This window comes from Microtus pennsylvanicus, chromosome 4 (assembly GCF_037038515.1).
Source record: "Microtus pennsylvanicus isolate mMicPen1 chromosome 4, mMicPen1.hap1, whole genome shotgun sequence".
NCBI classification, from domain to species: domain Eukaryota; kingdom Metazoa; phylum Chordata; class Mammalia; order Rodentia; family Cricetidae; genus Microtus; species Microtus pennsylvanicus.
Window position 1 is genome coordinate 121,278,383 of NC_134582.1, and position 67,703 is coordinate 121,346,085.

At 39.7% G+C, this 67,703-nt stretch overlaps 1 protein-coding gene across 1 annotated transcript; it reads left to right on the plus strand.

The window, feature by feature from the left end:
* Positions 1-12,002: 12,002 nt before the first annotated feature.
* Positions 12,003-34,708, plus strand: LOC142848377 (3-alpha-hydroxysteroid dehydrogenase-like). Its single transcript, XM_075970302.1, has 9 exons — positions 12,003-12,143; positions 16,075-16,242; positions 17,828-17,944; positions 20,132-20,209; positions 28,822-28,944; positions 30,279-30,388; positions 30,650-30,815; positions 32,330-32,412; positions 34,458-34,708. Exons 1-9 carry the CDS (start codon positions 12,060-12,062, stop codon positions 34,498-34,500), a joined length of 972 nt encoding a protein of 323 aa, XP_075826417.1. The 5' UTR covers positions 12,003-12,059; the 3' UTR covers positions 34,501-34,708.
* The last annotated feature ends 32,995 nt before the right edge of the window (positions 34,709-67,703 follow it).

Genomic DNA, 67,703 nt, shown 5'->3' on the forward strand with positions numbered 1-67,703 from the left:
TTGGGGTCCTGCCTTGATGGGGTTTGTATATTTCAGGGTAGGTGCATATGGATTAGAAATTTTAGGCAAAATGAGCAGAGATATGAAAGAAAAAGACAAAGACACAGAATAGAATCAAGAGACAATCCAATGAATACTGAATCCATCTTTCTTTATTTCTTATGTTCTTTAAATTTCACAACCCAAAAGAGGGGAAGAAAGCAAAAGACTTTTTTACCGTGTTCCAAAGAACAAACAAAGTGAATGCAATCTTCATACACAACACCAAGTAACCACACCCTAGGTCAAGACATCCTGTTAGTAGTCACACCTTAAGTCACATCTCCTGTCAATAACTTTGAAGGAGCAGGAATAGGCCTGAACTCTCTGACCTTAGTGAAAGTTGAACTTCTGTGGGCCTTCTTAATACCCAAAACATCAGGTAACCACATTATAGGTCAAGATATCTTTGTCAGTAGCCACATCTTAAGTCAAATCACTTGTCAATACTGTTGAAGGAACAAGAATAGGACTGACCTTGCTGACCTCCAGTCAAGCTATACTAGAGAATGAAACCTATCTTTATATAACCTATGTCATATATAGTTTTTCAACATTATAGAAAATAATAACAATATACTTTTACCTAGCACAAGATCCTAGAATTCTTTGTCTTTGACTATAAAGGCATTTAATGAAGAACCATTGTAAGCCTGGCATCACAAAAGATGCCACTGAAGGGGGTGGGGAAGGCAAGGGGAGACTTATATGTACTTGCTGTTCTCAATGTGCATATAAATGAACAAGCAGACTGATGTGGGAGTGTCATATATCAATCTGTTGATTTCATTGGTTAAGCAATAAAGAAACTGCTTGGCCCTCATAGGTTAAAACATAGGTGGGAGGAGTAAACAGAACAGAATGCTGGGAGAAAGAAGCTGAGTCAGGCAGTCGCCATGATTCTTCCACTCCAGACAGACGCAGGTTAAGATCATTCCTGGTAAGCCAGCTCGTGAGCTACACAGATTAATAGAAATGGGTTAGATCGATATGTGAGAGCTAGCCAATAAGAAACTGAAACTAATGGGCCAGGCAGTGTTTAAAAGAATACAGTTTCTGTGTAATTATTTCGGGGCATAAGCCATGTGGGCGGCTAGGTGCCGGGGACACAGCCCCACCGCTTTTATTATAACAGCAGACTAATGTGTATTCATTGCAGATAAGTGCCTTAGGCAAGGCTGTATTCAAGTGTCAAAATTAATTTAAAATTGTGACCAAAATTCTGTAAGTAAATGGTATTATTATGTGAGTAACTGAAATTATTATGTAAGTGTTCAAATAATCCCAAGGAGAATCTCCAAGGGCAGAGTACAATAGGATTAACTACATACTTCTTCCTCCCCAGGCATTGGAGAAGTATAAAGACTTAGGTTTAGCCAAGTCCATCGGGGTGTCCAATTTCAACCGCAAAGTGCTGGAATTGATTCTGAACAAACCAGGGCTAAAATATAAGCCTGTTTGCAACCAGGTGAGTTCTAGTTCACCTGGGCTGTGCCTTACCTTCTGTTCTTCACAAACTTCTTTCTTACTCGATACTTCCCAAATCTCTGTTTCAAACCAGCTGTTAAGGTTATAGCTATTTTCACTGAAACAGGAAATATCCATGACGGCTCAGGTTGACTAGAGTGGGAAGAACAGGACAGGGGAAGACAATTTGCCTAAAATCACTGCTCTTCATAGAAGGAATACCATTGCTTAGTAACACTCACAATGTGTGCTGTGCTGGAAATCATATAAAATCTTAAAAACAAAAACCTGATTGAAATAAAGCACAGCAAAATTGTCTTGCTGCTGAATTGTTCTCATGGCATCCTAGGTATTTTGTGGTGGTTTCTTTCCTAAATTTAGATGGGAAATACTTTTTAAGAACTTTCAAAATCATAACCTTTGCAGAATTTAAACCTACAAGAGGCACTGAGAATTGGGTAACTATAACTTCCTTCACCAGTACCCATCAACACATTCAAGCAATAATTTCTCTTTTCTACAAATTTATATATGTATATAAATTAAATATATATTTAATTTTACACAAATATAAATGCATAAATATATAAATGTAAATTATATATAATATCAGAAAAGTTCTTTTGATAAAGAAGAATAGACATAGATAGTATCTGAGAACATGAGATGATCAGTGATATGGGTGAACAATTGATCAGGGGAGGATTTTTCTTCAATCACGTAATTGAGAGAAGTTAGACCATGCTCTGTGTCTGGGTAGAGGGGTCTATTCAAAGCTGGATCAAATTCCAGGATGGTAAAGGAAGAAAAGTTTAACAAATTTTGGTGAGGTTAAATCTAGTATTTCATCTAGATTTGAAAATTAATTTGGGAGTTCCCTTTTCCCTGTTTTACTTAAGAATAGAGATTGATGAGTCTTTCTTTTGTGAAGTGGATCAAAGTAGGAAAGCCATGGGAAAGGAGGGGGCTGAAATGTACAGCCAAATGTTCTGAGACCTAGACCATCTGGAGGCCAATGGTAAATAAAATTCTTCCCTGAAAGTCACATGTGTTGCTATCCCCTTTATATTTTCAGGTAGAGGGCCAACTCAATGGCTTGCTTATTTATTTATTTATTTATTTATTTATTTATTTATTTATTTATTTTTCTTTTCTGTGAATCTCTCTTTCTATGTGTTTAGTCTTGAATGAGTCTAGTCAGAGGACAAGAAAGTGATTGAACACCTCCCCAGAAATTTTTCATATGCTAAAATGTCATTGTAAATAATGCCTCTAGACTGCTTTATAGGTTATTTGCTTTTTGTAACATGGAGGTGAGCCAAGAAGATGTTCTATAGTATCTAGAAAATGATCAATGTATAGCCAAGTTTTTGCTTTTGAATGAGTAAATTTATTACAAATATATAAAACAAAGTAAAATTATGAGTAGCAACAGATAGATAGATAGATAGATGATAGATAGATAGATAGATAGATAGATAGATAGATAGATAGATAGATAGATAGATAGATGATAGATGCAAACATGATCGAAGTATGCGCTCAAAATATCCAGAAGTTGACAGAGAGAACAACTTTAAAACAACGAATGACTTCTCGAATTTTGCATGCAAATGGATGGAAATAGAAAACACTATCCTGAGTGAGGTAACCCAGACCCAAAAAGATGAACATGGGATGTACTCACTCATAATTGGTTTCTAGCCATAAATAAAGGTCACGGAGTCTATAATTGGTGATCCTAAAGAAGCTAAATAAGAAGGTGAACCCAAAGAGGAACATATAGTTATCCTCCTGGTTATGGGAAGTAGACAAAATTGCCAGGCAAAAAATTGGGATCTTGGGGGCGGGGTGGGATGGGGGTAAGGGGAGATGGGGAGAGAAAAGTGAGAAGGGGAGGATAGGGGAAACGGGGAAACAGGATGATTGGAATAAAGGAAGGTTGGATAGGGGAGCAGGGAAGCACAAATCTTAGTTAAGGGAGGCACCTTAGGGTTGGCAAGAGACTTGAACCTAGACTAGCTCCCAGGAGCCCAAGGCGATGTCCCCAGTTAGTTCCTTGGGCAGCTGAGGATAGGGAACCTGAAATGACCCTATCCTATAGCAATACTGACAAATATCTTGCATATCACCATAGAACCTTCATCTGGTGATGGATGGAGATAGAGACAGAGACCCACACTGGAGCACCGGACTGAGCTACCAAGGTCCCAATGAGGAGCGGAAGGAGAGAGAACATGAGCAAGGAAGTCAGGACCACGAGGGGTGCACCCACCCACTGAGACAGTGGGGCTGATCTATTGGGAGCTCACCGAGGCCAGCTCGACTGTGACTGAAAAAGCATGGGATAAAACCCGACTCTCTGAACATAGCGAACAATGAGGGCTGATGAGAAGCCAGGGACATTGACACGGGGTTTTGATCCTACTTCATGTTCGGGCTTTGTGGGAGCCTAGCCAGGTTGGAGGTTCACCTTCCTAGACATGGACGGAGCGGGGAGGACCTTGGACTTTCCACAGGGCAGGGAACCCTGACTGCTCTTTGGACTGGAGAGGGAGGGTGAGAGGAGTGGGGGGAGGGGGAGAAAGGTGGGAAGAGGGGGATGGAAATGGGATGCTGAGAGGAGGCGGAAACTTTTTTTTTCTTTTTCTCAATAAAAGAAAGAAAGAAAAGAACCAAGACTTAAAGTTCCAGGAAAAAAATAAAAAACAAGGAGCCTGAGTTCTCAGTGCTGACAGAGCACAGATCTACTCAGGTGAGGCTTCTAGGTAAAAGGACACATGACAGGAGAAAGATTGTGTCATTAAACAACATCCAGCAGAAACCACGTCTGGAAGTTGAGGCAGTCAGCTATAGTTCCTTGTAACAGGAAGAGCAGGCTGCTTAACGTCCCTACCGCCCAGCTAGCTTACACCCAAAATAATCACACAGAAACTGTATTCATTTAAACACTGCCTGACCCATTAGCTCTAACTTCTTATTGGCTAATTCTTAATTTAACCCATTTCTATTAATTTGTGTATTGCCACGTGACTGTGGCTTACCGGCAAAATTCTAACCAGCGTCCATCTCAGGCAGGAGATCCATGGCATCCCTCACTCTGCCCTTCTTCTTCAGTTCTGTCTACTCCACCTACCTAAGTTCTGTCCTATCAACTAGGCCAAGGCAGTTTCTTTATTCATTATCCAATGAAAGCAACACATAAACAGAAGGACCTCCTACACCAGTTCCTAACAAACAGTCTTGAGTAAAAAAGAGTGAGCCCCTAGAGTGAGGATTCCAAGTAGAACAAGCTGCAGAAGACAGAGATAACATTACCAAAATGGGTGCTTACAACATCCTGCAGCAACTTGGGAAGATGTAGATTTACCAGTGATTGATGGTGAGGAATTGAAGTCAAATTCAAGATTCTATTGAACCAGGGAATCTAGGTTATGTTGCTCAAGAATGACTTTACTGGCTTTCTAGGAAGCTTTCTTTATTCCAGATAGCTCAGAGTTTAAAGGAGGGAGAGAGAAATAATGATGACTTTACTGGCTTTCTAGGAAGCTTTCTTTATTCCAGATAGCTCAGAGTTTAAAGGAGGGAGAGAGAAATAATGAAAAACATTCATACTGTTTCTTATGACTCTATATACTCAGAATACAAAACATCTCTCAGCTGCACTGGAACTGTCTGAATAAGGTCCTTGAGCACATTAAGTTGCACAGCTGAGAAGGGAGAGAACAGATCTTACCCTTGACATTCCTTGGCAGGGGGAGGCATTCTCCTCTTATGATCAAAGAAAGTGCTGTGGGAACAGAGCTTACGCAGCAGGACAGTATATAAATGTCTATTACAGGCAGGTCAGAGGGGAAGATGAACTTCGGCCTTCTTTTCTTCCCATGGCAGGCACTTTATACTAGGGAAACCTCTCGCTGTTTTCAAAAGCATGATGTTTTCACTCTTGGACTATTTTACTGCTTTCTTCCTTCCCTGTCAGAGTTTTTTTCTGGGGTAGGGCATGCATTCCAACCCTAGACAAGGGGCCTTGGAGGATACATTGAGACAAAAATACTTTAGGTCTTAAATGTGGGAAGTGGCTACTCTGCTTCCAGAGACAGCTTTTCAGTGAGCTGAAACAACACGAGAGTATTAATACCATGTCATTACAGAAGACACACCTGATTTTCAGAATAGGTCTGAAAATCCCTATGAACCTCGGAAGTGAGAGAGATTTCTTCTGAAGTTCATGACATGCAGTAAGACTCAGGACCACCTCCATTTCAAAACTGCCCAAGCTGGGCCTATAGCTTGTTGGTACAGTACATCCCAAGCACTACATAAAAACAGGCACAATACCTGAGAATACTAAGTTTACACATAAGTGTTCTGAGTGTATGAAAGTCTATTAGAAGAAGCAGGCTGCTAACAGAATTAAACCTGAAGCATTCAATGAGAAATGGGGAGGGGTGCTCCGAAAAAAAAGCTCAGAGGGGAAGAGTGTGTGCTGCTCTAGCAATGTGAACTCAGCACCCATGGCATCTCCCAAATGCCTGTAACTCCAGCTCAGGACATTTGAGCTCTTTTGGCCTCTTTGGTCGCAGGAATTCATGTACACTGACCTGCCACTGCCCAAGATGTACACAAAATTGAAAAGTAAAAATAAAACTTAAAAAAGGAAATCAATAGATATCTATTAGAAAACAATTCTGCCTGGTCACATTAGTTTTTTTTCTTTAAAATTTTACTTTCTTAAGTTTTGTTCATTTTTGTTTTTTTTTCTTCTTTTTCTTTTTTCTTCGAGTTTTCCTAGTTAATTATTTATCTTGTTCTCTATATCTATTTTTTAAAAGTCAGTTCTTTGAGAATTTTATGTGCATTGTGCTCAGACTTACGCTCACCTCTTCCCAGACCCATTCCCCTTTCCTCCCCCATCCAACTTTGCATTCTAAAAAAGTAACCAAACCATTCAACCTGGCAACTAAACAAATAAGCAAACAAAAAAACTCTCATGATCAATTTGTGCTGCCAAAATAAACTTGGATGTGTGGACTTCCACTGGAGTGTGGTCAGCATATAAAGGGATACACACTTAGAAGAAACTGTCACACGCACTTCTAACACTAACAATTAACATGTGTTCTATGCCTCTGGTAGGAATATATGATTATCTGCCTGCAAGGATTTCCTATGTTGTTTCAACAGGTGACAAGTGGAGGGACTGACTGTCTTTCATTCCACATTTATTCAAGAAGTTTGTATAATGAACAGTTTTGGCATATAGAGACAGTAGCTCCCTGAAAGGAAATATGACGCATGTCTAAGGAAATAAACAGCCAACCTTCTTCTTGTTAAAGAGGCAGTTATGGTTACTGTCCATTGCAAACAATATGGGTTCACAATACTCAAAGTTTTTCTGTTTTTACCCAACCTACTGAATGTTCATGTGACATTGAATTGTTTCACTTTATGTTCTGGAAATGAGAAATGCAGAAACCAATGCATAAGTGACCTTATTCTGGCCACAGATATTGTCATGAGTAACAAACTCTCACTTGTCCCCTAATCCAGAAGATTCATCAGAGTTTCTACAAAACATTGCAAGCTCATTTACTACTTTGCAAGTAAGATTAAAATCTCAGATCTTCCATATTCTTGACAGTTATTTGCAGAAAATTCAGGAGGAGGAAGAATGGAGAATTGAGATGGAGTGGGAGTATTAGGTGCTAGTTCTTTCCTTCCTTTCTTATTTTCTTCCTTCCTTTTCTCTTTACAAAGCTGTGGCTGTTCTAGAACTCACTGTGTAGTTCTAGAACATAGAGTTTGAGGCTGGACTCAAACTCACAGAGATCTGTCTGTCTCTGCTTTCTGAGCACTGGGTTAAAGTTGTAAGAAAATATGCTCTATTTTCTTTCTTTTAACAATATTTTTTCATTGCTATTGTATATGTTTATCAGGTTAGGCATATATATAATATTATAATATGATATATATAATATTAAACCAGATATCTCTCTCTCTCTCTCTCTCTCTCTCTCTCTCTCACACACACACACACACACACACATATATATTCTCAAACACTTAGCATTCCTTTTTTAAAATTATTTTTATTGAGTTATATATTTTTCTCTGCTCCCCTCCCTTTCTCTCTCCTCCCCTTCTACCCTCTCCCATAATCCCCATGTTCCCAATTTACTCAGGAGATCTTGCCTTTTTCTGCTTCCCATGTAGATTATATTCACATATGTCTCTCTTAAGATCCTCATTGTTGTCTAGGTTCTCCGGGATTGTGAATTGTAGGCTGGTTTTTCTTTGCTTTATGTCTATAAGCCACCTATGAGTGAGTACATATTATATTTTTCTTTCTGGGTCTGAGTTACCTCATTCAATATGATGTTTTCTAGCTCTGTCCATTTGCCCACAAATTTCAAGATATAATTTTTTTCTGCTGTGTAGTACATCACTGGGCAAATACACCACATTTTCTTTATCTGTTCTTTGGTTTAGGGGCATTTAGGTTGTTTTCAGGTTCTGGCTTTGACAAATAATGCTACTGTGAACATAGTTGAGCACATGTCCTTGTGGCATGATTGAGCATCCTTTGGGTATATACCCAAAAGTGGTATTGCTGGGTCTTGAGAAAGGTTGTTTCCTAATTTTCTGAGAAATCACCATGCTGATTTCCAAAGTAGCTCTACTAGTTTGCACTCCCATCAGCAATGCAGGAATGTTCCCTTTACCCCACAACCTCTCCAGCTTTAGTAGTCATCAGTATTTTTGATCTTGGCCATTCTTACAGGTATAAGATCGAATCTCAGAGTTGTTTTGATTTTCATTTCTCTGATGGCTAAGGATGTTGAGAAGTTTCTTAAATGTCTTTCAGTCATTTTAGATTCATCTGTTGAGAATTCTCTGTTTAGGACTGTACCCCATCCCATTTTTTGGATTAGTTATTCTTTTGATGACCAATTTCTTGATTTTTTTTGTATATTTTAGAGATCAGCCCTCTGTCCAATGTGAAGTTTGTGAAGATCTTTTCCCATTCTGTAGACTGCTGTTTGGTTTTGTTGACCATGTCCATTGCTTTAAAGAAGCGTTTCAGTTTCAGGAGTTCCCATTTAGTAATTGTTTCTCTCAGTGTCTGTGCTATTGGGGTTATATTTAGGAAGTGTTCTCCTGTGCCAATACATTCAAGTGAATACAATATTTTTATTAATTATTTAGGAGTGTCACAATGAATATTATATATTGTGATAATATTTATTCCACTTCCAATAACTCCTCCTATATGTATCCCAACCCCTTTCAACTTGCTGTATTCTTTTTTATTCTTAATTTAAAAAGGAGTTCAGTTTGTGTTTCCCATATACTCAGCATGACTCACTTACCAGGTGCCACACACTTAAATGGAAACTGACTCTCCCTCCCCAACCAGTTGACAGCTATCAATATTTTTTAGCTAAGGGTGGGTGCAACTCTTCAAAAGGTTGAGCAACAATGATGCTATTTAAACCTGACAAGTAGTATTTGTTATATTCACCAGACCCTAGTGAATCCTTAAGCTTTCATCTCCTGTATCAAGTTGGAAACCACCTCTATAATATGTTTTAAAAGCTGCTGTAATCCTGTCTTATGTTACACACTACTTGAGTTATTCCTTTTATTATCACAATTTAGATTTCTATTCAAAATATTATGTCAGCTCCTTTCATTGTTCATGCTAATAACCTATGTATCCACATGACTTTTTCTCACTGGACCTCATTTCTTATTTATGCAAGTTTTTTTTTCCTTGCTCAGTTACTTGTCTTATTGCCCAGAGCAAGGGCTACACAACTGACATCATAGATATTTACAACCCCATCCTATATTTGTTACTTCCAGGGGTTATTGTATATTATCTAGTCTCTCAGTTGCTTTGGAGGAACCTCTATAATCATGTAGCATAGTTCATTCCTCAAGGAGACATCCCAATCTACGCTACATAATGAAAGACAACCATGCTTGTATATCCTGCCACAGACTTGTGACCTTTAGAGGAAGCAGTCTTGGTTGTGGGTCTTTTCATCTATTCATGGACACTGTGACTGCTAGGGTAGCAAGCAATCCTGCCATTCCACACCACCAAGAGAAGGGGTGGCTGTACCAGTATCACCTCTGAGGGTGCTCCACTCAGTTGTGTGTCATCATCATCACATAGCTTATTTTTTTTTCTGAATGTAATAGAGGAAGAAGTCTTGAAGAGAAGATTGTCCTTACCAATAAAAAAAAAGAGAGGAGATGTCCTTCCTAACTGCTATGTAAATCTCAGCATAGAATATAGAAAATATGAAAAAATACAAGCAGTAGGAAAAGGAAACTAGGCCTGACCTACTGCTTCCTGTGAGTGTCTGGGCGTGAGTCTGGGACCTCTGGGAATAGGCAGGAACCAGGTATCTATGTGGGTCCAAGTGTGAGTCTGGAACCTCTGAAGGAGTAGGCCGGTCTGGGGGCACCCAAGTCTGGAAACTCTGAGGTAGTAGATTGGAGCCAGAGACCTTTGCAAGACCAATTCCAAGCCAGGGGCCTCTGCAGGAGTGGATACAGACCAGGGTTTACAGAAACAGGTCTGAGGTGTTGACCTGAGCCAGAGTGGACCTGAGGCGATGAACTCTGAGGAAGCAGGTCTGAGTCAGCAACCTTGGGCTGGAACAGGCCTGAGGCAACAAATTCCACAGGAGTGTGACTGAGCCAGCAACCTGGGCTTGAGGCTGTGATCTCCAGAGCAGGAGGGTAGGGGTGGGGGGATCCAGACCAGGGTCATTTGTGGAAGCAGGAAGCAGGACGGGGCCAGCAACCTAGGCTAGAGCAGGCCTGAGGCAGTGAGTTCCACAGGAGTGAGAGTTATGTAGGCCACAGGACGGAGTGGGCCTGATAAAACGAGCTCCACCACGGAAGCAGGAGTGGATCCAGACCGGGAACATTGGCGGAGGCAGGACTGAGCCAGCAACCTGGGCCAGAGCAGACTTGAGACAGCCAACTCCACAAGAACAGGTACCGGGGAGCAACCGCTGAGCGAGTAGGCCAGAAACAGAAACTGCTGCAGGTCCAGGAGTGAATCGGGGACTTTCAAGGGAGTAGACCTAAGCTAGGACCCCTGTGAGTCTAGGAGTGAGTCTAGGACTTCCAAGGAACTAGGCCTAAGGCAGGACCTCTGCAGATCTGGGTGTGAGTCTGGGACCTCTGAGGGAATAGGCCTGAGCCAGGTCTTCTGTGGGTTCAGGCATCGGTCTGGGACATCAATGGGAGTAGGCAGGAACCAGAAACTTCTGCAGGTCTGAGCATGAGTTTGGGACCTCTGAGGGAGTAGGCCTGAGCCAGGTCCTCTGTGGGTCTAGATACAACCAAGCCTGGGAACTCCTAGGGAGTAGATTGGAGCCAGAGTCCTTTACAGGACCAACCCCAAGCCAGGGACCTCTGTAGGAATGGATCCAGACCAGAGAGATTTACAGAAACGTGTCTGAGCTGACAATCTAGACTAGAGCAGGCCTGAGACAGCAAACTCCAAGGGAGTGGAGTAAAGCCTGGGAGCACTGAGTGACCTCCAGGAATACGGAGTGACCAATGGGGTAACTAGAACCATGGCACTGACTGCACCCACGAGGAACAATCATCTGAGCCTTGGATTGACTGGCACCTAGAAGATTAATCAGCAGAATCACAGACATCCCCAACCACACCAATGAGAGGAAAAGAGGAATAGAAAAGGTGTATATGCAAAAGGATCAGTCAGTATAATAAAAATTATCTATGCATCCATGCTTTTTAAAGGTACTTTTCAGAATGACCAATATACATAACCAGACTAGGTACAAATCAATGGATAAATGGACAAAGAAAACTTGGCATACATAGAAAGTGGAGTTTTACTTAGACCTAAGGAAGCACAAAATTATCATATTTGCACCAAAACAGATGAGGTTAGGTAAAAATTAGCTCATTAAACATAAAGTCCCAACCTAGAAATGCATAGAGCTCATGAGTTCCCCATAGATGATGTCTAGTTTTTGGAAAAGACATAAAAGCAGAAGGGGGACTATTTAGTCAGCCAGAAAAGGAACAGACAGGACCATGAAAAAGGTAAATATGAACAAGACACCATGTATTTGTGTGGGAAAGTTGCGATGAGAATCTTATTTTTTAGAAAGTAGAGGACAATAGATACCCTTTTCACATGAAAAGCTAGAGCCAGTCATCACTTGTAGGTAACATATGACAGAACAGTTACTATCCACCAGTTTCCTTTTTAACAATTTAAAGAAGTAAATGAGGACTGTGACAAGAATCTTTTCTTCTACAAGAATTTCATGGTTTCAGTTTCACTCTGCAGTAACTTATTGGACTTCACTTTCATACAAATGCAAACAGCCTCTAACTCTATACTCTGTGGACTATTGCTTTAAGAGGCTCCTCCCACATGCCACTGTTTAACTTTCCACTAGATATTTAAGGAGCTTTCACATTTGGCTGGCCTGCACCCTGTGCAAGCAGAAGACTCAAGACCTGCTTAGTTGCCTGATTGACAAGCTATGAGTTCTGTGCCTCTGCGAATGACTCTGAATGATGGTCACTTCATCCCTGTACTGGGGTTTGGAACCACTGTGCCTGAGAAGGTAACAATTGTGTCTTGGGTATAAGGGTATATTTTAAAAAATCAAGATGTGTGGAAAGTGAAGTGTACTTTCAGATTTGCTCCAGTTTGAAGCAGACTCCCAGAATCTCCAGATTATGTTATCCATGTGTATTAGAGAAGGCAGTCTTGATACTTGGAGATTTATCGTGTGGACAGTACTGTTTATTCTAGACTCTGTTTTTCCTTTAGTTTCAGTCTGTTTGGCAATAAGTGGACAAAAGCTATCAGTGCTACTATTGTGTTTTGAGTTTGATTGCAATGGGGTTAGTGACATGGATTATTTCTGTGATTCAAGTAATTACCTCTCTCTGGTAGATGTGATCCGGATGAAATATCTTGATAGACTTGACTAGAGATGTTTCTTATGAAAAATGATGAGCTTATTGCATTCTTCTGAGCAGCAGGGAATGAGCACCACAGCAAAAATTCCAGACCTGTGGTGAAATAAGACTTGCTATCTATTTTCACTGTAGAAAAACTTACCAAATAAAAGTAAATATTAAACATTATATGGGTATACTATACTTTAACAAAGCAACTCTAAAGTCATGCCCCATATTTCTATTTGAATTGAATCAAAATACTACAGGAGGTTCTCATGGGATAATGCTTACATTCTGGTTTGATCCTCTGGTTTTTCAGTGAGTGTCAGGGACAGCACTTAAAGCTTGAGTGGTAGTTTTCTCCTGCAGAAGACCTAATGGCAGGGATATCTTGACCTTTTGGGGTAGATATTTTTACTTCATAGCATTCATAGCTTGAGAGAGAGAAAGGTAAAGAGCAAAGATATCGCAACAGCTGCAGTCTCAGTAAATCTGTAGAAGTCATTACAACTTAGAGAATGACAGGGCTGGGCTCAAGGGAGTCCAAAGGGACAACTTGGAGCAGGAAGAATTTCTCAGCAGATAAGAGCACTGGCTACTCTTGCAGAGGAGTTGGGTCCCAAGCACCCTCATTGTACTTACAATTGTCTATAACTCCAGTTCCAGGGCATCCAACAACCTTTTCTTGCTTCTGCTGGTACCAGACAAGTGAGACATGGATATACATACAGACGGAACATTCACATATAAGATAAAAAAAATTCAAATGAAAAACTATCAAAGAAGAACATTATAATATTTTAGGAAAATTGACTACATTAGAGAAAACAATTCCTGGAAAATTATGTAGAGTCTCTGATGACTTCAGATTAGTTGATCCCTAGAATCTATATGGTGTGAGGAGAGAACTGACTCTCACAGGTCTTCCTAGACCTCCAGATGTACAACATACACACACACACACACACACACACAAGTAAGAAAAATTTTATAATTCATCTCCATTATTATTATCTTCTTTGTTAGTAAGATAAATCAGACTCTTGTATCATGAAAAACAAGCTCATTTTGATTATATTTTTCGTAAGTATTTTTAAATTATGGAACATACATGTAAGTTGTGCATATAGAGCAATATCTAAAGTTCAGAACTATTCTTATCTCATTTTAAAAATAAAAAAATGGTGAAGTTCAAGGTGACAGCTGCCACATTGAACAAAAAAGCACTATAAACAATTTTATACAGTTGAGATGATATGTAGTATATTTTTAAGAATGTTTTTATCTCACAATAGAACCATAACAAATATTTATGTAAATAGATATTTCTGTGTGACATTAGGGGGTTCATGTAACTGCTTTAATAACTAATAGCATTGTTATTTTCTTTTATTTGTATTAAATACAACATTTTGTGTCCTACTTAGATTTAAATTAATATCATCATTTCTGGTATTTTTGAAAGATTTATTTAATTTTGATGTATATATGTATGTATGTCTAGGGGTAAAGGCATGATACCTCAAGGCTAGAAGAAGGTGCGTTATTCCATAGAAGTGGAGTTATAGACAGTTGTGGGCCACCTGACATGGGTGAAGGGAAACAGACTCAATGTTAATGAGATACAGCATCATTTCTGTGAATTATACAAAGGTATATGCAGGTCAAATTAATAGATAACATAGTATCTGCCTGTACCTAGCTATTCCTGTCTTTCTTTGCTGTGGAAATTTGGTAATAAAAAAAAAATACTGGTCAAGTTCTAATATATCTCATTGTTTAGACTCCAATAATGATCCAATGCAAAATGAATTGTAAACAACTGCTAACCCCACTACACCATGAAATCTTAGATGACAATGTACCTTGATGCATCTCTTAGAAAAACTAGGTTTTTTAAGTTCCTGTTTGTGCAAGTCATTGATGAGATCAGTTTTCAACAGACTGTGGAAGCAACACTTTGAAAGACTGCTGTTCTCTCTCCTTTATTTTTTTTTTTCTGGTCCTGAATCAATCCACAGAGAACTTTGACCATGACTCAAAGGTTTGGGCTTTCTGAATAAAGGGACATTTCAGTTAATCATTGTTACCAAGCTGATTTCAGTGTTCAATAATTTTATGCACTTTTGGCTCTTTGGTTATTTCACTGTCCTCTTACAATTTATTCTACATGAAAGAGTCTTGGGTTAGAATGTAATATACTACCATAAAATTCCGTAGGCCACTTGAACTCATTCATGTAGGTGTAATTGCAGAATGACTTTTGTAGGTTATATAGTTAAAAATAATTACCTTGGGAAGAGAGAGAGGAGAGAAAGAGAGACAGAAGGCAAAAAGACATTATCACTGACAAAAATCTGAAATTATTATATAGGAAAGCCTTTTTGTTTTTTCTTTATAACAATACCCGTGTGTGTGTGTGTGTGTGTGTGTGTGTGTGTGTGTGTGTGTGTGTGTGTGTGTATGTGCATGCACATGTCTATGTGCACATGGGTGTATGCCTGAGGAGATGAGAGATCAGCTTTGGGTGTTGTTCTGTTGCTATGCACATTGTTTTTGTTTTTGTTTTTTGAGGCTGAGTCTTCCACTAGCCTGGAGCTCTGCAAGCAGACTGAGTAGGCCTGGTTCATCTGTTTGCCTCTGCTTCCTTAGCTCTGGGATCTCAAATATGTACACCTACACCCCATGTTTCAACATGAGTTTGGGGGATCAGCATCAGAATCTCATCTTGTGCAACACACATTTTACCAACTGAGCTATTTGCCCAGTTCTAAAGCACACTTTAAAGTGTAGATTTAAACATGGAATATTAAGAGCAAGAATAAGATACACCCAAGTGTGGGTGCACTCTTCATGTAATGTCACATCTTTTTTATACTAGCCATATATACCATTTAAGTGGAGCTATTATCTTCAGAGGACTAAAAGATATCTAAACGACTTCATGGAGTGGTTTCTGAAGGTCACAAGGCAGGATCACAATTGACAAAGGGATACTACATCACAGGGATAAATGAAACTGGACATCTTTACCATACAAAAAGCTAACAATCTTGTTTGAGATGCCCAGAAATATGTCTCCAAGGTATAGACATGCCAGAACTTAAATCAAGTTTATTGCCATTTAATACAAAATATCTGAATATGAAAGAAATGCTATAATATTATAGCCATCACAGCACACATTGGTAACTGTGCTGGAATTCTTGATACTCAGCTGGTAAGAGGCTTCAACCAGACTCCAGGAGAGAGGCTCCATTTTCTTCCTGTATCCATATCCCTGTATGTTTTCCTGTCTTCCTATACTGTCTCCTCAATCAGGCCTCTGAGTCCTTTGATCAAATCACTGAGTTTGGAGATACGTTTTAGAATTTCCAGTACAGTGATGCACTGATTGCTCTGGACTGAACACATTTGGGAGACATCCACCACTCGTCCTGATTGTAAGAGATCCAGGAAAATTAGAATTGAATTACCACCACACATAGAGAGCAACTTCAAGAAGGAGAAGTTGATTCACTAGAAAGCCATTCTTTTTTTATGAAATGTCTTTCGTTACACAGATACTATTTTTGCTTGCTCTTTTAGGTTCCTAAGGATGAACTTATCAAGGCTACCAAAACAGCTATAGATGCTGGGTTCCGGCATTTTGATTCTGCTTATTTGTATGGAATAGAAGAGGAAGCAGGACAAGCCATTAGAAGCAAGATTGCAGATGGTACTGTGAAGAGAGAAGATATATTCTATACAACAAAGGTATTTTATACATGAGATGCTTGTGAACCTTTTTAATGTGGCTGAGCTGAGGAGACAATTATGTGTTTGGATCAATACCTGTTTCATACATCATTCCTTATTTATATACATTTTTTTCACACATTCATGTAGTAAAGCTAGGATAAAAAAAATAAATATGTCTTTGTTCTCACTACGGAGTTAAAATTTATGTATGTATACTGTTCTGAATCTCAAGTCAAAGCTGTGTGGTTCACCATGAAATGTAGAATCAGATAGAGCTTGACCATGACTCAGCAATGAGCACTGCTGAAGAATTGAAGTGGAATTTGCGATTCAACAGAACCAGGGGACTGTAGGTTATGCTGCTCTAGAGTATCTTTACTGATGTTCTGAGGAGTTTTTATTCCAAGTAAATCAGGGAGACCAACAACGGAAGTCAGAACATTACTCTTCACCAATGTGCCCAGAGGACAGAAAGTCATGGACAATAGGGGCTGTATCACAATGCCCTTGAATTCCCTAAGCTTTATTGTTGAGGAGGGGCAGAAAGAGAACACATCTTGCCAGAAACATTTCTTGGGCAGATAGAAGCCTTTGACCCAGGCTAGTAAACAAAGTTTTATGGGGTCAGAGTTCACACAGAAGGATAAAATATGAAAGTCTATTATAATCGGAATATAGGGTTTTAAGAACCCAGTATTAAAGCAAATAGGATTTTATTTTTGAGTAGTCATTACTTAGGAACACAGATTTAGCCTAGCTCAAATTCTATTCCCCAACATGGTAGCATTTTCATGAAGGTCTTTTTGCACGTTTAAAATACATTGGTGAGTACACCAGGGAGGCGGGTAGAATAAGATGAGGGATTTTTTTTTTTTTTTTTAGGTTTCACATGCTATTGATGACATTTTTAGATTTTGAAATCGTGGAAGCTAGTATTCAAATAAGTTAATATAGTCTGAACTATTTTAATCCATTGCTACAATATCTTAGTTCTGACACAGAGGTGCACAGCAACGACTGTTCCAGATGACTTGTCGAAGGTAAGATAATTAGCCTCTAAACCCGCAGCATTCCAGCCTCACCACATAGTGAAGTTTCAATCAGTCAATCAGACTCTGCAGAAACAGTATCTTTTCAGGAGTTTTGTTCACAAAAAGCATAGCTAAAGTACATTCTGTTGAGTTCAGCACACACTAACATGTCCCCAAAGGGTTTTTCTACAACCTTCAATTATGTATATTGAATGAGTACTGATTCTGCCTGTGTGCTTGAACGGATGAGTGATTTCAACCAATCCTGAGTGTTATTTTGTAAACTCAATGTTATTATTAGAGAAAACAACCTTTCTATTTAAATATTTTATTCCATGTCTAGTAGATAAACTGATAATAGCCAAGCATGCAATGATGTTCACGTTACATAGCTCAGTGGCAGGCACTGGACTATACACACAATGGAGTTTGTATGTGAAAAACCAATGAAGACAAAGAAAAGCAGGGAGAGTGTTTCCAGCTGTAGAAAAATGTCTCTTTGTTCAATAAAGTAATTGAGCAAAAGTGAACAAATCTGAGTTTAAAATTTCGTTCTTTAACATTGGCAGCTTTGGAGCACTTTCCATAGACCAGAATTGGTTCGATCTTGCTTGGAAGCGTCACTGAAGAAAGCTCAGCTGGACTATGTCGATCTGTATATTATCCATTTCCCAATGGCTTTGCAGGTGAGCAATCACTGTGCTTACCATTATTTCACTAGGGGTGCCCGTATAACTAACAGCTATGTGACAATTTATGATTTATATTGTTGGGTGAATGTATGGATTATTCTGATGAAAATCCTAAACAATAATTTTCAAATTCCATTTCATTGAGATATTTTTTGAACGTTGAAACAGTGTTTTCTGATTGTGAAAGAAAGCAATTTAAGCCAGGCGATGGTGACACATGTTTTTAATCCTAGCACTCAGGAAGCAGAGACAAGTGGTTAGATCTCTGTGAGTTCATAGCAAGCCTGATTTACAAGAGCTGGTTCCAGGATAGGCTCCCAAACTACAAAGAAACCCTCTCTCAAAAAATCAAAATAAAATAATAATAATAATAATAATTTAGTGGTCCTCTTACTAGAAACTTGGGAGAAAACCCCAAAAAACATTCAAGGCATAGTTACAATTTTTGTCCCTGTAAGTTTGTATCTTTTTTTGGTGTGTATGTTTGCATATGTGTTCACATATGTGCAAGTGGACATGTTTGTAGTTGCACATGCGTGTGTGTGCATATTCATGTGAAAGACAGAAAATAGATGCTGGTGTTGTTCTTTAGATGTCATCCACAATTTATTTGATATAAGGTCTTTCACAGGCCTAGAATTCTGAATAGTCTAGACTGACTGGACAGTTAGCCCCAGGAATCTCCCTGTCTCCATCTTCCCAGTCCTAGGACTGCAAACTTGTATAACCACACCTGGCTTTAACTTTTGTTTCCTGTTTGCTGTTTTACATGAGTTCTGAAGGTCAAATTCAGGTCCTTAGGTTTTCAAGTCCAATGCTTTTCCCACTAGGCCATGTCCTCAGTTCCCCTTAGTCTTTTGAAGGTGTTTACATGCAGATTGCATGGAGATTAATAAAACTGTCACACATATGCTTCACAATGAAATTCCAAAATCTTTCATAATTACACTTTGAAAGCAGATCTGGTGGTACTCAGTCTGTGTTGGTATCCTGGTTAGTTTTAGCTCTCAATTTGACAGGGCCCAAAGTCATCTGAGGGAGTCTCAGTTAAGGAATTGCTCAGAACAGATCTGCCTGAGGTCATGTCTTTGAGGAAGTATCTTGACTATGGACTGACGTGAGTTGGCCCACCCCACCGTGGAAAGTGCCATCCCTCTGCAGGTGGACCTGGCCTATGGAAGGAAGCTAGCTGATGAATGAGGAAGGGAGTGAACCCTGGAGCAGCATTCCTCCATGTTTTCTGCTTCAGTTTCTGCTCGTCCCTGCCCTCAATGATGGGCTGTGGTCTGGAAGTGTAAGGCATTAAATAAACCCTTTCCTTCCCAGCTGTTTATAATGGCAGTAGAAAGCCAAGCAGTGCATCTGGTTCTCATACTACCTGCCCTTGGAGAGTTGGCGACTGGAGATTATTTGTCTTGATATTTCATAGTGGTGGGTTTTGTAGATGGCATTTAGCCATTAATAACTGTGTTATGCAGATTTCTTGCTATAAAATTATGTGGAAAACTTAGGCTAGTTTGTGCAATGGAGGCTATTATATTACATAAGTCTGAACCATGACTACATTTAAAGATATGAGTAGCATCAGCTTCAGAGATACTTTCTCCATTCCTTATCTCTACATCTTGTCTATTTAGTTGGGTGCTGTCATTTGCTGCTGGCAGAATTGTCGTGGCAATTCAAAATTCATGATTGCTAAAACTGGAGAGTTACTTTGGCTTTCTAATCCACATTAATCCTGAAAAGAAAGTCTGACTGATGGCCCAGTTTAATTGTGCATATCCTTACACAATCATCTGTCCGCTGTGATAAGGAACTGTTTTGCTCACGTCATAGTCTGTTATTGCCAGAGACCAAGGTCATATAGTTACTGCATTCACCAAAAATATAGAGGCATTTTTCCTGTAGGGAAATATAGGGGCTGAAATAATAACAAAAGCAATGTAAGACACCATTAGGACTTTGAAGAAAGCACTATTTAAGCATAAGGAAAATATAAACGATTAGGGGATGCCAATCTTTAAAGTTTTATCCTTTGTCACTCCAATTGCAAAGTATCTAAAATAATGTCCTACTTATTTGGGAAGGTTTCATGGCCCAGACTCTGAGAGACTTGGCAGTGTGACCAAATGTGGTAACATGAGTGTGGTAAAGTCTTTAAAATGGATGATTCAATTCCAGCCTGGAGCTAAGCTATTTCCAAGAGATGAAGGTGGAAACCTGTTGGTGGACCCGGTGAATCTCTGTGACACATGGGAGGTGAGTTCTTAGAGAGGAGAATACAGAGATAATATAGTGAGAGTTCGACTCAGATATTACCTTTACCTGTGAGAATAGAATGTACCTGGCTCAGTCTAGAAATTTGTAGCTTTAGTAAGAAAGGTTTTGATGGAATTAGCAGGGGAATTCATTATTGGAAAATAATAAGAATGGAGAACGGAGGGCAGGGGTTTAGGGATCTCTTTTTAAACAAATGTTGAATTCCACAATTTCTTATTTATTTGTTGGTTGGTTTGCTTTACATCCCAGCTACAGTTACCCCTCCCTCATCTCCCCTCTGTCTTCCCTCCTCCATGAACTCTTTTTCTACTTCTATTCAAAAACATACATGCCTCCCATAGACATTATCAAAACATGGCATAACAAGTTGCAATAAGATAAACCATTGTAACACACCTCACTATGTATTAAGACTGGGCAAAGCTACTCAATTTGAGGAATAGGGGCCCCAAAAGCCAACAATACAGTCAGAGATAGTCCCTGCTTCCACTGTTAGAAGTCCCACAGGAAAACCAAGTTATATAACTGTCATACATATGCAGAGGGCATAGTTCAGTTCCATGCAGGTTCCCTGATTGTTGGTTCAGTGTCTGTGAGCTCCTATGAGCCCAGGTTAGTTGATTCTGTGGGTTTTCTTGTAATGTCCTTGACCTCTCTGGCTGCTATAATTCTTCCTTCATCTCTTCAGCGGGATTTCCCAAGCCCAGTGTAAACTTTGACTGTGGGTCTCTGCATTTGTTCTCGCCAGTTGCTGGATGAGGTCTCTCTGATGACTATTGGATTAGGCACTAATCTATGAGTATAGGAGAATAGCATTAGGCATCAATACATTGACTTTAATTTGCTCCAGTCATGTTTAGTTCTATCCTAGGTCTCTGGGTCATCCAGTCTCTGGGTCATGGTGTTCCAAGCAGTTCAGGGGTGGCCCACTCTCAAACTGCTGGCAAGGGTCTCAGGCTAAACCAGTCGTTGGTTGGCCACTCCCATAACCTGCATCACCCTTACACCAGCATATCCCTTAGGTCAGCAGGCAGGTTATGTGGCTGGGTCACTCCACTGGTAGTCTTGTCTGGTCATTGGAGGTTGCCAGTTCAAGGTACATACCCCCTTTGTTAGGAGTCTTAGCTGATGTCTTCCTTGTACATTCCTGAAAGTTCCCCTTGCACCAGGTTTTTACCTGACCTTGAAATGATCCCTCTGAAGTCCACTCTTTCAGTATTCTTCGCCCACCCTGCCCCCACCCGATCCTTCATGTTCCCATCCCTACCTACCCTGAGACCACCCAAATCTCTTGCCTTTCCTCTTCCCAGGGATGTTGGGAACAGTGACCCCCAGATCCTGAATTTCTTCTAAACAACTTGTTTTCCTCTGCTCTGAGTCAGCCTGCAGCTGCTCTGAGCATGAGACCCTCAGGAGTTCCTGATGGTAGGGGAGTGATTTCTGGTGGGTTTGACTGGGGCGTGGCTATCCCTATATAAGCTGCTCCTGAACACAATAAAGGGCATTCCTGTTTCAAGGATGACCCATGTCTCTATCTGTGTGTCTTTGTGTGTTTAAATCTCCAGGTCCTTGCCCGGCTCACGAATGGTCCTGTAGGGCAGGGGCACCGCAATATAGGAGTCGTGCAATACAGGAACAGTACAGTACTGTCATGTAGTACAGGCAGGCGGTACACAGGGAGATCCAGGAAATCCCTTGAGTCCTCATTGTTATCTAGATTCCCTGGATCTGTGAATTGTAGCATTATTATTTACTTTACAGATAAAATCAACTTACAAACATAAATGAGTACATACCATGTTTGTCTTTCTGGGTGTGGGTTATCTCACTCAGGATGACTGTTTTGTAATTCCATCCACTTGCCTTCAAATTTCAAAGTTTCATTGGTTGTTTTTAACAGCCGAATAATACTCCATTGTGTAAATGTACCACATTTTCTTTATCCATTCCATGGCTGAGGGATATCTAGACTGTTTCCAGGTTCTGGTGATTGTGAATAAAGCTGCTATGAACATAGTTGAGCAAGTGTCCTTGTTATATGATTGAGAATCCTCTGGGCATTCGCCCAAAGGCGATATAGCTGGGTCTTGTGGAAGACTAAAGATGTTGAGCACCTTGTTCATTGTTTTGCAGCTATTTGATACTCTTCTTTTGAGAATTCTGTGTTTAGATCTTTACCACATTTTAAAATTGAATGATTTGGTTTTTTTTGATGTCTAGTTTTTTGGGTTCTTTATATATTTTGGAAATCAATGCTCTTTCAGATGTTGCTATGGTGAAGATCTTTTCCCATTCTGCAGACTGCTGTTTTGTTCTATTGACAGTATCCTTTACCTTACATAACTTTTTCAGTTTTATGAGGTCTTACTTATTAATTTTGGGGTTTAGTGTCTCCTATATTGTTGTTCTTCAGGAAGTTGTTTCCTCTCCCAAAGGGTTCAAGGTTATTTTCCATTCTTCAGTGTAGCTGGATTTATGTTGAAGTCTTTGATCCATTTGGACTTGAGTTTTGTGCAGGATGATATATAATGATCTTTTTTATACTTCTACATATGAACATCCAATTATGACAGCACCATTTGTTAAAGGTGCTTTTTTTCCTGTATTATTTTGGCTTCTTTGTAAAAAATCAGGTGTCCATAGGTATGTGGACTTATGTCTAGGGCTTCAATTTGATTCCATCGATCCACCTATCTGTTTTTATGCCAATACTATGCTGCTTTTGTTACTATAGCCTTATGTAGTAGAGTTTGAGATCAGGAATGGCAAAACCTCTAGAAGTTCTTTTATGGTGCATGATTGTTTTAGCTATCCTGGTTTTTTTTTTCATATGAAGTATTGTTCTTTCAAGGGCTGTAAAGAATTGCATTGGGATTTTTATTGATATATTGAGCTATATACTTTTCTCTGCTCCCCTCTCTGACCCTCCCCTGCCCTTCAACCCTCTCCTGTGGTCCCTATGCTTCAAATTTACTCCGGAGATCTTGTTTTTTACTACTTCCCATGTAGATTAGATCCATGTATTTCTCTTTTAGGGTCTTCATTGTTGTCTAGGTTCTCTAGGGATTGTGAATTATAGGCTTGTTTTCTTTGTTTTGTGTTTCAAAAGCACTTATGAGTGAGTACATATGATGATTGTCTTTCTGGATCTGCATTACCTCACTCAATAAGATGTTTTCTAGCTCCATCCATTGGTCTACAAATTTCAAAATGTCATTATTTTTCTCTGCTATGTAGCACTCCATTGTGTAAATGTACCACATTTTTCTTATTTAGTCTTCAGTCAAGGGGCGTTTAGGTTGTTTCCAGGTTCTGGCTATGACAAACAATGCTGCTATCAGCATAGTTGAGCACATGTCCTTGTGGTATGATCAAGCATCCTTTGGATATATGCCCAAAAGTGGTATTGCTGGGTCTTGAGAAAGGTTGTTTCCTAATTTTCTGAGAAATCACCATACATATATCTGTTGGAGAAGGGCCACTTGTTGGTTCCCAGACACAAAATAATCACACAGATCATATGGCTAACACTTATATTAATTTAACACATTTCTGTTAATCTGTATATTGCCACGTAGCTATGTCTTACTGGGTGTCTATCTGTGGTGGGTCTATGGCTTTGCTTTGACTTTACCTCCTTTCTCCCAGCATTCTGTTTTGTTTCCCCTGCCTAGATCTGTTCCCCTATAGCTCTGCTATCAGCCCAAAGAAGTTCCTTTATTAACCAATGATATTCACAGCATAGAGGGAAATCTCATATCACCTCCTCTTTTCTGTTTAAATAAAAAGGAAGGTTTTAACTTTAACATAGTAAAATTACATATAACAAAACAGGTATCAAGCAAGAATTACAGTTACAATATTTATATCATTGTTATTTTATTTATTTATTTATTTATTAAAATTTCCACATCCTCCCATTTCCCTAACACTCCCCCCCACTCCCCCTCCCCCTCACTCTTCAGTCCTAAGAGAAGTCAGGGTGCCCTGCCCTGTGAAAAGTCCAAGCCCCCCCTATCATCCTGGTGTAGGAAGGTGTGCATCCAAACAGACTAGGCTCCCAAAAAGCCAGTACATGCAATAGAATCAAAATCCGGTGTCCATTATCATTGTCTTCTCAGTCCGCCCTCATTGTCAGCCACATTCAGAGAGTCCGGTTTGATCACATGCTCGTTCGGTTTTATCTTTTATTATGACTAAGAAAAACTGTAAATATAAAATTCTTCAACTCCATCAAAGACTCCAGAAGGATACACTATTACCTAAGTAAACAGGAAGTGCATTGTAAGCAACTTCCAAAACTTGAGAATTAATAGAGACATCTCACTGTCTGAACAGTTACCCAAAGTTCTTCTGTACTGTTGGTGCATCCATCTTCAGCCTACTGGCCCATAGTATCCAACAGACTTTTCTGTGAAATAGGAAAATTCAAAGACAGTTCAACCTATATTGGCAGTTTGTCAGTCACTTCTTCTGTGTCCTGTAGAATGTCTGGAAGATTCTTTCATGTAGCAGGAACCCCAAAGGACCATCTTATTCCTTCCTTGACTCAGTGTTAATTTAGTAAAGGGCTGTTCAGTTTCCATAAAATTGTGGGTTTTCTGTTGTTGTAATCCAACTTTAATCCATGATAATTTATTAGGATACAGGGGATTGTTTCAATTTTCTTGTGTCTGTTGAGATTTGCTTTGTGATCAAGTATGTGGTCAATTTTGGACAAGGTTCTATGAAGTGCTGAGATAGGTTTTTTCTGTTTTGACAAAACATTCTATAGACATGTGTTAAGTTAATTTGCATCCTAGTACTTAGGACTATTATTTCTCTGTTCAGTTTCCAATATTTCTCTGTTTATTTTCTATCTGAATGACCTGCCCATTGGAGAAAGTGGAGTGTTGAAGACTCCTAGTATCAATATGTAGGATTCTATGTGTGGTTTAAACTTTAGTAATGTTTCTTTTACAAATCTGGGTACCCTTGGATCTGAGACATAATCTTGGTGGCTTTTTCTTTGACGAGTATAAGATATCTTTCTCCATCTCTTTTGATTAATTTTGGTCTGAAGTCTATTTTGTTAGGTATTATGATTGCTACACTCAAATGCTTGTTAGGGCAATTTGATTGGAAGCCATTTACTCTGAGTAATTTCTATTTTTGATGTTGAGGCGTAATTCTTGTATGCAGAAGTATGGATTCTGTTTTTTCAATCCATTCTTTTAGCCTATTCTTTTTATTGGTAAATTGAGTCCATTGATAGTGAGAGATCTTAATGACCACTGACTATTTGTTTCTATTATGTTATTGTTGTCAGTAATGCCTGTGTGTGTGTGTGTGTGTCTGTGTGTCTGTGTGTGTCTGTGTGTCTGTGTTTCTCTTCTTTGGCTTTTGTTGGTGTGAGATTATCTATAGTCTGTGTTTATGTGAGTGCAGTTAACTTTCTTGGACCTGAGTTTTCCTTCTAGTACTTTCTATAGGACTGAATTTGTGGATAGATATTGTTAAAATTTGACTTTGTCATGAAATGTCTTCTTTTCTCCATCTATACTGATTGAAAGTTTTGCTAGGTATATTTGTCTGGGCTGGCATTAGTGGTTTCTCAGAGTCTGTAAAATATCTGTCCAGGCACTTCTGGCTTTTAAAGTCTCTGTTGACAAGCTGGGTGTAATTCTTATAGGTCTGCTTATACTTTACTTGGTCTTTTCCTTTGCAGTTTTTAATATTCTTTCTTTGTTCTGTGTATTTAGTGTTTTAATAGTATGTGACACAGGGAATTTCTTTTCTGTTCCCATCTGTTTGGTGTTCAGTAAGCTTCTTGTACCTTTATGGTTAAGAAAATTTTCTTCTATGGTTTTGTTAAATATATTTTCTAGCTTTTTGAGCTTGGATTCTTCTATCCTATTATCCTTAGATTAGGATTTTTCTTGGTGTCCCAGATTTCCTGAATGTTTTGTGTTCGGATTTTTTTAACTCTACCATATTCTTTGACTGATGAATCTATTTCTTCTATTGTATCTTCAACATCTGAGACTCTCTTTTTTATCTTTTAAATTCTGTTGGTGATGCTTGCATCTGTATTTCCTTTGCTTACTTTGATTTTCTATTTCTTGAATTCCCTCAGTTTGTGATATTTTTATTGTTTCTATTTTGTTTTTAATGTATTGAGACTTGAATAATTTTGTCAATCTATTTGTTTGCTTCTTCTGAACTTTCTTGTCATTCTTTAAGGAATTTGCTGATTTCCTCTAATACTTTGGTTAAAACATAATTTTTTTAAAAAAATTTTTCTAATTTTACATATCAATTCCTGTTCTCTCTTCCTCCTGCCCTTCTTCTCTCCCCATCTTCCACACATCTCACCACTCATCCACACTTCAGAGTGGATGATGCTTCCTTTCATGTGGAATCAAGAAAATCTGGAACAAAACTTTGAGGCAGGACCAAAGACCTACTCCTTATATCTAGGCTGAGCATGGTATTCCTCCAATGAAAGTAGGCTCCAAAAAATCCAGTCCAAGCACTAGTGATAAATCCTGGTCCCAATGCCAGTAGCCCCACAGACTACCCCAGCCATACAACTGTCATCCACATTCAGAGGTACTAGTTTGGGCCTCTCACTACCTCAGGTCAGGTTTTTCTGTGGGTACCTTCCTCATGGTCTTGATCCCTTTGCTCATATTATCACTCCACCTTCTCTTTGTTTGAACTCTCTGAGCTTTGCCTGTTGCTAGCTGTGGATCTCTGCATCTGCCTCCATAAGTTGCTGGATGAAGGTTCTGTCATGACAGGGTAGTCATCAATCTGATTACAGAGGAAGGCCAGTTCAGGCACCCTCTCTACGATTGCTTAGGGTATTAGCTGGGGTCATCTTTGTAGATTTTTGGAAATTTTCCTAGTGCCAGATTTCTTGCTAACCCATAATGATTCCCTCAATCAAGAAATCTCTTTCCTTGCTCTCCTTCTATGTTTTTCCCCATATCAACCATCCCATTCCCTCATGTTCTCCTTCCTCCTTCCCTTCTCTCCTACCCTTTTTCCACTCTCCCTTCCACCCCTATGCCCCCAATTTTCTCAGGAGCACTTCTCTATTTCCCCTTCCCAGGGGCATTCATGTATGTCTCTCTTAGGGTTCTCCTTGTTACCTAGCTTGTCATAGAATATAGGCTGGTTATTCTTTGCTTTGTGTCTAATCTACATTTGTGAGTAAGTACATACTGTGTTTCTCTTTCTGGGTCTGGGTTGCCTCACTCCAGATGATTTTTTTTTCTACTTCCATCCATTTGCTTGCAAATTTCAAGATGTCACTGGGTTTTTTTGTTTGTTTGTTTTTTGTTTTGTTTTGTTTTTTACCATTGAGTAGTACTCCATTGTCTAAATGCACCATATTTTCTTTATCCATTCTTTGGTTAAGGAGCATCTAGGTTGTTTCCAGGTTCTTGCTACTATGAATAATGCTGCTATGAATGTAGTTAAGCAAGTGTCCTTGTGATATGGCTGTGTATTCTTTAGGTATATACCCAAGAGTAGTATTTCTGGGTCTTAAGGTAGATTGATTCCTAATTTTCTGAGAAACTGTCATACTGATTTCAAATTGACTATACATATTTACATTCCCACTAACAATGAAGGAGTGTTCCCCTTATTCTCTTTCCTCACTGATCTTTTGGATCCCATGGTTTACCCACTTTGAGGGCTGGACTTCTAATATTCTGAATGACCTCTGGTCCACCAGAGGGATGCTGCTAAGCTTGAGGTTAGCTTTCTAGTTATATATGTGCATGACTACTAATCGGGCCAAGAGTCCTCTGGGATTCAGATATTGGCCTCGCTTTTAGTGAAGTAGAAGGCTTCTGCCTGATTTTCAGAATATGAGCTTGGTCCTTTGGGTTCAGGATGCTGGCCTGGCCTCTGATGGGTGGAAGACTTCACCAGAGGTATGGACAAGGATATGGTGATAAGGAGAAGAGGGGCAATTGGAGGTATGGTGGTCAAGCACAGCTGGGATGGGGGGCAGTATTACATGGGGTTCAGTGTGCTGGACATGCCTCTGGGGAATGAAAGGATTCAGCCGGAGTTTTGGGCTAATAAGTGGTAATGAGGAGAGTTTGGGTGGTTGGGGTTATGCTGGGAAGGAGGGGTGGGTGGAGGGAGATTTTAGCAGGGATTCAGGATGCTGCCCTGCCTCTTGAGAGTGGATGGTTTAAGCCAGATTTGTAGACACAGATCAGGTGGCAAAAGGAGGGGCATGTGGGCTTATGCTGGGTTTGGCAGGGGCAAATTGACTGGGGTAGTGGGTTGCCTGCTTTTTAGGAAGCTGGACTGGCTTCTGATGGGGTGGAAGGCTTCTGCAAGAGATGTGGTCTGGGATAATATGATGAAGAAGATTGGAGTTATGCTACTGGTTTTCTGGAAGCTGGCCTGACTTCTCATGTTGCCTATTTCTTCAGGACATAGAATTGTTTCTTGCTTTCACTTCTTCTGCCCCTTATTTCTCCATCTCTAGACAGTCAAAACCAGCATTGCTTGGAAGCATCCCTTTTAACACCAATTCTTGGAACAACTGCACAATTTATCCTTCACTATCTCTTCCACTACAGGCCATGGAGAAGTGTAAGGATGCAGGACTGGCCAAGTCCATTGGGGTGTCCAACTTTAACCGCAGGCAGCTGGAGATGATCCTGAACAAGCCAGGGCTCAAGTACAAGCCTGTGTGCAACCAGGTGAGCCCTTTCCACTCCTTGCCCTTTTATGCCTTAATTTGTTCTTCCTGCACCACTGACTTATATCCATTTGTTGTCTAGTCTTGTTCATTTTACCTTCATGGGATGGAAATTTTAAAAGTGGAGTCTCTCTGAAAGGACATAGAATTCTTTCACTAAAACTATGAGAAAGATAGTGGAACATTGGGGATAGCTTTGGGAAAATTGGATATAAGAATCTATCACTGAAAAACAATCAAAGGAGGCAGCAGTCATTGTGTGGCCACTGAGAAGAATATGTTTTTCTCTATCTATGAGAAGCAACTGGAGGAAGAAAGATGCTGTGGAAGGAACTGTGTACAGAAAGAAAGGTCCTGGAAAGATAGTGTGGGAATGGAAAGAATGATGGAGCCAAAATAAAAGATGTATGGTACAAACATGAATATTAGATGGTTGTGCTTTTGGTTCTGATTTCACGTATATTAACCACAGTCATTGCTATAGGGAAATTAACTAGAAGCTATCAAATTCATCTAGATTTATGAGATATCTTACTTGGTTATGGTGAAATCATGATGGGAATTTTGGCCAGAGCACTTTGAGCTGACCTTTTGCCTGACCACACACATCATAGTCTACTCCTTCCTGCTTTCTGACAGCAAGTCAACTGTTTATACACACACCCACGCGCACACACACACACACACACACACACACACACACTGTGGGTCACAGGAATTGAAATCAGGTCATCAGGCTTGCCAGCAAGTGCTAAGCCATTTCACCAGCCCCTTTTAGTTTTCTTACATAATATTTTGATATATTATATAGACTTTTGATACATCAGGATAAAAGTCAATTTTATATGAGATAATATTAATTATTTTACAAACTAATAGCACATATTAATAGTTTCCCTTTGACTACCAATGTTCTAAACCCTCACAGTGAAAATCAGCATGAGCAAATGGATTTGTTTATCCTTTTTCTTTTCTCTCTGTATTATGATGGATTTATGGGTTTCCTACATTAATATAGATCCTATCAAACTGGTTATCATATGAATGTTGTCATAACACATTTCATCAAGAGTGTATAGCCAACCTTCATTAAGTGGAAAGATTATTTAGCATCCAAGAATGGGTCCATAAAATTATTCCTTCTCATATATATATTAGAAAAATCTTCCTATAAGAAAGAGTGATTAAATCTACTTTATTAAACTGATTGCTATTTAATTTATTTTTTACTTCAAATTTTACATTATACTTTTAAAATTTTTCACATTCTTTCATTTTGATGTTTTCCTTTTGTGTTAATGCAAAGCTTCTTTTAATCTGATTATTTTCTATCAGGTAGAGTGTCATGTTTATCTCAACCAGAGCAAAATGCTGGAGTATTGCAAGTCCAAGGACATCGCTCTGATTGCCTACTGTACGTTGGGAAGTTCACGAGACCCATTATGGTAGGTATCAAAACAACAGAGAATCTCAAATATCATTGTTGAAATAGATTTAGTCCTTTAGCAACTTTCTAGATCTAACTCTCAGCCTACTTAGAGAGGTTGGCATTTAAATTTCTGAGAAGACCTGAGGTGATATTGACTCTACTGGCCTAAGGAAAATAATTACATATCTATGGTCTAGAGTATATAAGAATTTTGGAAGCCTCCTATCCTTAAGATAATTTGAACTTCTGTAGTTTAGCATTTTACCTTCCCTTCCAGGGTGGACCAAAGCAGCCCAGTACTTTTAGAAGATCCAGTTCTTTGTACCATGGCAAAGAAATACAAGCAAACACCAGCCTTGGTTGCCCTTCGTTACCTGTTGCAGCGTGGGATTGTGACTCTGGCCAGGAGTTTCAATGAGAAGAGGATCAAAGAGATGATGCAGGTGATGTAGGCCTTGAAGCATCTGTGAAATATCCTGTCTTAGTTAGGGTTACTATTGCTGTCATGAAGCATTATGACCAAAAGCAACTTGAGTAGGAAAAGGTTTATTTAGCTTTGTTTCCATACCACAGTTCACCATCAAAGGAAGTTGGGATAAGAACTCAACCAGGAGAGGAACCTAGAAGCTATGACTCATGCTGAGGCCATGGATGGGCAGTGCTTACTGGCTTGCTCCTCGTGGTTGTTCAAACTGCTTTCTTATAAAATCCAGGGCCACCAGCACAGGGATGGCGTCACCACAGTGTGCCGGGAATCTCCCATCAATCAATTAATTAATTAAGAAAATGCATTACATTTGGATATTATGGAGACATTTTCTTAATTGAAGTTCCCTGCTTTCAGATAACTCTAGCTTATGGCAAGTTGACATAGACTAGTCAGCACATAGCCTTAACGTGGGTCTTTTGTGATCTCTCAGAACATCTTTGTGCATGTGAGGCTCCTTTAAAATTATATTCAATTATGTGTGTGTGTGTGTGTGTGCTTGTTTGTGTTCATGCATGCAGGTGCCATGATGTGTATGTGGAGGCCAGGAGTTAGCTTTTTCTTTCCACTATGGATTCCAGGGGTTGAATTCAGGCCTTCGGGGATTGAATTCAGGTGCATGTGTGTGTGTTGTGCATATGGATATACTCTGATGTCTGTCTGGCTGTCAGAGGACAATCTTGGATGTCAGTCGTCACTTTTTACTTTGGCACAGAGTCCCTCTTGTACACAGCTGACACTGGGTGAACAGGATGTCCTAGTTAGTTTTCCTTTGCTGGCTTAAAACCGTGACCAAAAGCAACTTGAGGGAGGAAAGGGCTTGTTTGGCTTACACTGCAACACCTCAGTCCACCCTACCTTTAAGAGCTTTATCAGCTGTTCAGATACTGATTTTCTCTTGTCTTCTATCACACTTTATAGTAGTACTATAGATTCATAAAATCATTATTCTGAATACACTGAGAGCTAGTGATGATAATTTTTATGTTAACTGATCTCTAATTTAGATAAGATCTTTGGAAACCAGTTCCTAGGCTATTTGCTGATGACTTCATTATCATTTGACAATTGATAATTAAACTATATAAAACTTATTTTCTCATTTTTAATGGGATATAGGAGTCTCTGTCCATACATTTTACTAAACTCTATTGTTAAAATTTAGTTTTTTAATGTTTTGTTCAGAATTCTAAGTTCATATGTCTCAATAACATCATCTCTATTTCTTTCCTAGACTTTCCTTGGTTTGTAGTTGTGTGGTTCTATCTCTTATGTAAGAACATGGCTTTATTTCTTTCCTGCCTGTTGTTTCTTAATAGTGTGAATGTTGTGAATGATATCTTCAAGAGATTTAGAACATGTCTCCTGTGTTTTTAACATTGCCTCTATGCCACTCTTTTGAATATGATTGGGCTTCTCAGACTGGCAATATGTAATATAAAAGTAATATAATTTCTACTTCTGTGATAGGTTTTTGAATTCCAGTTGACTTCAGAGGACATGAAAATCATAGATGGTTTGAACAGAAATTTAAGATACAATTCTGGAGATTAGTAAGTACCTTTGATCAATACATTTCTTCAGTTTGTTTTTTGAATAGAAACATAATGTGTTAAATATCACCTCGATATGCAGAAGACAAAAGCTAACGTGAGCTGGGGATGAGTTGCTTTGGGAGTTCTTACAGATTGTCTCTAGGGCTCTGTTCCATGGTGGAACCAGGGTCAGTTGACTTCCATGTGTGCCTTCTGCCCATCTCAAGCCACAGAACTTTCTGGATAATACAATACCATTGTTCAAACTGAAGCTCTGTGTAGGCTTCTGTTTTCTACAGCTGTGTCATGGCACATATACTTTACCATCTACCTGAGTTAAATACCTGAGCTTATACATCAGCTCCCACATACCTCAGGGTGTTTTCCTAACCAGATCAATGATATCTTTTCAACACCATGGTCTTAGTTAGATCCTCATATCTACTCCATATGCAATTGTTAATTACACCTCTTCAATTCGATGTTTTAAATAGACTCAAGTCTCTCAATATGCAATACCTTTTTCTTAACTCAGCCCTCAAATTCCACCTTTGCATAAAACCAGTTGTTCTTGGTGAGGTGAAGAGAAACTATTGTTTTGCATTTAAAGAAATACAGAGATCTCAGTGCAGAGGACAAAGATGTCTCAGATTAGTGAGCTACGAACCAGACAGAAGATCTTGGAGACATTCCCATTGTTAGATGTTTTTTTTTTTCCTTTTTATCAAGACAGGGTTTCTCTGTGTAGCTTTGGAGCCTGTCCTGCACCTCACTTTGTAGACCAGGTTGGCCTCACACTCACAGAGATCTGCCTGCCTCCGCCTCTCAAGTGCTGGGATTAAAGGTGTGTACCACCACCACCCGACAGCTGGGAGAAATTTGAAGCCTACAAATGGTCTCTAGTTTTCCTTCCATCTGTAAGACTGTGTGAAGTGAGAAAAGACATACCCTATAAAAGAGTGTGGGCAGCAGTGTGTAATTTTTCTGCCAATGGGAATTTAAACTCACAATATAAATAATGGAATGGTGTATGAAATGAGAATAGTCCAATTCAAAATTATATGTGCTCAAGAAAATAACAGATGCACCATTAATAATTTTTTCTATGTATAAAAAATTAAGAATTAGGGGAAATAGTACAAAAATAGAGAGAATGGCAAGCATAGAGGTGTTATTGCTATACTTTATGTTTAACTATAAAAAATAAAAGAATACCTTTGTCAATTATATTTGTGTCACTAGTAAAGTATGCAGATTACCAAATTTCAAAGCATACTTCTAGAATAAGGGTCTTAACATTGTTAAAGTGGGCATGGTGGTACACAACTATAGCCCCAACACTGGGAGATAGAGGCAGGAGGGTCAGAAGTTCCCAATCATTGTCAGCTATATAGTGAGTTTGAGGACAGCTTGGAATATGTGAGGCCCAGTCTAAAAAAAATAAAATAAAATTTTTTCTATAAACTTTGCTTTTAAATCATATGTGTTAGGGTTACCATTGCTATGAAGAAACAGCATGATCAAAACAACATGGGAAGGAAAGGTTTTATTTCTCTTACACTTACATATAATAGTTCCCTATGAAAAGCAGTGAAGGTAGGAACTCAAGCAAGGCAGGAACTTGTCTGCAGGAGCTGATGCAGCAGCCATGGAGAAGTTTTGCTTACTGGCTTTCTCTACATGATTTGCTCAGTCTGCTTTCCTATAAAACCCAGGACTACCAGCCAAGGAATGGCACCACCCATAATGGACTGTGGCCTCCCACATCCATCACTAATTAAGAAAGTGCTCTATACTGGATTGTTGGAAGCTGGATCTTATAGAAGCATTTTCTCAATTGAGGCTCTTTTCTCTCAGATGATTCTCACTTGTGTCAAGTTGACATAAAACTAGCCAGTACAATATGTAACACCGTGTTTGACAGTAAAAAGAAAGTGAACTTGTTAGCAGTAACTAGTACACCTTAAACTAACCTTTAGTACTGACCAACATTTGGATTTATCCTTCTTCAAAACAAAGAAGAGTCGATTTCTTATATTAGGCATGTTTTTTTCTAATTGTAGTTTTGATGGACATCCCAATCATCCATTTACTGATGAATATTAACATGGAGACCCTTGTCTGAATTCCTACCAGAAGATCTATTTATGCATCATGATATGAGACAAGTCTTGGATACTGGTCATTGAACACATCACTTCTTATCAGACCTCCTTGTCTTTGTCAATTCACAGTCAGCTAAAGCTAAGTCCCCAGAGCTGTGTGAGAAGTTTGAAAGACAGTATCAAGATTAAAGATACCAAAATTTCTTACATTTTGAAAGATTATTTTATTTTCTTTTTACATATATGTGTCCTACAAGTGTGTGGACCTTGTGAATACAGTGTCTCTGGAGGGTGACAGATCACTTGGAACTGGAGTTATCAATGGTTATGAGTCACCATGTAGATGTTGGAAGCTAAATCTTAGTCTTCTCTAAGAACAGCAAGCCTTTAAACACTTTGCCAGTTCACCAGGTCCTGCCCTAAAGATTCTTGCCTGCTTCTATTTCTGTGACTTCAATGGTTTATTTCCTTCTGACACTAACCTGATTTGCCCAGAAGTCTTGGACTGAAGGCATGAGATGATGACCATCATTTAGTAGACATTTTTTGGGTAGGAGTTGGAAGAAATTTTATCGTTTGGGGAATTACCAGTGATAGATTATTGAGTCAATATTGCTCAAAATTTTTGAGAAAGAAGAAAGTACTCTGCCGTTATTTTGTTCTTGGTTTGGAGGTGAGGCACATCTGGCAAAAGTGACCAGGAGTCCCATGGCTTCCTTTACCAATTTAAGGACCAGAGCTGCAAGAACATGGAGATAAGTTTTCCCCGGGGGAAGGTTGGGAGGTTGAGGGTTGGTAAGAAGAGAACTCAACTAAAATATCATGACACAGATATGGGGAGACAGAAGAAAGCTGAACACGTCTCTGCTTACTTGTTACAGGTAAAATGAAATCTACATATTTTATCCATGATAAAGTTCTAGACTTGACATTTGTATTTTCGTGAGTTTCAGCAGTTGCCTTATTGAGCCATGGTAGGAAAAATTTTCCTAGATTTAAAAATTGATCTGTGAAATTTGATCTTATGTGTTTATAGGTAAACAATTTAGACTTATAAAATATCTACAAGGTATTAAATTGTGTTATCAACTTATTAAAAGGATGATTGATGAGACAAATTCTTTAAATTTTCAAAGATTATTTGAAATACTGTATTTGACTACCACAGTGTTTTAAGAATTGTTAAGTTTGGGCAATATATTTTTTGTTTGTTTGTTTGTTTTTCTTTTTTATTTATCTATTTTTTCCATTCAAAAATTTACACTTCTTTCCCTCCTCCCATTCCCCTCCCGCTTCCCCACTCACTCTCCTCTCTCCCCCTCCCTTCTTAAGAGAGGGCAGGGAATCCTGCCCTGTGGGAAGTCCAAGCCCCCCCCCCCCCACATCCAGGCCTAGGAAGCTTTGCATCCAAATAGACTAGGGTCCCAAAAAGCCAGTACGGGCAGTAGAAACAAGTCCTAGCACCTTTATGAATGGCTTCTCAGTCAGCCCCCATTGTCAGCCACCTTAGGAGAGTTCGGTTTGATTGTAATCTCATTCAGTCCCAGTCCAGCTGGATTTGATGAGCTCCCATTAGAACAGGCACACTGTCTCAGTGGGTGGACCAACCCCTCCCTTCCCTGACTTCCTTGCTCATCTTCTCCCTCCTTCTGGTCTTCAACTGGACCTTGGGAGCTCAGTCCATTCCTCTGATGAGGGTCTCTGTCTCTATCTCCATCCGTCACCAGATGAAGATTCTTTAGTGATATTCGAGATAATCATCAGTGTGATAGAGGGGCAAGGCCAGTTCAGGCACCCTCTGCTCTGCTGCCCAAGGACCTAGCTGGAGACATCCCCGTGGCCACCTGGGATCCCTTGTAGAGCCAAGTCTCTTGCCAACCCTAAAATGGCTCCCTTAATGTAGATATCTTCTTCCCTACTCCTATATCTGCCCTTCCTCCATCTCCACCCTCCCACTCTCCCAAGCTCTCTCCAGTCTTTCCTTTCTCCCTTCGCTCTCCCCCTCCCCCCTTCCCCCAACCACACCTCCACCCCTACTTCTACCCCCATGCTCTCAACTGGCAATCTTGTTTGCTTCCAGTTTCCAGGAGGATCTATATATGTTTTTCTTTGGGTTCACCTTGTTATTTAGCTTCTCTAGGCTTGCAAACTATAGGCCTAATGTCCTTGGTTTAGGGCTAGAGTCCACTAATGAGTGAGTACATACCATATTCATCTTTTGGGGTCTGGGTTATCTCACTCAGGATAGTGTTTTCTATTTCCATCCATTTGCACACAAAATTCAAAATGTCATTATTTTTACCACTGAGTAGTACTCTAATGTGTATATATTCCACACTTTCTTCATCCATTCTTCCATTGAGGGGCATCTAGGTTGTTTCCAGGTTCTGGCTATTACAAATAATGTTGCTATGAACATAGTTGAACAAATGCTTTTGTAGTATGATTGGGCATCTCTTGGGTATATTCCCAAGAGTGGTATTGCTGGATCCTGAGGTAGATTGATTCCCAATTTCCTGAGAAACTGCCACACTGATTTCCAAAGTGGTTGCACAAGTTTGCATTCCCAGCAGCAATGGATGAGTGTTCCACACCCTCTCCAGCATAGACTATCACTGGTGTTTTTGATTTTAGCCATTCTGACATGTGTAAGATGATATCTCAAAGTTGCTTTGATTTGCATTTCTCTAATTGCTAAGGAGGTTGAACATGACCTTAAGTGTCTTTTGGCCATCTGAACTTCGTCTGATGAGAATTCTCTTTTCAGTTCAGTACCCTATTTTTTAATTGGGTTAATTAGAATTTTCATGTCCAGTTTCTTGAGATCTTTATATATTTTGGAGATCAGACCTTTGTCTGATGCGGTGTTGGTGAAGATCTTCTCCCATTCTGTAGGATGCCTATTTGTCTTAGTGACAATGTCCTTTGCTTTACAGAAGCTTCTCAGTTACAGGAGATCCCATTTATTCACTGTTGCTCTTGTTGTCTGTTTTTCGAAACAGGTTTCTCTGTAGCTTTGGAGCCTGTCCTGGAACTAGCTCTTATAGACCAGGTTGGCCTGGAACTCATAGAGATCCGCCTGCCTCTGCCTCCTAAGTGCTGGATTAAAAGCATGCACCACCACCACCCAGCTTAAGTTTGGGCTTAAGTTTTGCACAAAGAATATGTTTAAAAAAAATCAGAGAGGAAAGGTGATCGTGCTGTGCTCAGAGAAGTTCCAGAAAAATGTCAAGGTAAATTTTAAGAAGAATGTTACCTACTGAGTTTCAAGGACACACCTGGACTTATATATTTCATTAATAGATATCTCAATTAAGAATTTTTGAGATAGTTTCTCCTTATATACTCCATGCTGACCTGAAACTCACAAAGATCCACTCACCCCTCCTTCCTCTAGAATGCTGAGATAAAAGACATAACACTATACCTATATATTTGAAGTCTCTTAAATAAAAGGAAAAAATTATCAAAAATCAATAAAACTGCTACTTACATATTAATACATTACATATTAATAAATAATATGAATCAATAACAAAATAGAATCCTATGAAATGTACCAATACAATGAAACTGTCATGTTCTTATTAATAATGGAAAAATTATATGTTCTAATGGGGAATGTGAGATTGCTTTCAGGAATTAAGCAACATATAAAAACTAGACATTTCATGGCCCTCCCACAGCCAGAATCTCTGGTGATGTATGTGGCTCCTGATACCATTGAAGACCATGCTGATGCCAGGGTTCTGGGCTAGTACTTGGAGCCATGGTCACATCTGAGCCTGGGCTGCTACTGGGGACCAAGTCTAGGTCCTTGGTCCTACCACAGCCAGTAACTGTGCTGATGTCTGTGACCCGTGATGACACCAAAGGACACACAGGTGCCCAGGGGCTGGGCCACAACTGGTGGTCATGTTGGTGTCTGAGGGCTATGCTGTCTCCAGGGCCAGGCTGATCTGGGTGGCCTGTACTGCCATATGGTGGCATGGTGTCATCAGGGCCCAGGCTTCTGTCTTTGGTCATGTCTGGGTCTGTGGTCCAGCACTAGCCAGGGTCTGGGTTGATGTCTGTGGCTCCTGCTGCCTCTAGGGGATGTGCAGATGTCTAGGGTCTAGACAGAAACCTGAGACCATTTTGATGTCTGAGAACCTTGAGGCCACTGGAGCCATACAGATCAGGGTGACTTATGCTCCCACTGGGGCCATGAAGACTTTCAGGCAGACCTGCTGCTATGGCCCTATCTGGGTCTGTGGTCCTGCTACCACTGGTGTTTGTACAACGCCGGGTCACAGGAGCCATGCTTGTTGAATTCTGGGGGCTGTGCTGAGCAGTTCCCACCTTTCCCTGGCCCTAGGATAGAGGGCTGTGCTCCTAGCTGAACACCTGCAACAAGAGAGCTGGTCCCACCTCACATGGGAGAGCTGGCTCCTGCACTCAGAGAAATGGCCCCATCCCTCACCAGAGGCATGGACCTAGGAGAGCTGGCTCTGTCCCTCACCTGAGGGAGGTAGTCCCAGTGGCCCAGACCAACCAGCTCAGCTACCACCAAGACACAAATTCTGGGCCTTTGGTTGGCCCACCCTAACATCTTCCCCATTCTACTGAAGTTTGTGAAGGGACAATAACTGCAGGATCTCCATGACTCACGGCAATAGCACGAGACCGAAAGGAGTGAGGGTCCAGTGATGACGGTGTGCCAGAGGCCTTGAACCAGACCACTCACCCGTATTTCTAGCACTTGGAAGGCAGAGAAAGGAAGATCAGGAGTTAAAAGTCATCCTCAGCTACATGGCATGCTCAAGGGCAGCCTGTGAGTTACAGGAGAGACTATCTCAATACACAAAAAACCCAAAACAAAACAGAAATAAGCTGGGTGTGACACACACCGAAATCCCAATAGTCAGGCGGCATAGGCAGGATGAACTACAAATTTGGTGCTAGGTTGGACTTCATAACTCACCAGCTGAGTTTCATAGGAACTGATTTCAAAAACCAAACCAAAGTAACACACACACAAAATGGTGGAAGTATTTGTTCATAAAAATATATCATGTAAAAATTAACATAATTTTTTTGGGAAATATCTCGATAAGTATTGCTGATGCTCTAAGAGGATTAATATTTATAATATGTGAATTTTGTAGCCTGATCATAAAGAGTTCAGTTTTGGATTTTCATAGGTACTGTAGGCCCAGAAACTTTACCCTTATGCCTAGTTGCTCCGGCCGCGCCACAAGGAGGCGCTCATGTAGCACAGCCACACAATCAAGGGGCGACCAAGGGGATTCTGATGTTAGGTTCCCAGCAGTTTAGCCTCATCTAGATTCTCCCTAGCCCCTTCTGGCGCCGCAAGTTCCATTGAGGACGAACAGTGGTAGGTTTCCTAAATGCCACCCTCTTAGCGGAGAAAGTGGCACGGCGGGGGTGGGGAGGGAGCACGGGGGGGGGGGGATCATAATCTGCTTAAGAAAACCGCAGTCAGCTTTCTAGGTAACACGGGACTAGGTAGGGTTTAACTCGGTTACTCACTTAGGGAGAGCTCTCTGTTAGAAATTTGACACTTTTGATACAGCTTGGGTTCTGCGAGTCGGTCAGTCCCACCGGGGTCTTTGAGAGTTGCGGAGAAAGTCTGATCTAGGAGAGGCGGCCGGTGACAAGGACATATGGGAGCTAAGTAGCTAAGTCACAGTGGGCAGCGCAGGACATCATCACTAAGACTCCATACTGGGTCTTTTGGGTCTGAAAGCAACCGCTCACTCTTCCACACTGGGAGGAGTTTCTCACCAGCCCCAAACTGCGCAAAGGTTGGCGCGGACTACAGATCCCAAAATGCACTGCGCGCACCTCTTTCAAACACAAAAAAATGCCATTCTTGCCAGGACTTCTGCAACTGTGCAATTACCCGAGTTTCAGAATCTAGAACTTCACGTTCTGACTCGATGATACCTGCAGTGGTCCTATCCTACCTTTGTTTGCTTCCGTTGTTTTTCTGTTTGTTTTAATAAATTAGTATCCCATATTACCTGCAATGCAATGCTAGCAAGGTACATAATATTTCTACCTCCCCTAAAAGTTCTTCTGTATTCTTCCTGTGACTATGACTGTGCAGAAATGGCCGGCTACTCTTTGAATTGCTACTTATCTTAATTTATTTCATAAGAGACCATAGGAACCTTCTTATATTTTGGTTAACAATTGTACTAAATATACATTCTGTAGAACGGTGTAAAAGAGTTTCTCTATTTTTACTTAGTTTAGTTTGGGAGGCTGAAGGACACGATGGGGACAGGACACAGTTCTGATTAGGACCACACGCCTGATGGCTCAGCATGGGAGAATCATATGCAGAGATTCCATCACCAGCTAAAGAACAGCTGTGGACCAATGATGTAATTTCTTCTTAGAGATCACTACCAAAGATCTCAGTAAAACCTATATCGTCCCTGGGAGATAGTGCTTTCTTTGCTTTTCTTCGTGTCAGTTCTCAAGACAGAGAAGCAAAGCCAGCAAGGCCAGCCCCCGACCAAAAACTCATGTTAGTCCCTGCCTAAACTTGTTCACAATGAAAGATTGAGAATGAAATAAATCCAGGATAAAGGTCACAGAAGGTGAGTGGATAGTGTGCTTGGAAGGATGCAGTTCAATTTCTTATGATGAAATAAATAAATCCTGTCTTGAAAAGAGTGAGTGTTAGGCATTTTAGCACTCAGGAGGCTAAGCAGTAAATGAGGGTGAGTCTGGGGTCAGCCTGAGCTCTGTAGTGAGTTTGAGGCTACTCTGGGCTGTATAACAAACATATGACTGAAATAAAGAATTAAGAAACAGAAAGAACTCCAAATCATAAAATATTCAAAATCCTTAAAAGTGACTTTTAAAATATTAAATAACAAAGTAGCCACAGTCAACAGAGCTATGACTTTTATTACCTATTTACTTCTAAATATGTTTCAACTGACGGGTATTTGTGTATATTTGTAGAATGAACTCTGAGACTTTGGCATCTGCATGCATCATTGAAAGTGCCAATGTAGGTGGTAACCTGCCCAGATGAGCACCAACTTCTGTGACCATTATGAGAACAAAAGGCTTGGACTGTTGGGCTCATGTGCAGAATCAGGGACAAAAAAGAAATATTTGGCTACTATAAGCTGTTTTGTGGGTTTGTCTCAAGTGCAGGCTGGAACTGGTATAGGGAAGGGCTCATGGATTAGGGGGAGGGTGTTGTGTGCATAGCCAATCTGAAGACTCCTCAAGGAAGTCTGGAATTGGACACAGGGTACACTCTGTGCTTGACTCCAATTTAGAAAACTTTGTTATGAAGTTAGTTTGTGCCTGTGGCTATCAGGCACTGTCACCTCAAATGCCATGCTGTTTCTAGCTGTGTCCACAGATTAAAGGCTGAGCTCAGAACAAAGAACTTTGTGAAGTACTCTTTGTAATGATGAGGCAAGCAGGCCTGCTTTTCATCCCACCCGGCTCCTTCATGGCTAGCTTTACACCCGAAATAACAACACACAAATTGTATTCATTTAAACACTGCCTGGTCCGTTAGTTCTAGCCTCTTATTGGCTAACTCTCACATCTTGATTAACCCATTTCTAATAAACTGTGTAGTACCACGAAGTGGTGGCTTACCAGGAAAACTTCTAGCCTACATCTGTCTCTGGTCGAAGAATCATGGTGTCAGACTCACTTCCCTTCTTCCCAGCATTCTGTTCTGTCTACTCCACCCACCTATGTTCTGACTTATCAGGCCAAGCAGTTTCTTTATTAATTAACCAAATGAAAGAAACACATAGAAAAAAGACCCACATACATCAACTCTGGGTTGTGATAAGGAAAGAATTCTGTGCTAAAGGAAAGAGAAGAGGAAGAAACCACAATAAACTTGGCCACTTCTGTCTTTATTATTTTATTTAAACATTTTTGAGGCAGCATCTCACATTACGCAGAATGTCTTCTACATTATAAGTAGCCAAGGTTTGCCCTGACCTTCTGTTACCTGCATGCTAGGATTATAGGCATGAATTAGTATATCTACTTCTCTAATGGTAGAGATCAAACTCAGGGCTTTGCACATGTGAGGACAGCACTAGCCTAGACTCATCCCCAGCACCGCTTCTGCCTTTATGGGACCCAGATACACAGAAGGAAGGGCTGAACACAAGATAGCTGACCTTCAATATCTCTGGAGTTAGTTCTGATGGGGCAGATACAGAATATGCTGAATAGTGCTCAGACTCAAAGTTCTAATCAGTTGTCTCTTTATTTGTAGCATTTTCTGTAATGACTATCCATGGAATGGCTACCAAGTTCGATCCCATATATGGTGGCTTCTCTGTCTTGAAGGAGTCACAGAACGAGTAACTGAGGGTGAGCTTCAGCTATGAGGAAAATTATTCTTGGCCAAAGAATTGGAAAAGCAGGCACAAAAGGTCCACTGCAGAAGCCACAGTAAGTGAAAAGAAATGAAGGAAAGAAAAGGAAAAATATTATTGTTCAGGGTCACTGCTATACAAGTCAAGCATGGGCAGATTGGATTATGATGAAATTGGCAGTCGTCTGAACTCAGACTACTTGGGCTAACCTTACAAGTCTTTTGTCCTTTTGTTATCATTTCTTCACAAGTAAGCAAGATTTGGGTGTAGAAGAATCCAGCCAAATCACGAGCATGTAATCAGGGTAGGGCAGAATTGAGTGAGGTCATGCATGCAATACAGATTAGAACATGTTGGAAAACAAAAATCCCTGTGGCTTCCTATGTGTCAAGAGATGGTTTGTTTTTCTTCTTTGTCTGTGAGGATTGGCGGAGTTGTCAAGGATTCAGTTCTGTCTTTGTACAATTGGTTGAACAACAGATGCTCATCTTAAGAGACTTAAGGAATTTTGAGTCTTACAGGAGAGGGGAAAAAGGATCCAAGGAAGGGACAAAGGAGGAGATAGGAAAGCAGGAACAGGAAGGAGAGCAGATGAGAGACTGATTACTTGAGTCTCAAGTAATACAACAATCCTGTATTTCAAATAATTAACAGCTCCTACTTTCTCTGACCTCATTCCTATAGAAGAGTTGTCAGACCTGCTTGGCAAGGTCTTAAGACCTGGACATATCTAGATTTACTACAGAGCAGAGGGGCTTTGGCTTTATTTAAAACAATCCCTGTATGCAAAGCAATTTACTCTTGTGCACACTGGTCCTATATAGGTGCTATGAATGCAGGACAATAGGCGAAAATGACAGGGGATCCACACACACAGTAAATCTGTAGAGAGAGTGGGATATGATGACCTTTCATTTGACTGACGGTCTGAATCTAATGAAAATGGAAGAATGAGAAGAGGAAATGGGGCCCAATGATTACAGCTCTTATTGATTTCAGACCTCGATGAATTCAGACCTCGATGGATGGAGACTTAGTAGAAACCATAGAGCAAGAGGGTCCTTTAGTGTGGTGTTGAAATTTAGGTTTTCCTTGTGAATTAGTCACAAGCAGTAAACACACCTGAAGTACATTTTAAGTATGAACTAACCTCCTAGGGAAGCTTGAGTTTCTGCACTAACAGTGAAAGGTGATATCAGCTTCTCCCTAGCAGAAATGTAGACAGAGAGAAGCGAATATGTAGCTAACATTTGGACTGACAAGATGGCTGAGTGTGCAAGGGTGCTTGTCGTACCAGCCTGGAGTTCAACCCCTAGGATCCAATATGTGTGTAGTGTGCTTTTAGTGTGTGTGTGTGTGTGTGTGTGTGTGTGTGTTTAGTGAGTAAGTGAATGAGATTATATATGAGAAGATGAGTCAGTTTGTAGGAATGCATTTCCATATGTGGGTATGTGTGCTCTCTGTGTTTTAGTTTTCTATTGTATTTGTCATGTATTTTAGTATTCAGAGTGTGTGACTGTTATTTTATAAGTGTGCACTGCGTTATTGAGTGTTTATATAGATGAATGTCTGTAATTGTAAGTGACTGTGTGAGCATGCCAGTGTGCTATCATGTGTGTTAGAGTGTGTGCATTTGACTAGGTGCTAATGTGTGTGAAAGAGATGTGTCTGTTCAGTGTGTGTCTCTCTGACTGAAAGTTATTGTGTGCAATTGTATACATATGTGTACCAATGTGTATATGTGTATGATGTATGTATGTGTGCATATGTGTGTGTTTGTGATGTATGCATGTGTACATGTGTCATGATGTGTGTGCCCATTGTGTAGATGTGTTATATTTGCAGGTACATGTACTTGCATGCATATGTGTATTGTGAATACATGTGTATGTTTGTTGTATGTTTAGTGGGGGGGTTATGTGTGTGTCATATATGCATGGATGGTATAAGAATATGTGTGGACCAGAAACGAACAGAAATGTTCTCTTATTCTCTGCCTTACTTGCTCAACACAGAGTTTCTTGCTGGAGCTAGAACCAGAGCAACTGTCCAGCATACCAGTGAGCTTCATGTGTCTCTGTTTGGCAGCTCTAGGAATATAGGTATACACAGCCACACCCAGACTTTTATGTAGGTGCTGGAATTTGAGCTGGGTCCTCATCTTGTAGAGCAAGTGATCCTAGTCACTGAGCCATATACCTAACCATTTATTTAATTCTCTGAACGTGACTGTGTGTGTGGTGTATGATAGCTTACTCTTTTTTAAAATTTATTTTTAATTAAAATTTTCCACCTCCTCCCATTTCTCTCCCCCTTCCCCATCCTCTCCCCTTCCCCCTCCAGTTCAAAGAGCAGTCAGTGTTCCCTGCCCTGTGGGAAGTTCAAGGTCCTCCCCACTCCATCCAGGTCTAGGAAGGTGAGTATCCAAACAGACTAGGCTCCCACAAAGCCAGTACATGCAGTAGGATCAAACCCCAGTGCCATTGTTTTTGGCTTCTCAGTCAGCCCTCCTTTCCACCACGTTCAGAGAGTCCAGTTTCATCAAATGCTTCATCAGTCCCAGTCCAGCTGGCCTTGGTGAGCTCCCATTAGATCAGCCCCACCGTCTCGGTGGGTGGGCGCACCCCTCATGGTCCTGACTTCCTTGCTCATGTTCTCCCTCTTCCTGCTCCTCATTTGAACCTTGGGAGCTGAGTCCAGTGCTCCCATGTGGGTCTCTGTCTCTAGCTTCATCCATCGCCAGATGAAGGGTCTATGGTGATATGCAAGATATTCATCAGTATGGCTATAGGATAGGGCCATTTCAGGCTCCCTCTCTTCAGCTGCCCAAGGATCTAACTGGGGACATCTCCATGGACACCTGGGAACCCCTATAGAGTCAAGTCTCTTGCCAACTCTGAAATGGCTCCCTTAATTAAGATATATACTTTCCTGCTCCCATATCCACCCTTCCTCCATCCCAACCGTCCCATTCCCCCAAGCTCTCCCCATCCTCCCCTTCTCACTTTTCTCTCCCCATCGCCCCTTACCCCTACCCCACCCCCACCCCAATTTAGCTTATTCTTTTTATAATTTATAACCAGGAAGGGGCTTCATCATGGCCAGAAAAGCACGAGTCCAAACAAGGGAATAGAGGTAGAAAGGTTTTCAATGTAACAAATGGCCAATAATTGTTCAATTAATCTGTGATAAAATTTGTGGGAAAGTATAATAAGAAAATTTTTATAAAGACTAAATAATCTATCAGTATATAGTACTTTACTCTAGAATTCTTTTTCCTATGAAATCATGGGGCTGGTTCCATTTCTCAGGAGCATATGAGCTGTGTTAACACCCTCCCCACACCCTGCTGTCTAAGGATTGGACAAGAAATGAGTAATGACTAACCTTGCCCCACACACTTGTAGTGCATTTTCCTGTTACTTAGCACCCAGTAACAGCAGGGAAACCAGAAGTGGGGCATTCCAGAATGAATCCCAAACTCTGTGCAGAGCTAAATGATGGCCACCACATTCCTGTTCTTGGCTTTGGAACCTATGCCCCAGAAGAGGCAAGGATGGTGGTTTTGGAGTTCAGAAAAAAGCAGACAGGCCTATGGGTGCTGAGAGTTTGACCACAAGGATAAGGGATATAATTCTTGGTTCTGCCATCATGTTCAGTTTTAAGTCTGAAACAAGCCTGTTTTAGCTGGGTGCAATAGAGAAAACTTAATAATAACCTTACTGCATAAAGGCTGGATACAATGGACATCTTGAACAGTTAATTGCTTTAACACTTTGATATCAAGTCATTAGCATTCTGTTGCTTAGGCAATGAAGTTACCCTAGATCAAGTATCTTGAAGGCTCCACTCTCCAGGTAACCTCATATTACAAAAGAAGTATCTGAAGTAGGCTTGCATATCCTGACCATCTGTCAGGATGGAAGGGATCTACTTGTATGAGCCATTTTAATGTCAAAAGAACCAAGTAAACACATCCTGAGTCAGGATGTGTAACTACACTTGTCAACCATTTTGAGCAACCTCCAAACTCTCTGACCATCAGACAAGATGGCAATAGGCTCACATTTTGAACCTCCATGATTCCTTCCATTTTGTTAATTTTAATAAAGCCTATGCTTTTGCAACAGGACAAATGATTGTGTCTGTCTTAGGTGAACACTTTCCCATTCCCAGATTTACCTGTCTTTGGTACATGCATTTTAATCACACATGTCCATATCTTAGGTGCCTAGGAGGAAAAGGCTCAAATCCATTTTTGACTGCTGATTTCTGTAAGCAAAGGGTTAAGGGAGAAAGTACCTCTAGGCTGTGTATCTCTGAGCCAAGTTTCTATCAAGAGTTTATCTACAATTAGATAATGCTTTGTGAATATAAATGCTACAATCTCCTAATTAAAGGAGTGGAGGTTCACCAGGGCTGGGAATGCCCTTTTTTAATTGAACTAGCTTTTTTAAAAAAATAATTTTAGCTGTATCAAAATCTAAATTTCTTATTAAATATGCCAAATCCAAGAACTCATCAGAAATGTCAAACTTTTCTTAACACCTTATGGTGAACTAAAACAATTACAAACATTAGCAGGTCAATACCATAAGTCTAGAATAGAAATTAACAAAGAACACACAATTTGTCAAATCACAGTTCTCTTAAATCCATTTTAATCAAAATAAAAAAAAAAGGTTTCTCTGATGGGTAAGAATCCAACTACATTTCTGCTTTTAAGTAATTGTCTCGGTCTCTGAGCAGCAGAAACTTTTACTCTCCCCATACTTGAAGAGGGGCTTCAGTCACTCCTTGTAATGAGTCTTTGTTCCTGTGATGGGAAAACTGAGGTCTCAGTTCTCAGGCCTTTTTAGTTTAACAGCAGATTGAATACCATACTGGCAAAATGAGTACTGTGTCCCAAAGTGTAAAATAATTAAATGTTCAGTCTACAATTTGGGGCTGACTCCAAGGTAAGCAGGACTCACTAGGTCTGCAAGTTTGAGTAGCAAGAACATCGAGAGGCTGGAAATCACAGTTGTCACCATGACCTTCTTTGCCTTCTCAGATTACAGCAAGTTGTAATAAGTCGGGAGCATTGGTTTAGGGGTTTCCTCGGCCTGCAGCATGGTGGGATGAGGAAATCAGGATCACAGGTTTAGCAAACTCTCTCTGCTTGTTTATGGAGTCATCAGTGACTGTGACGTCATCAGGACTGGCATTCCTCTGCTATATGCATCAAACCAGACATTCTGGAAGCTCTCTCGCTTGATTCTCAACCAGTCAAAAAACACAAACATGCCCTCAACACCATATTAATGCAGGATCTAGTTCTTTCCATAATTCAGTGCAAGAGTCTCTCCACCTTGCTTTAGTAAAGCTTGTCTTGGTGCCATCATGCCAAAATCTGTCCACAGCAGATTGCTCATGGGCATCCATATTTAAGAAGTTTAGTGTCAAAAAAAATGCATGGTTCAAGGCATTATGTGGCATTTGAGAATATAATTTGTTGTTTTTGTTTTTTTGAAGTTGTGTTTTTAAGGTGCCATGGGCATGCTCTATGATTCCTTGTCCTTGAGGATTATAAGGAATGCCTACCTTACGTTTGATATTCCATTGGGAGCAATATTGTTGAAAAGCTTTGCTAGCATATCTGGACCCATTATCTGTCTTTATGATTTTTGAGGTTCAGTGGCCATTAAGAATCCTGAATATATATTGATTGTCACATGCACAAATATTAATTTGCCAAATTTTGTAATACTAGTAACATCCATTTGCCATAAATTAGTAGGAAGTAGTCCTTGGGGATTTATTCACAGTTGGGGTTAAGGTAAATATTGTGGGCGTACATCAATTACATTGCTTAACCATTTGACGAGCAGCTTCTCTTGTTAATCTAAATTGTTTTCTTAAACTTCTTCCATTAACAACATATGCAGCTCTTCCATTGGAAGAACCATCTGTAAAAATTAACATAGCATCCTTTAAGGGATCTTTTGCTACAACTTTAGGAAAATAAAGGAATATAGTTATGTGAATGCAGCAGTGGATCTTCTGGGAAATAATTATTAATCTGGCCTTCAAATTGAGCTAACACAATTGCCCAAGAATCACTGTTTTGAAATAACCAATCAATCTGTTGCTTAGTATAAGGAACATTGAACATAGCCAGTTCTCTGCCAAAGTATTTCCTACATTTCATCTTGCTCTTTTGTGCTATCCAAGCTACTGCTTCAAAATAATAGTCTAATACCTTAACTGGGGAAATGGAAAGGTATAGTCATAATAGTGGACAGTTTTGTCTTAATACTGCTGTAGAATTAAGTTTATAATTAATTAATTATAATTAATATACATGTTTGACAAGGCTGATCATAGATAATATAATGTGCTTGCTGTCTCTGTACAACATACTATACCTGGGTGAGTACCTATCTGGCAGCTTCTGTAAGCTGTCTAGCGGAACTTGGATCACTGTTCCCTTTAAGAATTTCACTTAGTGGCTCAAGATCACCCATAGGATATTTTAAATAAGGTTTTTACCATTGGATATTTTATTAAAAGTTTGTAAGGTACCTTTTTGACCTAAGTTGCAAGTCTGTCTAGCTGACAGGCTTAACTTATGCTCAGTTATGTTTTTACAGAAACCAGTCTGGAGCTGGGGCTGCAGGTTCCTGAGGCTACCATTTTGAGGCTTGGCTGTCAGGTCAGGCTAGGCTCATACCTGTACCTGAAGCTGGGCCACATGGCAGGGCACAAGCCATGCTCTTGACTTGGCAGTGTCCCGCTGGGGACTTGGAACCAGGAGGTACCCGCCTCTCCTTGCCTGTTGTGCCTGGGCACATGGCATGCTTTCAATGTTAGCAGTCAGTTTAGCATCAGAGGCCAGTGTTAGAGGCAGCTGATAAGTTTACAGGCTCTCGAGTGTCCACCATTGTAGCGGCTCTGAGACTGTAGACTAAGAGGGTATAGCTATGTCGATTTTTACTATGCTTGCTTTTTTATTTTAAATATTGTAATCACAAAATTATGAGAATTCCTGAGTCATCTCTTCATGGGCCAAATAACCTGCAGTCATTTCCATTGCCCTGCTCTGGGCACTGACTGTGGGAGGTATAGCCTTCAAACTTCCCTGTCTCCTGCCTTTCCTGGCTCCATGGCACAGCACAGCTAGACCCAGCTGGCCACTGTGTAAAGTTTGTGAGTAAGTTTTGAAGCTCTAAACCTTCATTTCAGATGACCCTTTTCCAAAGCTGGAAGACCTTGTCATCATGAGTACTGGTCAAAAACTTAGAGTCGGTGAGGACATGGGCACTTACAGAACAAAACTTCCAACTGTCCCTCTTGTGTCCAGTTTTGTTACATCCCAGAGACTTTCTGAAGCCACAGCCTTCAGCAGGCACACCCAAGATGTACTTCCAACATTATATCCACTTTTTTGAAGTGAATTCATCCTTAAATTATAGGAGCCCTAACTTTCACTTGTCCTAGAAGAATTCTTGGATTACCTTTTAAATTTGCTTTCTCCCCTTGTGACCTTAGATGTATTCATGAGTTTAAATGCCATTATAGACTAAGAAACCCCAAGTCAGTCCTATAGTCCAGCTTTCCCTTAAACACTCCAGCTAGGGAGCCATGTAACACGCTCCACAGCTCTGTTTTCATCCAAAGGATACTTGAAATGCAGTGTTTTTCAAACCAAGCACCTTTATATCTCCCAATCTCTGCTGAATTTTTCCAGTCATAGCATCTGTAGATTATATTGTCATTCCTTTTTGAGTTTTTACTTTAATTTTCTTATACTTCAAGTATAAACTCTGAGAAAGTCCTGTTAGGTTCACCTTCAAAATGTGTTCAGAACTTGTAATTAGATTTTAAGACAGTCTTTGGGGTTATTGAACTCTACCATTCTGAGGTAAGAAGTTAAGCATCCAAAAGTTTCCTTGAAGGAATTCAAGAAGTATTCTTTAGTATTCATGTTGTGTAACTGTTCCTGGAGAGAATATTCCATTTATTCTGAGTAGGAAGGGCAATAACAGAAGAAAGAATTCTGTCCAAGTTTGTGGTGGTTTGCCAAAAAATAGCCCCTAAAGGGAGTGCCACTATTAGGAGGTAGGCTTTGTTGAAGTAGGACTGGCCTTATTAGGGGATTTGCCACTGTGGGGATGTACTGTAATGTCTCCTATGTTCAGGCTTCACTCGGTGGGACACTTAATTCACTGCCTGTTGCCTTTGGGTCAAAACATAGATTTCTCTAGCACTATGTCTGCCTGAATATTGCCATCCACCAATCTCCCTGCCATGGTGATAATGGACTAAACCTCTGAAAATATAAGTCAGCACCTCAATTAAATGTTTTTCTTTATATGAGTTGCCTCAGTCATGTGTCTCTTCCCAGCAAGAGAAACCCTAACTAAAACAAAGTCTATTTTGTTGATCCAATGATGTAATGTTTGGGATCACTTATAGGAACATGGCTAAGGGATTATGTATAGGTGACTTGGGCAGCCACATAACTGCACTCTAACCATGTGACCTCTCATGAAAGCTGTGTCTTTGGATTCCCCTGGGAAGCCTTAGGTAGCTACACCACTGTAGCCTCATCTCTCAGTGTTCTACTTTTCTGGCTACTTTACCCACGTTTTCTCCCATCTGGACATGTATCCTTTGCTGTATTTCAGAAGTTCTGGTACCATGTACTCTCGTGTCTCAGGATGTTTAATGTCTTCCCTGATTCCTTCAATCATATACTATTTGTTGTTGATGTTATTTTGGAAACAGGGTCTCTGCTAACCCCCAAATCACTGTGTACTTGAGGATTTCCTTGTACTCATTATCCTTCTGTTTCCATTCCTCTAGTGCAAGGATTATAGCTGAGTATGGTCACATCTGTATCAGTTTTAGAAGAAAAATCAGAATTAACTAAGTTCAGTAAAATTGCGTTGAAGTCTAAAACAGTGTAACAAAATCTCAAGGGATCTAAGTAAAGAACTAAGTTTTGAATTTATCAGAGTTTTCTGTAGCTGACTAGATACAACACAAACATTCACAGTTTGAACCAAGGCATCTACAGTTGGAATGGGGAAATAGCACTTTCATTTTGATAGCAATTCGAAATACCTAAGAATAAATTTGACATTGGTTATAAACAGAGCTTCCACAGAGAAAAATGACGATATTGGAGACATAAAATTAAATATGAATAAGTGGAAGAAAATGTATTCTACCTTTGTAATAAGGAAGATGACATATTGAAATATAAATTTACACAAACTAATATATGCACTCATGTGATACATTTTATATTCTAGTAGTCTTGCCTTTTATTGGAAAAATTTTCATCAAATTTTTTGAAACATTAGTGACATTTAGTGATATTTTATTTATGTTTTAACACATAAAGCTTGCCTAAAAACCAGAAGAGCAAAGCTAAGCCCCTAGAGGTTAGGCAGTGGTGGCACATACATTTAATCCCAAGATTTGGGAGCCAGAAGCAGATCGATCTCGGTGAATTCAAGACTACCTCTACAAGATCAATGCAGAAACAAATTTAGGGGATGGTGGCTCACGCCTTTAATACCAGTACTAGGGAACCATGTCTTTAATCCTAACACTAGAGGGAATATAAAATGGAAGGGGGGACAGACTCTGGATGCTTAGTCTTTGAACACCCAGCCTTGGTAGAGATAAGACTTCCCAAGTGGTTTAGCTGCTTTTCTTTTCTAGTTTTCAGATTGAACCCCAATCTGTCTCTGGGTTTTTATAATTCATGCTAAAATGATGGATATAAAGTTTACAAAAATATAAGTGAAGCTTGTGTCACTAGAGTTTAGAATTGATTACAAAGCAAATATAATGTGCTGGTGGTGAACATTCTCAGTTCAGGTGACTTCTCTGAGTTGAGTTGAATATCTGAAACCAGGGAGTTTGAGTTGCCAACTACATCAAGCATGTCTTCATTAGATTAAAGACCCAAAGTCTCCCTGCAAGTCAGAATGGCTGAAAACATTAGAAGATCTGTTATAAGCACACAGTTCCCTGAAAACAGCACCATTGTAGGAAGGAGGGGCAAGTCATTAGGTGGCGGTAGAAATCAACACTGTGGTTCCCTTCTGGAGGACACAAGTAACCCAGTTCAGTAAACTTAAGACTGGCTAGCTGTGGGCAAATGTGGCACACCTGGAAAATTCATGCTCACTCTGCTTCTTGTAGAGCATGATCTGAAGATGTCTAGAGTTTCCAGACATTTTTGGTCAAATCAGGATTTATGTGAGAAAAGTCAGTGACTATCTTGTTAATGTTGCAGCTTTGCCACACTGAGATTAACATCATGGTTAATACAATCTACTTGATGGAGGTCAGTACCATTCTTGGCAGTTAGTATGTTTGAGAAGAGAATACAGATCAAGGAGAGCTGACAGCCAAGACCTGTATGGGGAAGACATATAGAGTATATAGAGTGAGATCAAATTCAACACATATCCTTCATATTTAAATGAAACATATTATAGGTATATTATAAAGATAGTAACAGTTATGCCTTGCATCAGAGAGCACAACAGGGCACACCAGTTTGATGGGCAGAATCCATGAAACAAGACCATCATCTATGAAAAAGTGTCCAGTTCTGAATAATGTGACAGTGGAACTGCAGATTTAGGTACAGTGATGTAAAGGCTTTTTAAGTCTTTGGTAGGTTAGTGATATTACTTGTGTTATTAATATAGTAGAAGGGTCCTACAATTTGAAAACACGTCCATTCATTCAGTGTGAAGTCAAAGCTAAATATTTGCTGTGATGGGTTTATCTTCTGACCTCTGGTCTTTGACGTTCAGAAGTCAACAGTTTGTTCTGTTTGTATCATTTTTTTTCCACTCAAATATTTACACTTCCTTCACTCCTCCCAATCCCCTCCCACTCCCCCACACCTCGTTTTTCCTCTCCCTCCCTGCTTGAGAGAGGGCAGGGAATCCTGCCCTGTGGGAAGTTCAAGACCCTCCTCCCTACATCCAGGCCTAGGGAGCTGTACATCCATATAGATAGACTAGGGTCCCAAAAAAAGCCAGAACATGCCATAAAAACAAGTCCCAATGCCTTTATCAATGGCTTCTCCATTCCGAATTGTCAGCCACAATCAGAGAATCTGGACTGATCACATGATCATTCAGACCTGGTCCAGCTGGATTTGGTGAGCTCCCATTAGGACAGGCACACTGCCTCAGTTGGTGGACCAACCCCTCACAGTCCTGACTTCCTTGCTTGTCTTCTCCTTCCTTCTGCTCCTCAACTGGACCTTGGGAGCTCAGACCGTTGCTCTGATGAGGGTCTCTGTCTCTATCCCATCCTTCGCCTGATGAAGATTCTATAATAATTCTCTTTTTTGGTTGGGTCTTTGTGTGGTTTTGGAATCAGGGTGACTGTAGCTTCATAAAAAAAAAGTTTTGCAATGACTTTTCTGTTTCTATTATGTGAAACACATTAAGGAGTAGAGCTATCAGCTCTTCTTGGAAGTTCTGATAAAATTCTGCATTAAAACCATCTGGTCCTGGGTCTTCCTGCAGGGGCTATACTGCCCGATACCTCCTCTCTCTTCCTATCCCACCCAGCTTGCATCCAGAACTCTCCCCCTTCTGCCTCCCTCCCCTCTTTGGCCACATAACATCTCCCAGATCAGCCTGTTTGGGTGCTGGGACCGAATCCGAATCAGGAGGGCAACCGGGAGGGCAGTAGTTCCTTTGCCTCAATAGCCTGCCTGCAGCAAGCAAGGTAGGCCCTTTGTTTACGAGCTACCCAAGCAGCACGGAGATTGGATCTAGGCACCAAGAGAGCCATCACTGGGGAGTGACATCACTGGGAAGGTACATCAGTGGGCAAGGAGACCTGATCCTGTAAAACAAGATCCATAGGGGACCATTCAGAGGAAGAGACGGGCAGGCACCAATGCAAGAATTCACCCAACAATCTGAAAAACAACATGAAACCACCAGAACCCAGTGACCTCACAACAGGAGGACATGAACACCTTAATCAGGAAGAAGTAGAAAAAATTGACTTGATGAAAGGGATAGAGGCCCTTAAACAGCATGTAAAAAATGCCCTTATAGAAATGCATGAGAAGTATAACAGAAAGTTTGAGAATTGAGTAAATCAGTGAATGATACCCTAGGAAACCAAGGAAAAACAATCAAACAGATAATGGAAACAGTTCAAGACTTGAAAACTGAAATGGAGGAAAGGAAGAAAATACAAACAGAGGGCCGACTGGACATGGAAAATCTAGGTAAACGAATACAGACTACAGAAACAAGCATAACCAACCGAATACAAGAGATAGAAGAAAGAGTCTTAGATTCTGAAGATACCATAGAGAAAATAAACGCACTGATCAAAGAAAACAGCAAATCCAACAAACTCTCATCACAAAACATTCAGGAAATCTGGGACACAATAAAAAGACCAAACATAAGAATAATAGGAGTAGAAGAATGAGACGAAGTGCAGCTCAAAGGTCCAGAAAATATATTTAATAAAATTATAGAAGAAAACTTTCCCAACCTAAAGAAAGATGTACCTATGAAGGTTCAAGAAGCATACAGAACACCTAATAGACTGGATCAAAAAAGAAATCCCCTCGCCATATAATAATCAAAATACAAAGCGTACAGATAAAGAAAGAATATTAAGAGCTGCAAAGGAAAAAGGCCAAGTTACTTATAAAGGTAAACCTATCAGAATTACACCTGACTTCTCTATGGAAAACATGAAAGCCAGAAGGTCCTGGATAGAGGTACTCCAGAAACTAAGAGACCATGGATGCAAGCCCAGACTACTATACCCAGCCAAGCTTTCGTTCACTATAAATGGAGAAAACAAAATTTTCCAGGATAAAAACAAATTTAAACAATACGTAGCCACAAATCCAGCCTTTACAGAACGTAATAGAAGGAAAATCACTAACCAAGGAGTCCAACAATGCCCACAATAACTCAGACATCTAGAGACCCTTCACCAACACAACCCGAAGAAGGGAAACACACAAACTCTACTACCAAAAAAGTGACCGGAGTTAACAACCACTGGTCATTAATATCACTTAATGTCAATGGACTCAACTCACCTATAAAAAGGCACAGGCTAAGAGATTGGATACGAAAACAGGATCCAACATTCTGCTGTTTACAAGAAACACACCTCAACCACAAAGACAGGCACCTACTCAGAGTAAAGGGCTGGGAAAAGGCTTATCAAGCAAATGGACCTAAGAAACAAGCAGGTGTGGCCATACTAATTTCTAACAATGTTGACTTCAAACTTAAATCAATCAGAAGAGATGGAGAGGGACATTTTACACTCATATCAGGAACAATTCATTAGGATGAAGTCTCAATCCTGAATATCTATGCCCCTAATATAAAAGCACCCACTTACGTAAAAGAAACATTGCTAAAACTCAAGCCAGTCATCAAACCGCACACACTAATAGTAGGAGACTTCAACACTCCTCTCTCACCAATGGACAGGTCAATCAGACAGAAACCTAACAGAGAAATAACAGAATTAATGGAGGTAATGAATCAAATGGACATAACAGACATCTATAGAACATTCCACCCAAATAGGAAAGAATATACCTTCTTCTCTGCAGCTCATGGAACCTTCTCAAAAATTGACCACATACTCGGTAACAAAGCAAACTTCCAGAGTTACAAAAAAATATTAGTAACCACCTGTGTATTATCGGATCACCATGGATTAAAGTTAGAATTCAACAACAATGCTACCCCCAGAAAGCCTACAAACACATGGAAACTAAACAGTCAACTGCTGAACCACACCTGGATCAAGGAAGAAATAAAGAAATTAAAGTGTTCCTTGAATTTAATGAAAATAAAGAAACAACATACTCAAACTTATGGGACACTATGAAAGCAGTCCTAAGAGGAAAGTTCATAGCACTAAGTGCCCACTTAAAGAAAACAGAGAAAGTACACGTTGGAGACTTAACAGCCCACCTGAAAGGTCTTGAAAAAAAAGAAGCAGACTCACCTAGGAGGAGTAGAAGACTGGAAATAATCAAACTGAGGGCTGAAATCACCAAAATAGAAACACAGAAAACAATCCAAAGAATCAATAAAACAAAAGCTGGTTCCTGGAGAAAATCAACAAGATTGATAAACCCCTATCCAAACTAGTCAAACGGCAGAGAGAAAATTTGCAAATTAATAAGATCAGAAATGAAAAGGGGGACATAACCACAGAAAGAGAGGAAATTCAGAGAGTCATTAGATCTTACTACAGAAGCCTGTATGCCACAAAACTGGAAAATGTAAAAGAAATGGACACTTTTTTAGATAAATACAATATACCAAAGTTAAACCAGGAACAGGTGAACAATCTAAATAGACCTGTTAGTCGCGAAGAATTAGAAACGGTTATCAAAAATCTCCCTACCAAAAAAAGCCCAAGACCAGATGGTTTCAATGCGAAATTCTGCCAGATCTTCCAAGAAGAGCTTATACCTATACTCCTTAATGTTTTTCACAATGTAGAAATGGAAGAGGCATTGCCAAATTCCTTTTATGAAGCTATAGTCACTCTGATACCAAAACCACACAAAGACTCCACCAAGAAAGAGAATTACAGGCCAATCTCATTCATGAACATCGACGCAAAAATCCTCAACAAAATACTTACTGGCAAACCGTATCCAAGAACACATTAGAAAAATTATCCATTATGATCAAGTAGGCTTCATCCCAGAGATGCAGGGCTGGTTCAACATACGAAAATCTATCAATGTAATCCATCATATAAATAAGCTGAAAGAAAAAAACCATATGATCATTTCATTAGATGCTGAAAAAGCATTTGATAAAATTCAACATCCCTTTATGATAAAAGTCTTGGAGAGATTAGGGATACAAGGGTCATACCTAAATATAATAAAAGCTATTTACAGCAAGCCAACAGCTAACATCAGATTAAACGGAGAGAAACTCAAAGCCATCCCACTAAAATCAGGAGCACGATAAGGTTGTCCACTCTCTCCATACCTCTTCAATATAGTGCTTGAAGTTCTAGCAATAGCAATAAGACAGCATAAGGGGATCAAGGGGATTCGAATTGGAAAGGAAGAAGTTAAACTTTCGTTATTTGCAGATGATATGATAGTGTACGTAAGCGACCCCAAAAACTCCACCAAAGAACTTTTACAGCTGATAAACACCTTTAGTAATGTGGCAGAATACAAGATCAATTCCAAAAAATCAGTCACCCTCCTATACACAAAGGATATGGAAGCAGAGAGGGAAATCAGAGAAGCTTCACCTTTCACGATAGCCACAAACAGCATAAAATATTTTGGGGTAACTCTAACCAAGAAAGTGAAAGATCTATTTGACAAGAACTTTAAGGCATTGAAGAAAGAAATTGAAGAGGATACCAGAAAATGGAAGGACCTCCCTTGCTCTTGGATTGGGAGGATCAACATAGTAAAAATGGCAATTCTACCAAAGGCAATTTATAGATTCAATGTAATTCCCATCAAGGTCCCATCAAAATTCTTCACAGATCTTGAGAGGAAAATAATCAACTTTATATGGAAAAACAAAAAACCTAGGATAGCCAAAACAATCTTATACAATAAAGGAACTTCTGGAGGCATTAACATCCCTGACTTCAAACTCTATTACAGAGCTACAGTAATGAAAACAGCTTGGTATTGGTATAAAAATAGAGAAGTTGACCAATGGAATCGTATAGAAGACCTGGATTTTAACCCACAAACCTATGAACACCTCATTTTCGATAAAGGAACTAAAAGTATACAATGGAAGAAAGAAAGCATCTTCAACAAATGGTGCTGGCACAACTGGATGTCAACCTGTAGAAGAATGAAAATAGACCCATATCTATCACCATGCACAAAACTCCAGTCCAAATGGATCAAAGACCTCAATATCAGTCAGAACACACTGAACCTGATAGAAGAGAAAGTGGGAAGTACCCTACAACATATGGGCATAGGAGATCACTTCCTATGTATAACCCCAGCAGCACAGACATTAAGGGCATCATTGAATAAATGGGACCTATTGAAACTGAGAAGCTTCTGTAAAGCAAAGGACACTGTCACTAATACAAAAAGGCAACCCACTGACTGGGAGAAGATCTTCACCAACCCCGCAACAGACAAAGGTCTGATCTCCAAAATATATAAAGAACTCAGGAAACTAGACTTTAAAATGCTAATTAACCCAATTAAAAAAATGGGGCACTGAACTAAACAGAGAATTCCCAACAGAAGAAATTCAAATGGCCAAAAGACACTTAAGGTCATGCTCAACCTCCTTAGCAATCAGGGAAATGCAAATCAAAACAACTTTGAGATATCATCTTACACCTGTCAGAATGGCTAAAATCAAAAACTCCAATGATAGCCTTTGCTGGAGAGGCTGTGGAGAAAGGGGTACACTCATCCATTGCTGGTGGGAATGCAAACTTGTCCAACCACTTTGGAAATCAGTGTGGCGGTTTCTCAGGAAATTCGGGATCAACCTTCCCCTGGACCCAGCAATACCACTCCTGGGAATATACCCAAGAGATGCCCTATCATATTACAAAAGCATTTGTTCCACTATATTCATAGCACATTATTTGTAATAGCCAGAACCTGGAAACAACCTAGATGTCCTTCAATGGAAGAATGGATGAAGAAAGTGTGGAATATATACACTTTAGAGCACTACGCTGCGGTAAAAAACAATGACTTTTCGAATTTTGCATGCAAATGGATGTAAATAGAAAACACTATCCTGAGTGAGGTGTCCCAGGCCCAAAAAGATGAACGTGGGATGTACTCACTCATAATTGGTTTCTAGCCATAAATAAACGACATTGAGTCTATAATTTGTGATCCTAAAGAAGCTAAATAAGAAGGTGAACCCAAAGAAAAACATATAGTTATCCTCCTGGATATGGGACGTAGACAAGATTGCCCGGAAATGTTGGGATCTTGGGGGTGGGGTGGGATGGGGGTAAGGGGAGATGGGGAGAGAAATGTGAGAAGGGGAGGATGGGGGGAACTTGGGGAATTGGGATGGTTGGAATAAAGGAAGTATGGATATGGGAGCAGGGAAGCATATATCTTAATTAAGGGATCCAGCTTAGGGTGGGCAAGAGACCTGAACCTAGAGGGCTCCCAGGTGCCCAGGGGGATGTCCCCAGTTAGTGCCTTGGGCAGCTGAGGATAATGAACCTGAAATGGCCCTATCCTATAACCACACTGATGAATATATTGCATATCACCATAGAACCTTCATCGGGTGATGGATGGAGATAGAGACAGAGACCCATATTGGAGCACCAGAATAATCTCCCAAGGTCCCAATGAGGAGCAGAAGGAAGGAGAACATGAGCAAGGAAGTCAGGACCGTGAAGGGTGCACCCACCGACTGAGACAGAGGGACTGATCTATTGGGAGCTCACCAAGGCCAGCTGGACTGGAACTGAAAAAGCATGGGATAAAACTGGACTCTCTGAACAATGAGGATTGATGAGAAGCCAAAGACAATGGCACTGGGGTTTGATTTTACTTCATGTTCTGGCTTTGTGTGAGCCAGCCAGTTTGGGTGCTCACCTTCCTAGACCTAGATGGAGGGGGGAGGACCTTGGACTTCCACCTAACTGTTCTTCGGTCTGGAGAGGGAAGGGGAAAGGAGTGGGGGTAGGGGAGTGGAATGGGAGAAAGGGGAGGGAAATGGGAGGATGGGAGGTGGCGGAAATTTTTTTTTCCAAGAAAAAATTTTAAAAAATCAAGATTAAAAAAAAAGAGATTGAATCTCAAAAAAAAAATCATCTGTTCCTGGGCTTTTTTGATTGGGAGGTTTTTTATGACAGCTTCTATTTCTTCACAGCTTATAGGTCTATTTAAATTGTTCACCTGGTCTTGATTTAATTTTGGTAAATGGTATTTATCTAAAAACAAGTCCATTTCTTTTATATTTTACAACTTTGTGGCATATAAGCTTTTGTAGTAAGACCTAATGATTCTATGAATTTCCTCAGTGTCTGTTGTTATGTCCCCCTTTTCATTTCTGATCTTATTAATTTGCAAATTCTCTCTCTGCCTTTTGATTAGTTTGGATAGTGGTTTGTCAATCTTGTTGACTTTCTCAAAGAACCAGCTCTTTGTTTCATTGATTCTTTGGATTGTTTTCTGTGTTTCTATTTTGTTGATTTCAGCCCTCAGTTTGATTATTTCCAGTCTTCTACTCCTCCTGGGTGAGTCTGCTTCTTTTTTTTCTAGAGATTTCAGCTGTGCTGTAAAGTCTCTAATGTGAGCTTTCTCCGTTTTTTTTTTAATGTGGGCACTTAGAGCTATGGACTTTCCTATTAGCACTGATTTCATAGTGTCCCATAGTTTTGGGTATGTTGTGTCTTTATTTTCATTGAATTCAAGGAAAACTTTAATTTCTTTCTTTATTTCTTCCCTGACCCAGGGATGGTTCAGTAGTTGACTGTTCAATTTCTATGTGTTTGTAGGCTTTCTGGGGGTAGAATTATTGTGAAATTCTAACTTTATTCCATGGTTCTCTGATAATACACAGGTGGTTACTATTATTTTTTGTAACTCTGGAAGTTTGCTTTGTTACTGAGTATGTGATCAATTTTCAAGACGGTTTCATGAGATGCTGAGAAGAAGGTATATTCTTTCCTATTTGGGTGGAATGTTCTATAGATGTCTGTTAAGTCCATTTGATTCATTACCTCCGTTAGTTCTCTTATTTCTCTGTTAGGTTTCTGTCTGATTGACCTGTCCATTGGTGAGAGAGGAGTTTTGAAGTCTCCAACTATTAGTGTGTGCGGTTTTATGTATGCCTTGAGGTCTAGTAATGTATCTTTTACATAAGTGGGTGCTTTTATATTAGGGGCATAGATATTCAGGATTGAGACTTCATCCTGATGAGTATAAAGTGTCCATCTCCATCTCTTCTGATTGATTTTAGTTTGAAGTCAATTTTGATAAATATCAGAATAGCCACACCCACTTGTTTCTTAGGTCCATTTGATTGAAAAACCTTTTCCCAAACCTTTACTCCAAGTAGATGCCTGTCTTTGTGGTTGAGGTGTGTTTCTTGTAAACAACAGAATGTTCAATCCTATTTTTGCATCCAGTCTCTTAACCTGTGCCTTTTTATAGGTGACTTGAGTCCATTGATATGAAGTGCTATTAATGACCAGTGGTTGTTAACTCCGGTTTGTTTTTGTTGTTGTTGTTGTTTTTTGTGGTAGAGTTTGTGTGTTTCCCTTCTTTGAGTTTTGCTGGTGAAAGGTTGTTAGATGTCTGAGTTATTGTTGGCATTGTTAGGTTCCTTGGGTTGTAATTTTCCTTCTATTATGTTCTGTAAGGCTGGATTTGAGGCTACGTATTGTTTAAATTTGTTTTTATCCTGGAATATCTTGTTTTCTCCATTGGTGGTGAACAAAATCTTGGCTGGTTATAGTAGTCTTGGCTTGCATCCATGGTCTCTTATTTTCTGTAGCACATCTATCCAAGACCTCTGGCTTTCATGGTTTCCATAGAGAAGTCAGGTGTAATTCTGATAGGTTTACCTTTATAAGTTACTTGACCTTTTTCATTTCCAGCTCTTAATATTCTTTTTTTATTCCGTATGTTTTGTGTTTTGATTATTATATGATGAGGGGATTTCTTTTTGATCTAGTCTATTTGGTGTTCTGTATGCTTCTTGTACCTTCAAAGAATATCCTTCTTTGGGTTGGTAAATTTTTCTTCTATAATTTTGTTGAATATATTTTCTGGGCCTTCTTCTACCCCTATTATTCTTAGTTTTGGTCTTTTTATGGTGTCCCAGATTTCCTGGATGCTTTGTGATGAGAGTTTGTTGGATTTGCTGTTTTCTTTAATCAGTGCATTTATTTTCTCTATAGTGTCTTCAGCATCTGAGATTCTTTCTTCTATCTCTTATATTCTGTTGGTTATGCTTGTCTCTGTAGTCCCTGTTCATTTACCCAGATTTTCCATATCCAGCCATCTCTTGGTTTGTGTTTTTTTCATTACCTCCATTTTAGTTTTCAAGTCTTTGAACTGTTACCATTACCTGTTTGATTGTTTTTTCTTGGTTTCCTAGCATATCTTTTAGGAATTTATTCATTTCTTCAAACTTTTTCATCCATTACTTTAAGGGATTTTTTTCATACCCTGTTTAAGGTACTCTATGACTTTCATAATGTCTATTTCTTCTTCTTCTGGATTAGGGTGTTCAAGTCTTCCTGTTGTATGTTCACTGGATTCTGGTGTTATCATGTTGTTTTTCAGATTGTTGGAGTAATTCTTGCATTGGTGCTTGCCCATCTCTTCCTTCAAATGCTCTCAGTTGGATCTTCTGGTACAGGATCAGGGCCACTTGCTGGCCAGGGACCTCGCAGACAAAACAGCAGGCTTGCTGTGTGCAGGCTCAGTGAAACAAAGGAACTCGTGCACAGTTGCACTCACCACTTTGTCCCCAGACCCTCAGCCCCAAAGAGGGCTGTGTTGGGAGATCCTATGACCCCGCCAAAGGGAAGGAGTGCCTGGGAGCAAGCTGGGATGGGATACAAAGAGAAAGGCAGTAACTGTGGAGAGAAGCCCCCGCTGAATGACCAGAAAGTTTAGGGGTTGAAGGGTGTCTATGCTCCCTTTCCAGGGAGGGGGCTCTGCCGGCTGGTCGGGTACACACTCACCTCTCTGATGGATCTTCTGGTACAGGATCAAGGCCACTTCTCTGTTTGTATCATTTGAGGAATATAAAGCCTTTGTGTTTATTGTCGACCTTTGTAAGTTTCCCGTATTTTCCCAGTTCTATTGGAGACAAGGAATGCCTTCCATATCAACATTTGGTGGATATGACATTTGACAAATATAAGAACATATGACATACTTGTTTCTTTATCAAATTTGTCTGTTTCTGTCATAAACTGGAAAACATTTTATAAACAGAGGCTACTCATTCGTTTCCCAGCTGCACAAACCCAAATAAACATACAGAAACTATATTAATTACACCACTGCTTGGGCTATTAGAATAGACTTCTTATTAACTAACTCTTACATGTTAAATTAACCCATTTCTATTATTCTGTGTATCATCACGAGGCTATGGCTGACCGGCTAAGGTTCTGGCATCTGTCTTCTTTGGCACTTACATGGTATCTCCTAGAGTCTGCCTTCTCTCTCTCTCTCTCTCTCTCTCTCTCTCTCTCTCTCTCTCTCTCTCTCTGTATGTATATATATATATATATATATATATATATATATATATATATATATATATATATATGTTTGGATTTAACTCCTGGCTTTACTGTGCTAAGGCATTGGCCAAAACAACTTCTTTATTTAACAATGATAATTAAACATATTCACAACATACAGAGTGGAATCCTACATCAGCTCCTCTTTTCTGTCTAAATAAAAAGGAAGGTTTTAACTTTAACATAGAAAAATTACATAGACAAAATAGTAATCAAGCAGTAATTATAGTTACAGTATTTAGTCCACTTACATTTGGCAAATTAAGGAAAATAATATGCTATATTTGTTTTTTTTGTTTTTTGTTTTTTTTTTTTTTTTTTTGGTTTTTCGAGACAGGGTTTCTCTGTAGTTTTGGAGCCTGTCCTGGAACTAGCTCTTGTAGACCAGGCTGGTCTCGAACTCACAGAGATCCGCCTGCCTCTGCCTCCCGAGTGCTGGGATTAAAGGCGTGCGCCACCACCGCCCGGCCTAATATGCTATATTTGTGAATCTAAAGTTTTATATCTACTTTATATTTATTATAAAAAGGAAAACTATAACTATTTGTCTCCCACTCCACCAAAGACCTCAGAAGGACATAATATTACCTAAGTAAATAGTAAGTTCATTGTAAGCAACTTCCAAAACTCTAGAACTGACAGACACATTTCACTGCCTGGATAGTCACCCAAAGTTCTTCTGTAACACTAGGGTATCCATCTTCAGCCTACAGGCCCATAATATCTTACAAACTTTTTCATGTAACAGGAAATTTGAAAGACTGTTTAGTTCATATTGGCACTTTGTTAGTCACATTTTTCTGTGTCCTGAAGAATGTCTGGCAGACACTTTCATGAAGCAGGAATCTAAAGGACTGTCTAAACTCTTTTGGCAAGTTCAGCAGACCTTTTACTGTGGGTCCTGCATGTCCAGTTCATACAGCATGCCATCAAGAAGTCCAGACAAGAACAGTTTCTTGCCCAAATGGCTAGTGAACTCCATAAGGAACCTCTTCAATGCCCATCATCTTCTTGAAATAGATTGATACTGCCAGGAGCAGATGTGTCTCATTGTCATGAAAAGTCTAGGTTCTTAAAACATTAAATGCCATATTCTGTAGGTCTTTGAAAGATTTGAAGAATACCTATCTGTCTGAAATATATCTCTGTACATTTAGAAAACATAACATGGCTACAAGTTTGACTATTATAGATGATATTATATATCTAGTAATCTGTATTTTTTAACTATACATTGTATTTTTGACCCAGACATTAGCATTTTATTTACAAGATTGATAGTTCTTTATAACCAAAGTCTTTCTCAACTCCCTCTTGAAACTAGCAGTTGTTCTAGCACCTGCAACTGCATATTTCAAGTTAGTATAAGTACCATTGCGTATATTGTTATGTTTTTAATAATTTAACCATAGAAAACTGGTTTTGCTGTTGATAGTATATAGTTAACAAAATCCAGTCCTATAAGTTTGTGAATACGTAAGTTACATAGTGAAATTTTTTTCAAAAGTGTTAGAACATCAAATAAGATAATGTCATAAAATATCTTGGCATATACATTATATTTTTAAAATAGCTGCACAAACACAATACCTTGAACAAGAGCAGAAATACATATACAGTGTAACAAAATTGACTTTAAATTTGTATCAGAAGACCAAATTCCATAACCAAAAAAGTATATTCATCTCTATATCTTATCTTACTTTAAAATAAAATAAACATTTACAAACAATCATTTTGAGAATTTGGGCATAGCTTTATCCAAACTGCTTCCTGCTCTTCATTGGGCAAACTATTTTTAAAGTTCATGGAGACCTTTCAGTGGATCTTGTTCATCAAATCATATTAGCCTGGAAGGAATCCACAGGTTCTCAAATTCTGTGGAAACAAAATCTGAACCTCTTTTCCAAAACAACATATCCTTAGACCCAAATTTTGAAGTCAAGATACCTTTATGTTTATTTAACTTAGCAGCCCCCAGAATCAAATGTCTCTCTGCAGTCAAATAGATCAAGGAAAACACATAATTCAGACTCTCTACATATATTCCATCTTTATGTGACTTATTTTTCTTTACCCTTTAATTTATGACTGTTAGTACTCATTTATATTACTTTACTGTCTCTTTAAAGACTTTGCTTTATTTTTAAAACCATTTACTTCTTTTTATAACTGACTATATTCTTTTCCCTCTCTCTCCCAACCTATATATATTTTAAACACACTTGACCCATTCAGAGGTTTATTTTTGTCGGAATCTGTCTTTATTGCAAATGTGTAAACATTTTCTAAGCAGGACTAACTTTATAAAAAATACTAAGTAGGCATGGCTACTGCAGCCCTGCCTGTTGACTCCACCCAGTTCAATCAACATGGCAAAGGTAAGTCACCAAGTCTGCAAACCACACTCACCACCCTAGCTTCAGGGACACAGAGGGTCTGTGTCACTATTAAGCAACTAGTACCACAATGCTCACAAATCCCATTAAGTGCAGGACCTCCTGAACAAGCCAGAGTTCCTGCTGCCATCACAAACCAGAAAGCAGGCTCTTAAAGGACTTGCACAATTTTTGCTGCTAACTCTGAGTCAGGAAGATTTCTCTTAAATGAACCATGCCTCTGCTTGTCTATAGCAATCAGAACCTTTCTGAAAACACGCGGCTACAGAGAAGCTGCATTTGGCTCCCATTTTTGTGAATCCAGAAGCCCTCTTTTTTTTAAAAAAGCTTTTTTAGGTCTTATATGGATTCATGCCACAGTCAGAAGATGGCATTTTGTAATCAGACTGCTTGTTTTTTTCTTACCTGTCCATACCCAAACAATAACACAGAAACTATATTAATTACAACACTGTTTGAGCAATGACTCAGGCATATTTCTAGCTAGCTCTTACATCTTGAATTAACCCATTTCTATTAATCTGCGTATCACCACGAGGCTATGACTTACTAGGAAGGTTCCAGGGGCATCTTTCTCCTTCAGCAACCACGGGGCATCTCCTTGACTCCACCTACTCTCTTTACATATCTCTGTTCAGATTTCTCATCTGGATTTACTCAGTGTAGTTGGGGGTGGGCATCATAAAAAGTATTAGAATTTCTTCCCTGACCATTCCTTAGTTTGATTGGCATTTACTAGAAGACATTAGAGAAATATTACTAGCTGTTTGATCATCTGGTACTGTCTTAGATTCAATTATTTTAATTTCTTTCAATGACTCACAGGAGGTGGACCTTCAAGCTTATTAACTTGTAAAGATACTAGGACTAGCAAAGTAGAGTTACATGTTTGCAGGAGTCCCATAAAGATCTATTGGGGTTCCTTTTAAACAGGGTGTTGAAGAGGTATGGAGAGAGTGGACAGCCTTGCCGTGTTCCTGATTTTAGTGGGATGGCTTTGAGTTTCTCTCCGTTTAGTTTGATGTTAGCTGTCAATTTGCTGTAAATAGCTTTTATTATATTTAGGTATGACCCTTGTATCCCTAATCTCTCCAAGACTTTTATCATAAAGGGATGTTGAATTT

What these genes read in the sequence shown, in the direction of transcription:
- LOC142848377 (XM_075970302.1), top strand. Translation starts at nt 12,060, where the DNA reads ATGAGTTCTGTGCCTCTGCGAATGACTCTGAATGATGGTCACTTCATC. An exon ending in GGATCAAAGAGATGATGCAG is followed by an intron (nt 30,816 to 32,329) that starts GTGATGTAGGCC and finishes CTTCTGTGATAG; the next exon opens with GTTTTTGAATTCCAGTTGAC. An exon ending in AGATACAATTCTGGAGATTA is followed by an intron (nt 32,413 to 34,457) that starts GTAAGTACCTTT and finishes TTCTAATTGTAG; the next exon opens with TTTTGATGGACATCCCAATC.